Genomic DNA, 68,568 nt, shown 5'->3' on the forward strand with positions numbered 1-68,568 from the left:
CGCGCGGGGGCGGGGCCTCGGGATGGGGAAGGGCCTGACCAGTCCGGGGGCAGGGCGCGGTGCCGGGGCGGGGCCAGGACTTCGCGAGTCCCTGGCGGGCCGGGGGCGGGGCCGGGGCGGGACTGGAGGCCCGGCGGCCGGTGACGCATAGGCTCCGCCCGGCCTTCCCGCCGCCCGCCCCGAGCGCCCTCTCGGTGGCCGCGGGTCCGCCGCTCGCCGCCCGCGGGTTCCATTGAGAAAAGCCGGAGCGGCGGCGGCGGCGGCGTGTGCGCCGGGAGCGGAGGGAGCCGGCACCAGCCCGCCGCCCGCCCGCCGCCCGCCGGGGCGCTCCCGCAGCGCAGGGCCCTGGCCTCCGGCCTCCGCGGCGGCGCGGGCGGCTCCGGGCCCGGGCGCGGAGGGCTGGGGGCGCGGGCCGGGACGGCCGCGGAGCCCGGGGACCGGGGGCATGAACGCCCCCGCGGCCCCGCCGCGCCCCCGCCGCCTGCCGCCGCCCACCAGGGGCTAGAGGCGGCCGCCGGGAAGGCGCGCGGCGCCGGAGACATGTCCAGAAGGAAACAGAGCAACCCCCGGCAGATCAAGCGTGAGTCAAACTTTGCCAGCCGCCCGCCGCGACCCCCGCGCACCGCCGCCTCTGAGCGGCCCGCGCCCCTGCGCCTGCGGCCCTCCGCTGCCCAGCGAGCGCCCGCGACCTTCACCCGCGCCGCGCCCCCCGCGCTGTGTGCCAAGCGCGCCGTAATCTAATCTCCGCGGCGGGCCGGGCCCCCGCGTCTCGGCCGCAGGCACCGAGGGTCCGGCCACCCTGGGGGGGCGGGTTTGGGGGTTCCGGCAGCGGGAGGGGCTGGGGAGGGGACCCGAGGCGCGACCGGGCGGGGCGCTCCCCCCCGCGGGGGCCTGCCCCTCCCCCCTCCCCCGCCTCCCCAAGATGGTGCGGCCGATAGGGCGGCCCCGATCTGGGCTCAGATAAAGTTTAAAATATTCCATTCTGCAAGTCCCATCCTGATAAGATCGCTCCGTCGGGACGGGCTGAAATTGTGATCTTATCTCGCGCAGTTGACTCTCCCAGGCTTTGTATCAGAAAGAGAAAGAGAGACCTGAGGGGCTGCGGGGGCACCTGGGGCCGCGTGGAAGCTGCGCGGCCAAGTAAGGGTCCCAGCCCGGGCCCACAACACCTATGCTGGCCTGAGAGCGCGTGGGAAGGTGTGGGGAGGGCATGCGTGTGCCGCAGCCCAGGCTTTCCGCTCCAGCCACCGGACCCCCAGCCCTGCTTGCAGAGGTCCCCCTCCTAAAGGACCGCCCCACCCCCCGTGTCTGACCAAGGGCGTGTGACCGCAAAGGTACTTTGGGGTGTCCACGGGCAACCCCCGCTGGGAGTGGGGTTTGCTCCGGGTCAGAAAAGAGGCCCGGGAACTCGGGCAGGGTCGGAGTCGCCCCTACCGGCGTCCAAGTTTCCCAGAGATTCGGCCCACGGGCCACTCCCGGGTCCGCACGGCCGCGGCACGTCCACACTGATGATGTCCCTGCGATAAGGGGGCCCGCGCTCTCCGGACCGCTGTGCTGGGTGAGCAGCGGGCGAGCGCACAGGAAGGCGCCCTCCCCAACCCACGCCAATAATAACTTCGCACCTCCCGGGCCAGGCCTGGGCGCCGGGCTTCCTCAGCGTCCAGAGGGGCAGGTCCTGGGGTACCGGGGAGGCCACGAGGGAGGTCCAGGCACTGCCCCTTGTATCCCCCAGACCCCCACTTTGAGCGTCTGTGGGGGCTTCTCCAGAGGGGATCACAGGCCCGAAGCTGGGCCACCCTAGCTCCCCAACGTGTGGACGGGACCTATTTTCCGAAAGTCGCCTCTGTCATGTCAACTGAAGTATTAAAACTACCCAAGGTCCCGGTGCCTGCGCCCGCTTCTTGCTTTCTGATTTCCCCTCCTCCCTTGTGCACCCTGTTCGGTTGTGTTCTCTCGCGGGCGCGCGCGCGCGCGGGGGTGTGTGTGTTCAGCCTGATGAGAAATGCAGATATCGCGGGCAGAGATCTCAGGTTGGAAATAGATGGCCAGGGCTGATAAGACCGCCCGGTGGGGCCCGCCGAGTTGCGCGCATGGGGGGCGGGGACCACGGTGGGCACGCAGGCAAGTCCCCGATGCCCACCCTCAGCGCGCCCCGGGGTCCTGGGAGGCGCGCCGGGCACCCGCCCTGCCGCCGCGGCCCCGGGCGCCTCCTCCCCCTGGCAGATCTCAGGCGCGTTAAGATGCGAACGGTGATTGTCACCAAGCGGCGGCGCCCGCCTGCCCGCCCTGGGCCCGCGGCTGTGCGTGCGCCCCTCGCGGCTGCGCGGCCCCTCTCGCCTCACCTGTGGCCGGCCGGGCCCCCGGGTGGGGAGGGGAGGGGAGGGCACGGGAGGGATCCGGGTGCCGCCTCCCCCCGCGCCCCATCAAAGCGGGGCGCAGCTGCCCGCGCCTCTGCGCGCCTTTTGTTCTGCGCGGAGATAGATGTGCCGGGCTGATAAGGGCGCCAGCGATGGCGGCGGCGATAGGCGCTTCCATTTATTAACTTCAAACGTGGGAGGGGGAAGGGCGAGGGCGGGCGCGCGGCCTGGGCCAGCCAGATGGCAGAGGCGATAGGGCCGCGCCGCGCGGGGAGGGCGCGGGCAGGGCGCGGGGCAGGGCGCAGCTCCGGACCCCTGGCGCCCCCGGCCCGCCCGGCTTTTCTCCCGCCCGGGTCGATGTGAGCTCGTGATAAGCCCAGGGGCCGCGGCGATTGCCAAGAGCGATAAGAGGCCTTATCTCCGGCCACCAGGCCTGGCAGGGGGCTAAGCGACAACAGCGTGGGGGCGTCGCGGCAGGGCTGAATGGGGGCCTCGGGCCGGGGAGGGCGCGGGTCCCTCTGAGCGATTTTTTTTCCCACAAATACACTTAATTGCCAAGAAGTTGGTCCTCCCCCACCAGGGAGGCCGGTGGTACAGTCCATCAAAATGAAAGAAAACTGACTTTGTGCTGGCCAGGAGTAGTGGGGGGGGGGATGTCCACCCCACCCCTGGATGCTGTGCAACACCCCTCAGGAAGCACACGCCCCCCCACCCCGATTTCCATTAGATGGTGCGAGATAGCGGCAGCTGCTTGTCACCTCCAGAAAAGAGAGGGTGTTTTCCCCCTTGACTTACATTCCCGGTCGGTGTTGGTTCCAGGCCGTTTGGTGTAACTGGTGTGGAGTTTTCTTGGGAAAAAATCAAGGTTGTCTCCATTGCCTGGGCTGCGTTTATGGGCGTGTCTTTTTGAGATCCCACACCAGGAGTGAGTGTCTGCCCAGGGATCTTGGGGAGACAGCGCCCCCAAGGAACAGACTCAACAGGTGAACAGTGTGGGAGTCCAGGCAGGGAGGAGGGGACAGTTGGGGCCCATCCAGTGGTCAGGGATGGGAGGGGCCTCTAGTGGGGGCCGCATATTAGGAAGAGGCCAGCAGGCAGGGTCCTCCAGGGTCAGCGTCCAACTCTGAAAAATGGGGTGACGCATCCCGGCTGCCCTGGGGATGAAGGGCTGAGGGGCGTGTGAGGCTGCGGGAAGGATGGCTTACGTGGGGAGGCGAGGATGAGGTCAGGAAGTGGTACAGGTTCAGGCAAGGCCTCAGTTTCCCTTTCTGGAAAATGAGGTCAAGGGTAAGTTCCCAGGGCACCAGGGAGTGTCCAGGCTGGGCTGGGGGTGTCGAGGGGGGCAGGGAGCTCGTTTGCAGCAAGGGCCCTCAGAGACTTTGGATCCGAGACACCCATCAGAAGTCTAGGCAGCCAGGTTAGAGGATTGCCTGGCCCGGCCTCAGCAGCTGCTCTGTCTCAGAGTGTTTTTGCACATTCTCAGAGTTTGATTAAACAAATTATTGCTGGCCACGGGATGACTAATTCACTCCGAGCTTCAAAGTTGCCCGCCCCCTCTCCCCAGCAGCCGGACGCCCACCCGTGAGGCCTGCAGTGCCACCTGGGTTAGGCCTCTGCCACCGGGGAGAACCTGGGTTAGGCCCAGAAGGGGTAAGGGCCCGGCCCCCCGGGGCTTCTGGACTCAGGGATGGGGTGGATTCCTTGTCTGCACGGAGCTGTCCACACCCCCTCTCGAGGGCCCTGGGAGGTTTTTGTCTGGCTCCTGGGGACCGTCCCACAGAACCCACCACCCCCACTGCAGTGGCAGGGGAGGGGGGGGGGACTCTGGACACCCAGTTGCCCCTGACGCTGAGCCACCCTCCTGCAGCCTCAGTTTCCCCTTTCTGAGAAATGGCTGTCTGCCGTCCAGGGGTCAGCAAAGGACGTACGTCCTACCCACAGCCAACCTTGGCTCCCTCGTCCAAGCCTGGCCTTGGCCACTCCCTGGCACTGGTCACCACCCCCGGAGGGACCAGCACCTGTGCTGTGCTGGCACCATCACGGCCACACTCGGTGCAATCCTGGGAGCAGGGGCTTGGACCATGTATGGCAGAGGGGCTGGGGGCTTAGAGAAGGGAGCCCAGCAGATGGCAAGCCCACGCTCTCACCCTGTGATGCTCAACTTACCCCCGCCTGCCGGCTGGTTCTCAATTTCCCTGCCTTCCTGAGCCTCAGTGGGGCCAGGAGTGGTCATAGTAATTGTAGCCAGTAGTTATAGAGCTTCCGGAGCATGCCGTGTGCCAGGCCATGGACTCACTTCAAGCAGGGCCTGTTCTATCACCATTTTATTTCTGGGTAAACTGAGGCCCGCAGAAATGATGTTGCTTGCCCAAGAATATGACAGAGCTGGAATTGAAGTGCACGCAGCCTGGCTCCACACTCTTGACTGGTACATCTGAGAACAGCATACCGCTCCTCCACCTCCAGCTGCCCATGAGCCCCTCGGGGCCTCAGTCACCATGTCTGTGAAATGGGCCTGTGGGAGCAGGGGCCCTCCCAGGTCTTTCCCCAGCCCTGCCTGCTCCGGCTCCTGCGCAGGGATGGTCCCCAGGGAGGCTCCACCCAGCCCCCAGCCCCCACCCGGGCCTGCGCCCTGGCCCGGCCACCCCAGCCGGCCCCTTCTGGAGGTCACCAGGAGCTGAGCGTGGCACTGGGCACTGCCAGGGATTTAAATGGGTCAGTTGGGGAAGAAAGGAGGAGGGAATGCGATGCCATTAATTGTGCCCCTTATCTCCTGTTTCCATGCCAACCAGACGTTCCCGGGGCTTGCCGGGCTCGTGAATAATACTCCCAGCCGGCCTAGCTGCCATCGACAGGCCCCTCCTGGGGGCAGCTGCTGCCTCGCCAATTGGCAGCCCCAACCCAGAGAGCAGGCCTGGCCGGCCAGCCTCCCCACACATCCTCCTAGAGCTTCTCCCGCAGCCCCTGTCCCCATTCTACAGAGGAAGAAACTGAGGCCACAACCACTCAGCTGCTCTCAGTGGCACAGCGGCATCTGCAGAGGGGGGTGGCCCCTGCTCTGCCCCCGCTGTGTGGCCTTGACAAATCCCTGCTCTCTCTGGGCCTCTGTGTCCTCAGCCATACCGTGGAGGAGGCAGATACCCCGTAACTAAGAGCAGAGTCTCCTGCCAGCTGCAGACAGCTCGGAGGAGCAGGGCTGTGGGAAGCTGCGGCTGGGCCTGTGTCCCCCCGGAGGCTCCACGTCACCTCAACCTCAGAGCCTTGGCGTAGCCACTTCCTGCCCACCCTGCTCCTGCGTGGCTTGAGTTGGGTGCCCCGCTGTCCACACCTGCCCTCCTGCTGTGACCGCCTTCCCACCCAGGCTCACGAACTCCCTGTGCCCGCACGCACCGTGGACCTGCAGTAACTGTCAGATAAAGGGCCTCGTGGACACATGGCGTGAGACGGTTGTGTGACCCGCCAGCTGTGCCACCTGCTGCCCGTGCGGACCTCAGACGCCCCATATGTGAAATGGGGGTGATGGCAGTGCCCTGCTGTGAGAATTGAAAGGAAACACGTCCCACCCAGCCCTCCCAGCCCGCCGCCTCCTCCATGTCTCGGGGCGGCTTGCTCAGTGCTATGGTTTCCAACTCCTCCGAGATGGAAACCCCTTTCCCCAAACACTCCCCCAGGAAAGCCCCAGGGGTAAAGCCCCTCCCAGGGCCCTGCTCTGGAAGGGGGGACCCCCCCCCCACTACCCTGAACTCGTCCCGTCCTCAGATTAAAGCAGATCCCACCCAAGCTCTGGAAGGGTCTGATCCAAGCCCGCCCAGCGTGGAGGGACTATTGGGGCAGGGCAGATGAGTGGCCAGCTCTGGGGGCCACTGGGATCCCAGCCTGTCTACCGACACAGAGCTGCGGGCCTGGAGGAAGAGGGGCTTAGCTGGGGGTCCCTGCCAGCGGGCGACAGACCAGGGGAAGCCGCAGGTCCCAAAGGGGAGGCTGGACCTGGACGGGTCCTGGCAGTGGCACAGTGTGGAGCCACCTCCCGGCCTCAGTTTCCCTACCTGTCCCATGGGCACATCCCCATCGTCCCATGCCCATTTACCAAATGGGTGCAGACCCTGAGAGGCTGGCACAGGAACCCTGCCCCTGGGACAGGGAGGAAGCAAGGGGAGTGGTTTGCCCGAGGGGGGCCAGGGTCTCGGCTCCCACTCTCCGCCCCCGCAGCTGTGTCGAGGGCCCAGGAGGACCACGCCCACTATGGGCCCCCTGCGCAGGACGTGGTTGTTTACTCCTCCCACCCCGCAGGCCACGGCGGCCCCACTGTCCACTGGGGCTGCTGAGTGGGCTCAGCGTGGGACCCTTTCCCTCCTCTGGAACCCCATCCAGCCCGCCTCCTTGAAGGAGCTTTGCTGCCCCTGACTGGGCCCCTGGAGGGCTCTGGTCTGCCAGGCTGCCACCATGGACAAGCCCTGGGCTTGGAGCCACATGCCTCAGTTTCCACTTTTGAAATAGGATCTTAGTAAGAGCAGCTTCCTCCTGGGACTTGTGTGTAGGATCTGAGACCCTGGAGGCAAACTGTAAAGTGCTGTTCTTGGGCCATCTGCTCATGGGTGCTGCTTTGTGCGTGTCCAGTGTTTTCCCAGAAGTCTCCAAGGGCCAGACCCTTCACATGGAGTCCTGTGCCCACCCCTTACCCCGTGGGGTGTTAGGTTTTTAAGGGAGTCGGGGCGCCCTGACTGGGTCACGCCCTGGGCCAATCCACACCTGAGCCCAGTCAACCTTTCCAGTACGACCCTCATTGTGGGGTTGACCCATCCAACAGGCGAGAACACCCAGTCCTGGGAGACTGATGTGCTCGAGGGCCCAGGGCAGGGGAGTGGCGTCTGCAGATCCCAGAGGCCAGCCGAGGTCTCTCTAAGTGTTGTCATCTCAGCCCCTGCACAGCGGCCGCCTGGGGCAGGAGTATGGGCTGACCTTAGGACAGGCTGCGGAGCAGGCCAGCGTGCCCCTCGGCTGCCCTCACCTCCTGCTCTCCATTCAGGCTCCCCCAGCCGGCAGGCTAGGCTTCTGGGGGCCTTGGTTTCCCCACCTGTAGACGCAGCTGGGGGCATTGGCGGGCAGTGTCTGTGAGCCTGTGGTCCCCTGGGTCCACCCCTCAAGGCTGGAGTGGGGACAGTGAGGTGGTGCCCGCCCGCGGTGTGCCCTCCTGCTAAGCGCTTAGCAGCCTTGCCCTGCAGTTCTGCTGACGCGCCGCCCCCCCCCTCGGAGGTCCAGGGTCTCAGCCTATTTTGCATATAAAGAAATGGAGGCTCAGAGAAGGTCGGTGACTGCACAGGGTCACACGGCCTCCAAGTGATGTTGTTGCTGTGGAGTCGGTGGGGGAGGGGCCTGCATACGCCCCACCCACCTCTTTAGCCGCTGCCTAGGAAGGAGGGAGGGGCGGCCATGGCCCAGGGCCGGGCGAGAGTCCTGGGGTCTGGGCTCCTAGGCTCTGTGGCTAGGCCCAAGTGGCCCCACCTCTCTGAGCCCCCACCTCTGCAAAACTGGGGGTCACGGGGGCACCGGGCTGACTGAAAGTTCAAGCCTGGTTCCATTTCCAGCGACTGGGTCCCAAGCCTCAGTTTCCCCTGTAAAATGGAGTGGTGATGGTGATGCCATGAGATGGTGGGTAGTACTGACATCTGATGTAGGAGTTACCGACCCAGCCAGAGCTGTTTGAAAAATCAGAACAGAGGACAGACAGGCCATGAGCCATGCCAGCCTCGAGGGCAGGACCTGCGCGGCTGTCCCCAGCCTGGGACCTCGAGGGCAGGGCCTGCGCGGCTGTCCCCAGCCTGCAGAGTCTACTAGTTCCCGAGTAAGGCCCCAGTGGGAGCATGGGCAGCCTGCAGGTCCCCAGGCGACCCCCGCCCCGCCACTGCACCTGCCCTCTTCCCACTTCACTGGCCTGGCCTGGCTCAAGAAGGCCTGGGGTGCAGCAGTCCTGCTGTGGGACTCTGAGGTGGTCTCCTGCCTCAGTTTCCCCCCTATGTACTATGCCCAGGCCCCACTCCACTGAAACCAAACATATTCCTGGAGAGCAAAGAGATCACCCTACATTCCCTGTGGTGGCCTTGGTGGTCAGTGGACACCCTGGCCGGGCAGGCCCATCCCCTCTCCCTCCCGGCCCGGCCGGCCAGGGCCCAGGCCGCCCCACACTGTCTCCCAGTCGGGCCTCTGGCGGGCGCAGGTTTCAGCTCCTGTGATAACTCGGAAAGTTGAACTGGCCCCATTACCGCGCCACGATGGTTGGTGAGATAGGGCCCCGATAATGGAGGAGATGGGGCGGCTCTGTGGCCAGTAGCCCGGGCCCCCGCCCATTAGCATTCCCCACCAGCCAGCTCGCGCTATCTCCTCCATTTCCACTCCTCCCGCAGATAAGGATGGAAATTCTGACTTCATAGCTCACTGATTAAAGTGTCTGGATTTCTTGATAATACACAGATAAATTATGTTTTTGAAAAAGAAGGTAGGGAAGAGGGTGGGGAGGGGGGCTGGGGGGAGCCCTGAGCTCCGTTCTCCACCCTCCCCGGCCTTTCCCAGCCCCAGGCCTGGCCGTGAACCGTGGCACCTCTGGGCAGCGCAAGGCCTCTGGAGGTGCAGAGGGGGTGTCACCCCATGGGGCAGCAGCCCCCAGCTCAGAAAGGAACGACAAGGTGGTGAGACAGTGCCCAGGCCCTCCCCGCCCTGGCTGGGATCGTTTAAGCCTTGCCGCAGCCTGGGATGGGCAGAGGGGGGTGGCCAAGGGACAGGAGTCCAGTGGGCCCCGGCTGCTGGGCGCAGGGCTGGAGACACAGCTCTGTGCCTTGGTTTCCTCATCTGCCAAGCGGGCTGAGAACCAGGAGGTCTGCCTGTCGGGGGGATCCACAGCTTCCCCAGCGCCGGCAGCAGGTGCTCGATGGATACTGAAGGGGTGAGCCGAGTCTGTTTTCTGGTTGGGGAAGGAGAGTTAGGGACAAGGGCTGCTGCCGGCCCGGCCCCCTGCCCAGCTGCCACGGCTGACAGCGGGCGCCCGGGTGGGTCTTGGGCCGCCACCACTTCTGGATGCCTCCTTCAGCTGATCTGACATCGGCGCTGATGGAGCGACTAGAGTGTGACGTGCGGCTAATCCCCCCGCTGAGCGACAGGCAGCCACGGGACGCCCCATCCACGGCGCAGGAGGGGAGGCTGAGGCCTGGGTGGCATGACAGCGCCCCTGGGACAGTGGCCAGGCCGGGCCCACCCCCTGGCCCCTCACCTGCCCCCTCGCTGGCCAAAAGCCCACTGGACAGGCTGCCCGACCATTTCCCCTCTTTCTCGGTATGTTCTTTTGGGTATCTCTGGAGTCCCAGAGAAAGGCAGCTGGGGTGGGATTGTTGACAGTCACTCTGGGGCCCCCCAATTCTGGTGCTCCTGGTGGTGGCTGTGGTTGGGAGTAGCTTCACCGAGCACTTGCTGGCCACGAGGACAGCAGACCACGGCACAGGGGGCTTCACTGGTGAAAAGGAGTCCTCCCGCAGCCCAGGAGGCCACAGCCCCAAAGTCGAGGTACCGGCCGGGCTACTCCCTCCAATCCCCACCTCCTGCATCTCACCGTGGCCACCTTCTCTCTGCAGCTGTCCATCGGTGTGTCCAGGTCGTATCAGACAAGGCCACCTTCATCAAGTTTCACCACAACCGCTCACATCCTCAAAGTCCCCGTTTTTAGTGCTGTCGGATTCATGGGACCAGGGGCGGGGTGCACAGTTTTCACCCCCATACACACCTCAGGGCCTGTGCACAAGCCTCAGCCCAGTGAACCCCACAGTGGCAGTGGGTGTTTGGGGAAACGGGGGGGTGGCCCCTGGGACTCCAGCAGCATTCTCCCTGGACAGCTATGTCCACTTGCCTCCAGCTTGCAGGTGGCCTCAGCAGGTATGCAGAGGCACTGGGCCCTGTCTACTCACACAGCAGGAACCCAGGTGGTTCGGAACGTCTGCCCTCCCGGTTCCGGCATCTGGGCTGGCCAGAGCTGCCTGGGCCCTATGAGGGGACAGCGGGGTCCACCTGCCCCCACCATCATGGCTCTCAGGCACTTCCCCGTCTGATCCTCAGTTTCCACATCTGTAAGACAGTGACGCAAGGCAGAGGGATGTGGGCACCTACTGAGCGGCAGTACCCCACGTCACCCCTGAAGCTGAACCCCCTGCCTGGCCAGCCCCCACTGGCTTCACCTCCAAGCTGAACAGCTAGGACTGGGGCCCGGGGTCACACCCTCCACCCGCCTTCCCTGTGCTGGGGGTCGTGGTGAAGCTTGGCCCATAGGCTAGTGGGGGCCGCTTTGCCAGGTAGGCATGGCAACCCCCACCCCTCCGGCCAGCCCTCTTCCGGGGGAAGCTCTGGGCCCAGGCCGTGGCCTGCTGGACATGGGGAGGGAGTCAAGAGGGCACATCTGGGCCCCCATCCCTCGGTTCCACGTCCGTCTGGTGGGGGAGGTGTTCCCCCCCCAACAAAAAAAGACAGAAAAGGGAACTGTGATAAAAGGGCTGTGGCCGGGAGCCCTATCCGTTATCTATCGGCTGCGGGCTCCGAGACCTCCTGTGCTCTCCCTTATCTCGCCCCACCAACATGCCAGGGCTGAGGGCATGCGCCCCCACACTCACTCACAGCCCACCACCCCACTGGCCACCCAGTGGCCAGGAAATGGTGCTGGAGCAGACGGGGAGAGCTGAGGGGCTTCAGTTCTCTAAAGCCTTCTCATCATCATCGCCTTTACCCGCGCCCCCCAGGAAAGCAGCCCCTCCCTGGGCCTTGGGGTGGGGGGCCAGGGCTTGGAGTGGTCCCCGCTGGTGACCTTGCTGCAGCGCCTCTCCCCTTTGTGTTGGAGGGTGGGTGGGGGTGGTCCAGGCTTTCGCGGAGCTGGACACCAGAGGAAGTGCCCTCCTCCGTAGCAGCCCTTCTCTACCCAGAGCTCCCCAACAGCCCGGAGCCCCATCCCTGAATCCCGAACCCCCAGAGCCCAGAACTTCCCCCCAGCCCATCCCCCGGGTCTCCAAACTCCGCCCCACCTAACGGGAGCCCCAGAGCCCTGAGAACATCCCTTTTCCCCAGGTCCCGACCCCCAGCCCAACCCCATGGCCCAAAGCCACGAAGTCCTTGGGCCGCAGCCAATGGGGTCAGGGCATGCAGATGAGGCGGGGCGACGTGCAGGGATTGGCTGAGCTGCGGGTGCGGGGTGGGGCCTTCTCCAGGGAAGCTGGCCGGGGGCAGAGGGATGGACACACTGACCTTTGGGTGCCCTTCTGCAGACCCCCAGAGCCCACAAACCCAGGGTTAGCATTGGGGAACCAGGACTCTGGCGTTGGCGTGGACCAGCCGGTGACCCTGACCCCCAGATGGGAGCAGGGTTCAGGGCCGGCCAGTCCTGCCTGGCCACCTGCCATGCCTGCGGCCCTGTGCTTGCGGCCCCTGCTGGGTGGTGACCATCCTCAGAATAACAGTCACACCGGTTTGCCAAACCTCAGTTTCCCCATCAGTACCGCCAGGGCTCAGATTGGGGATTCCCAGTGTGTCTCCAGCCCTGGCATGTTCTAGAATGTGGAGGCTTCCCGCGGTGCCACTCGCAGAATGCAGAGGACCGGACCCCACGTCCTGAGGGGGTGGAAACTCTTGGGGGTTCGGAGGGGGTACTTGGCCCACCTCTGTGCCCCGTATGGTTCTGTGACCGGAAACCCAGCAGGACGTGGGCGTTTCTCAAAAATGCGCCCGTGGAAAGCAGGGGGGAGGGGGAGAGGGCAGCCCCACATCTGAGGAGAGGAAATGGGGAGGGGGCTGGGGCAGGAGCAGACTGCCGTCCTCCGCCGGGGTGGGGGGGTGTCACGCAGTCACTGCCTCTGCTGGGCCTGGTAAAGTGGGGTGACAGGGCTTGATGAGGGAAGCTTGATCTCCGGGGAAGGGGGCCAAGCCCCACCTCCCAGCCCACCCCTTGAGGAGCCCCCACTTCCGCGGGGCCGCCCATCAGCACAGCCCTCCCCACCCACCCACGCCCCACCCCATGTCTCTGGAAGCAAAAGAAAAAAGGGAACCGAAGAGAGGCCAGAGCCTGCACACGAGCTTCCTCGTGGACAAAGACCCTAAAGCATCGAAGTTGGGGGGATTTTCACCGGGCGGGCTGGGGAGCCAGGATCTCATGTCCTGGGGCGCAGCTGGGACTCAGCCGGGCGGGCCTGGGAACAGGCTGGTCAGAGCAGCCTTTGGATGACCTCGTGCATGCACTTCTTCATTCTCCAAACTTGAAATGAGCACGAAATGTGCCAGGCCTGGCCCTTCACAGGGGCTCGGGCCACCCCCGGTTGCCCCCAGCCTGCTGAGGAAATAGGTAATGAATACAACAAAGAAATGAATCCCTAAGTGTGAAGGGTTTACGGGCCGTGGTGGAGAACCACAGAGGGGAACTTCTTTAACTGAGGCGTGGAATGGGGTCAGGGAAGATGAGGAGGTGACATTTAGGCAGGGACTTGAACGATGAGGCAGGTGTGCAGGCAGGTGACAGGTGTGGGGAACAGTGTTTCTGCAGAGGGAATAGCAGGGCCAAAGTACCAAGCAGGGAATGTGAGCATGCCCTGGAGAACTGTGATGGCACAGTCAACCCCAGGACCACCAACCCACCCACCCCACTGCAAGGCCCAGTTCAAATGTCAGTGTCTCCAGTGGGCCTGCCTGGCCCAGCCTGGTCCCTGACGTGGTCCAGCCTCCAGGAGCAGGCATCTCCTTCCTTTGCCTGTGTCCTCGGCAGCCTCCTGGCAGGCCGTCAGAAGCTGACCGGGCCCAGAACCACAGGCTCTCTCCTCCTCACTCTCTACTGTGGGCGCGTCTGGCCCTGGGATCTGCACAGGAGCAAGGCTCCCTGCCAAGCTGCCCACTCTGCCTCGGCCACAGGAGACCCCCCAACCCAGGAGCTAGCCTCAGCCCTCCCCCACTGTGTCACCTGGGGCCCCTTCAACACCCCATGCCTCAGTCTCCTGTGGAGACTTCGGGTGCTTTGTCAGAAGCTGTGAGGACAGCTAAGTCTTGAGGGGCCCCCAGTCTGGTTCAGTGTGGTTGCTCCTGGGGGTCGTTAGGGCCTGTGACAGCCGCAGGGGAGGCTGCCTGGCTCTGGCCTGCCTTGGGGCGACCCTCAGCTCTGCGTGGTGTTGGCAGGCCAGGCTTCAAGTCCTTTTCCCGCCGAGCAGCGGGTGGGGCGTGGGGTCCCCCCAGGTCGTGCAGCTCGGAGCTGCCAAGCCAGGCTCTGCTCAGGGTCCAGGGCCCGCAGAGAGGCAGGGGTTGGCGCTCAGCGCCCACAGAGCCTCCAGCTCCCCTGCCACCAGGACGCCTGCTGCCTCTCCGTGCCTCAGTTTCTCCCATCCATGCAATGGGCCGGAGGTGTGCTGCTTAAGGACCCGGAACCCGACAGGGAAACAGCCCCACCCAGGGGATGGCGCTTTCCTCCCCTGAAGGGCAGACCTGAGGGGGAAGCAGCCTGGCTACCCATCCCCCCGAGTCTCCCAGGCCCAGGTCGAGTCCCCCTCCCCGCAAAGGGGAGAGTTAGATCCTGAAGCCTCCTCAAACCCAGGTGGCAGACCCGGCTCCAGGCCTCCTTCCCCTCCCGGCCCCACTGGACTGGGCCCTGTCCCTGCAGTCTTCAGTGGTCTGTCACTTGGTCACCCCCCAGGAGGCAAGCCTGGCTGCAGGGCAGCGGGGGGGGGGGGGCAGAGGGAGCCGACAAGACCCCGCCCACCCACCTGTCAGTTGGCGGGGGCCACGCAGGAGTCCCCCGCCCCCTCTGGGAAGCCATCTGCCTCCTTCTGTCTGACGTGCCAGGTGCCCCGCTTTCTCGGGCCCATGTCCTTGTCCCCTGCTCTCGGCCGTGGCCGCCCCCCACCCACGCAGCTGCCCGTCACAGCCCAGGACACGGCTCTGCGGAGTGGAGCGATCTCGTGTCATCTGTCGGCGGCTCGGGCGGCGGGGATGGCGCCAGCCCTGCACGGCGATAAAGGTCCTGAGTTCAGCGTCCCCAGCGCCGAGTAACTGCAGGGCAGGCCGACGGAGGCGGGCTTGGCAGCCCCGCAGCCCAGGCTGAAACCAATCTCTCTGCTATCACCCAGCCGGGTTTTCTCTAGCCCCAGCCCTTTCTTCCCTCCTCCTCTACCGCCCCTGCCCCTGGGGACCTGGGTGGGGGGCCAGGCCTGTGGGTCCTGGCAGACAAGGGGCCCAGAGCTGGGGGTCTGCCTGGAGGCAGCGGCTTCCCGCCACGCAGAGAATAGAGCCCCACCTCCTGTCAAGATCTCCTCTTGGTCCCTAGCCCCCCACTCCCACCCACTCCCCAGCTCTGGGCCCCTTCTCAAGTTTCTGGAATGCGCCAAGCTCTTTCCCACCTCATGGGCTTCACGCTGGCATTCTCTGTTCAGAATGTCCTTCCCACAGCTCCTTCTCAATCGTAGTTTAAATGTCACCTCCTCCAGGAAGCCCTCATTGACCAGCCCCATCAAGAGTCAGCCCCCAGCCCGGCAGCCACCCACCATCCTGCTCCCTGCCCCAGCGCCTCGTGGGGTCTGAGGTTGTGTCCACCCCTCCCCCACCAGCGTGGAATGCCCGCTCCCAGCCTGGTCCTGCTGGCTCGCTGAGTTCTCCTGGGCCCACACGCTCCTGGCCCGGGACGGGGCTCTGCACCCTGCTCTGGAGGTCTGTGTAGCTCTGCAAAGCCCTTTCCCACATACCCCCCGTGACCTCTCTGCAGGGACGGTAGGCGACGTGTCGGTCTGCTGAGCCACCCTGGGGCAGCTCACAGCTCATGCACACTCTGTTGTGTCTGCCCAGCCCTGGAGAGCCAGGTGGGAGCTGGCATGGCTGCACTGTGCCTCAGTTTCCCCATCTGTCCAGTGGAGCTGGTGCCCCCCAGGCTGGCGGCAATGAGGGTCCTGGCAGAATGTCAGCGTCAGGGACCATGCACACGCCTCCTCAGGGGTCTGGGCTGGAGGGAGACACCGTGCCTGGAGGGAGGGGACCCTGCGTGCCGGCCGCCTCCCCCCTCGCCGACCTGCGCCACAGCTGGAATCAGGAGAAACAAGTCCACAGAGCAGAAAGGGACGCTGGCCTGGGCCACCGGGCAAGTAACCAGCAGAGCCCGGGCCCTGCCCTCGGGGAATGGGCAGTCAGTGGGGGACAGGCAGAGGTCACACAGGGACTGGGGAGTGGGCAGGTGGAAACCAAGATGAGGGGAAGGGAGGCGGGGGTCAGCGAGGCCCTACGGAGCTGTGGTCTGTGGATGCACAGCCAAGAAAGGAAAGGGACAAACAGGGAGAGACGAGCCTCCAGATGACCAGAGCAGGCCCTTCCCCCCCCCCCCCCCGTAAAGAGGGGCACTCCTCAGAGGTCAGGTGGGGGCGGGGCTGCCTGCATAACTTCCCTCCTGCCCTGCAAAGCCACCGGTGGCCGTGCACGGAGGGGCACCCCCGGCCTGAGGCTGCCATGCCCGCTGAGAGGGCAGGAGAAGGCGGAGGGGCCAGGAGGGCACCTGGTGAGTTCACCAGGCAGAGGGAGCCCCCAGGAGTGGGGCGGAGAGCAGGGGCAGATGGGATGAGGGGCCGAGGGGGCCAGGGAAGTGGGGCCAGGTGCGAAGAGGAGGTGAAGACCACCCAGTGGGGGTGTGGCTGGGGTGTGAGGAGCCAGCAGAGGCTGTCACAGGGCTGAGGCTCTGACGTGGCCCTCTTGGGTGCCTGGAGAGAAGTGGCAGGGATGTGAGGTTAGGCGCGTTTCTCTGCGGACGGATGCCAGGCCCCACGGGAACCTGCCCTCTTCTGGGTGCCTGTTTCTCCCACATCCAATTTTGCTCCTGTGCTTTTTTTTTTTTTTTTGCATGGGCAGGCACCGGGAATCGAACCCGGGTCTCCAGCATGGCAGGCGAGAACTCTGTTCCCGTGCCCTTTAAAGCTGAACGCCACCTAGAAGGCCGTTTACACATGTGAATCAGGTGGCCGCCAGTTTATTTTCGGGTTTTTAGAGCTTGAGCCTGGCTCACCCAGCATCCTGGCATTGACCAGCACTTCCAGCCCCGCCTTGGCTCGTATGCTCACAGGCGGCAAGGCAGAGAAATCCACCATCGGTTTCCAGGGCCTTGCTGGACACGGGCAGGGGTGGAGAGAGACAGGAGTGAGCCCCCACCCCCCAGACAGGAAAACAGGGCCCGAGAAGTGGAAGGTTCTGGGACTCTGACGTTGGTCTCTCTGCAGGAGGAGAGGTGAGCTCCCTGTTGCAGGGTATGTGAAGCACAGGCTGGCTTGATGGGTCAGGCTGCTCTGCCCCTGTGTCCCCTCTGCCCGCCGAGGGGCACCCACCAAGGGAGGTGTTCTAGTTTGCCAGCTGCCAGAATGCAACACACCAGAGACAGATTGGCTTTGAATAAAAGGGAATTTATTTTGTTAGTTCTTCAGAGGAAAGGCAGCTAGCTTTCCACTGAGGTTCTTTCTTACGTGGAAGGCACAGGATGGTCTCTGCTGGTCTTCTCTCCAGGCCCCCGGGTTCCAACAACTTTCCCCGGGGTGACTTCTTTCTGCATCTCCAAAGGCCTGGGCTGAGCTGCAAGTGCTGAGATGAGGAATGCTGAGGTGCAGTGCTATGTTGCGATCTCTCATTTAAGCACCAGCCAATTAAGTCAAACGTCACTCATTGCAGCAGACACGCCTCCTAGCCGACTGCAGATGTAATTGGCAACAGATGAGGTTCACGTACCGTTGGCTTATGTCCGCAGCAACAAGATTAGGTATGCTCACCTGGCCAAGTTGACAACTGAATCTAACTACCACAGGAGGGGACGTGGTGCCACAGCTCAGAGGGCTCAAGCCGCAGCCCCCAGCCCACGCAAGCCCCCAAGATCAGCCGCTTCCCCTGGAGGCAAGGCGCCCACTCCTGGAAGCAAAGGTGACCCCCCCAGCACCCCTGGTGCCTCGTCCCACCCTCGGTGTGCCTGAGTCTGCTGTCCGGGGGCGAGCGGTGGGGTCACAGTGCTGCCCGCCAGGCCCCCTCCTGGCCTCGGGCCTCTCTACCGTTCTCCCTTTGGGGTCTAGGTGGCAGCTCCTTCCTTGAAGCTGGTGGCAGGTGGCCTGCTGCCCACTCATCCTCCCAGGCTGGGGAAAGGGCAGGCAGGTGGGCAGACGCGGGAGCCCTGGCCTGGGGGACCTGCAGGTAAAGGCGAGGCAGGTGAGGGTGCAGTGGGGGCTGGCCTGAAGGGGGGATTCTCTGAGGACGTGAGGGTGGGGTGTGGGAGGGGGTCCCTGCAGCAGGGCCAGTGCAGGCCGGAGTCAGGGAGGCCAGGGCGTGGGGAGGTGGCGGGCAGGGGCTCGCGCGCTGGGGGTGAGGGGGGCGGCCCGGCTCTGCCCTCCAGGCCCACTTGCCCCTGGTCCGTGTTTGGAGGCCGCTGTGCACCTCACTCAGTCTCCATGCAGGAGGCTGAGGCCTCCCCTCCGTGTTCACAGGGCCCCAGAACCCCATGGCCCTTCCCTGAAAGTTGCTTTGCTCTTAAATGTTCAAGAAGCTCTTCTAGAAGTTTCGTTGTCACGACCCCCCACTCCGGCCCCGGCCCCTCCCCCTCCCCCAGACCACAGGCTCCTCAGACACGGAGCCTGGGAGGTAGGGCCAGACCCCCGGGCTGCACCCCAGCTTGGCCCCGCCCTGCCCCCCATCCATCCCCTAAGCCCACCAGGGACCCAGAAACCAGCCTGCCCGCTTGCTGGCTTTGTGGGTGGAGGCCGGGCCACTGCGCCCCAGGGACAGGCAGGAGCCAGCACCCCCTCGCACCCCAGTTTCCTCATAAATCACCTTAGCTGGGGGTGGGGTCCCCGAGGGGCCAGGGCCCCGCGTCCCCCAGCTGCCCCCGTCACCACTCTGTCCCCGCCATGGCCCGGCTGTCCGCAGCCCACAGTGGGAAAGTCTGGGTCTGTTGCTATTTTCTCCCTCGTATCGCGCCCTTATCTGGTCACCGTGTGCTGCCCAGAGGCCAGGCTCTCTCCCCCGGCAGCGTGGCCCCTGCCCACCCCCCTGCCCCCCAGGGCCACAGGAGGGACGCCGCCAGGCACAGCATGTCCCCAGGCCTCTGCCAGTGGGGGCTGCGGCCAGGTGCCCTCCCCCACCCCCGGCCCTGTACCCCTTGACCCCTCCCCCACCCCTTGTCCTTCGTCCACTCCCACTCGCGGCAGGGAAGTGCGGCCCCCCAAGTTGAGTCCCTAACAGCAGCCATGTCATGTCCAACGCGACTGCCCCGCAGCCCTACCATCCCCCGCCCCTGCTGTGGGCCCCTCCCCTTCCCGGGGCGGATCGCTGCTCACTCGCCCCCGCCTCCAGGAAGCCTTCCCTGGCTGGCCTCTCCGAGTCTACTTCGTGGCAATGGCTGCACTTGGATTTTCACTTTCTTGGGGGACAGGGGGTGTCCCAGTCGCTGTCTGACATGGGGCCTGACACACAGAGGGCACAATACAGTGAGGAATGAACGGGGACGTGAATTAGTGAGTGTGGACGAGGGCACAATAATTCAGCCTGGTGCCCCTCCCAAGCTCTGTTCCTCCCGGGGTGGGGCGTGCAGGGAGAGCAGGGTCACGCGGCCGGCCAGTGTTCCCCCCCATGCAGCAGTGTGCACCTCGGCCCCCTCCTCACAGAGGGGAGAGGACGTCCTGCCAGGCCAGGGCCATGCTTCATCTGCCTGGAGGGGTTCGGTGCTCCTGCTTGGCCAGGAGTGTGTGGCTGACCGCCCAGCCAGAAGGTTCTAGGGGGTTGACTAGGGGGCCCCAGACGCCCTGTCCAGTGCTCCGAGCTGCCCCTCACAGGAGAAGGTAGAGCTGCCCCTGGGCTCGTCCCCATCGGAGCCGGGCAGGGCCGACGCTCATCGCGGCCATGGGACCTGGGGTCACCCACGCTGCGCAGCCCGTCTCCACGATGCAGTCTTAAAGCATGAAAAAAGGGAGTTGATGAAATTCCGCTATCAGCGCCGAGCCAATATGCAAAATATCTCACCCCCAATCAAATAGCTATTATGTTTTCATTTCCATTCCCGCGTTTGGCTTAATGAGCAGGAGACTGCTCATCGCTCGGGGTGTCTGCTAGCCCTGATAACCGAGGGGCTCCGGGCGCTTTGGGGGTACCGGCACCCAAGCTGCCCAGCTGCCCAAGGGGCCAGCAGCGACCCTGCTGCAGCCATCTGCGGGTTTGGGCCACCCCCAGCCCCGCCTCCTTGCCCACGGCCAGGCCATGTCGGGTCACCCATGGCACCTCAGTCTGCTCACCCGCGAAGTGGGTGGATGAGGTCTGGGGTGTCATGAGGCTCGGAGAGGGTGCCGGGAATTGGCAGGACCCCACTTCCTGCACCCTATGGGGAAGCAGTGGCCCCGGAACGAACTTGACCCCCTGCTGGGTGCCGTTTCCAGGCCCAGCCCTGCACCCAGCTCTGTTCTGGGTGAACAAGGGGGGACCCGCATTCCACAACTGGGGACCTGCGCACAGAGAGGGGCGTGGCCTGCCTGAGGTCGCATGGCAAGGTAAAAGGTCGAGGTGCCTGGCCATAGGCTGGCTCAGCCTAGCTGTTGGGGTCTCTGTGCAGAAAGGGAGCCCTGACATCCGGGCAGGGTCTTTCCCAGCACAGGGTACCCATGGCAGTGGCAGTTTCTGGCCAGTGGAGACCCCTTCTTCCTTTCCCTCCTGGAAGGCCCCCTGCGCCCCCAGATATGTTGCAGAGAGGCTGCTGCCTCAGGCATGAGTAGGCCCGAGTTGGCGTGTTCCCAGGCGCCAAGGTGGGCATGGGGGGGCTCGCCACCCACACCTCGTTGATGGGTGCAGGAGCGATTTGCTGGCTGGCAATTGTTTCCCACATTATCAGAGCATTTTAATTGTGCTGGAACTGAAATTAGCAGCATTAGAATAAAGCACCGCAGGGCCTGGCAGCGCCTTTCTCCACGCCCACTGAGGCGGCTCGGTGCAGCACGGTGGCCTGTTTCCTCATAAACATGCTGCCGTGCGCCTGGGGCCTCCTGGGGGTGCCATGGTAAATGTGGGGAGCTTGGCTGCTCATGCCCCTGGCAATGGCTCGGCCCCATGCCTAGGTCCCTGTAAGCCCTGAGAGCAGGTGGCTTCGTACCATTTACCAGAGCAGGCAGTTGAGGCCCTGAAGTCCACTGCCCAGCTGGGCAGAGCCTCTGGGCACTTGCGCAGGGCGGTCACCGCGGCCAGGCCACCCCTGCCTGTGTGGGCTACTTGGTAAGACAGTGCAAGGCCTCACCTGGAGCTGGTCGCTGTGGTCTGAGCCTGGCCACCCAGGCAGTGAGTACCCACCCGCCTCTGTAATTACAGCTCTGAGCTGTCCTGGGAGGCTGGGGTCCACAGCTGGGCCCCCAGTGCCCCAGGACTGCTCCCCTGCCCTTCCCCGATTCCCTCCAGCCTCCGCACACTGCCCACCCTGAGCTCTGCCCCCACCTCAGGGCCTTTGCACAAGCTCCCTCCTAGAGCTCCCTTCTCGGCTGTCCCTTCAGAGCTGCCACCATGCCACCAGGCTCGCGGTCCTGTCTTTCTCTCATTCACCTCCCTTGCTGCATTTTTATAATTTGCCGTGGTTGTTGGCTTCCAGCCCATTTCTTATTCCTTGACTGTGTCCTGCACGGGCCTGAAGGCCCACACAGCGTGCAGGACCCACAGACCACCTTGTCCCAGGCAGCACCAGGCATTGTTCGCCCCTCACAAGCAGAGGCAAACTGGAATTTAAACCAACAAAACCCAACTCCCCACCTCCCTGCTCCACGGAATGCTGGATTCTTTCTGAACGGTGGTAACGTGGCTAATGGAGAACTGGCCACATTAACCATGTTTAAGTACAATTCAGGGCACTCGTCGCCTCACCGGGTGCCACCATCAGGACCCTCTGGTGCTTTTTCGCCACCCCACCTTGCACCCTGCCGCCCACCTGTGCCCTGGAAGCCCTTCTCTTTCTGCCTCCAGACGCTCCGGCCAGGGCAGTGGGACAGCACAGGCCCCTGGCGCTGGCCTCTCTCTGCACCGTGTCCTTGAGTCCCTCTGGGGTGTGTGGGGCAGAGCCTCCCCGTTCACAGGCACATGATATCCCGTCGCGTGGAGGGACCCCATGGTGTGACCGTCGTCTGTGATGGGCTTGGGGGCTGCTCCCACCTTCTGGCCACGGTGGCTGGTGGCGCCATGACACGTGTGCAGGCGTCCGGCTGAGACCCTGCCTTCAGGTCTCTGGGGAAGGGGCTCGGGTTTAAAAGTCAGCCCAGAAACACGGTCAGCAAATCACTCCCCGCCGCAGGCCTCGCGGGCCTCCCGTCCCGCTGACGTCCACTCCCGGGCTGCTGAGGGGAGGGAGGGGCTCCAGCTCCCTGCAAACACCAGGCAAAGGAGGGCACTGTGGGTGCCAGGCGTGAAGCCTCTGAAAGTGGGGGCCAGTTCTGGTCCCTTGTGTGGTTTTCTGAGGCGAAGTCACTGCATTTCATCACATTGCCAAGGAGTCATGACGCCAAAAAGGTCAAACCCACAGAGCCACAGAGGCATGACCCTGGCCCAGCCGCTGCTTGCTTGCCTCCAGGAACGGGGGCGCTCAGTCCCTTGAGAGGTGCCGTCCCAACACAGGCTCAGACCTTCCTTCTGGCCCCACCCAGCACAGGCCCCTCGTGCTCCCGTGGGCACCGGACAGCACATATGAGAGCACTTTTCTTCCTGCACCCCTGGGGGCAGAGGTCACCTCCTGAGTCCCTCCGGGTAAGGGGTGGTCAAGCCAGATTGGGTAGGTAGGTGGGATCTGGGAGCAGGCAGCCAGAGGAGAGACCCCTGTTCCCCACCATGGAGGTGCCGTCTGACCCCCACCCTGCCAGACTGGGCCTCTGGGCTTCAGGGGCCAGGGGCCCCGCCTCACACCCCAGCTGGGCCTCCCTCGCTGCAGCCGCGGCCAGCTCCCGGTGGTTGTATCCTCACCTGGAAAGGGGGCTCCAAGGGTCCCCCTGCGCCAATGTCCCCGAGAAGCCCAGAGTGTGGCTGGGCACAGCAGGCGGACAGCAATAGGTTAGGGGCCTCTGTGGATACCCAGAAGCACGTGCCTGTGGGGGTCCGTCTAACCCCCTGGGGCCCTAGCCAGAAGAGCCCCGACTGTGCGCCTGTGGTCTTGGGGTGAGGGGCAGGTGGGAGAGAGATGCAGCGAGGCTGGGAAGCCAGGCTGGGCTGGCCAGGTGGGTGGGAGGTCGGGGTGGGGCCCATGACGAGGGGGGTGGGGGCCCACTCATGTCTGGTGCCCTCCCCCATCATGTCCCCCAACCCGGGGTGCCTCGCCCAGCCCACTGCCCCCCGCAGGGCCCCTCACAGTCCCCTTGGGTTTGTCTTCACAGGTTCCCTTGGAGACATGGAGGCCAGAGAGGAGACCCCAGCCGTGGACACGGGCGTCCCGGAGGAGGTGGTGGCACCCGAGCCCGAGACTGCAGGGGGCCCTGCGCCCATGAGCCCACCCAGCAGAGGTGAGTGCAGCGGCTGCCTGCAACCCAGGTCTCCCCCCAGGGCACCCCCGGCACTTCACCTGAGCCCATCCTGTGGGGCCTCAGTTTCCATGCCTGTGAAATGGATGCAGAGCTTAGTGGGGGCTGGATGGGCCTGGCATGCGAAGAGAGGCCTTGGAGATCCTGGGATGCCGCCGGGGAGACCGAGGCCCGAGTGGGGAGGACAGGGTGTGCAGGGCCCCTCCCGCCTGTCATGACCGCAGCAGGCCGTGCCAAGGCCAGGCTGCACGGCCTGCAGGTACCCAGGGCCACTGAGCCTGCCTCCCCACCCCTGTCCAGAACCCCTGGAAGGAGACCCCCAGGGCTGAATTCATGGGGTCCCCGGAGACCTCCTGGGCTGCGGTGGAGGCCCTGGGGCAGGTGACGCCCTCCTCCCTGGCTTCCAGGTGGGACACTGAGGCCAGGAGGGGCCGTGGGCAGTGCGGGGTCTCTGCCACCTTGGCCTGGCCCCTTGTCGCTCCCCTCTCTACACCTCTGTACCCTGCTGGCAGTTCTGCACCAAGCAGGCCTTGGCACAGGCTCAGAGGTGTCCCCACCATAGTCAGGGGGGCTTAGCCGCAGACGGACTGTCGTGGGGCGGGAAGTGGGGCTCTGGACCAGTAGGGCAGGGAAGCCCACTCTCAGGGCGTGGCAGTGAGCCTGGCGGTGCATGGAACCCCAGACGGTGCACGGGCACAGCTCCCACCAGAGGCCCAGGGGCAGGGCTGGGGTGCTGATGCGGCAGGATGGGCCCTGCTAACAGTGGGAACTCCTTGCTATGGGCCTCCCCAAGCCCCTCCAGGGCTCAGCGTCCAGGTTCCCGTAGAGCGCCCCTGAGACCCTCACGCACCCGGCCTCCTTCCCCGGCCCCGGGCCCTTTGCACAGCCTTGGAACCCCACAGGGAGAACAAGGCAGGGCCAGGGCCACCGTCCCACTGAGCTCATGTGGGGATCCCCCACCCCACCAGGAGGGACTGGCCTCTGCCTGTGGCCGGGACACGCTGCTGCAGTTTGCATTGTTATCTTTGTCACCGTCACCATCAGAGCCCTGGTGTCCTGGCAGAGCCGGGCAGGACCCTTTCTGAGCCTCGGCTCTGGTCTGGAAGTGGCAGTGACTGAGGCAGAGCTCACACGGAGCGTGGGGCCGTGGGGTGGGGGCTTCGTCGCCCCCGGAGTCGCCACCCCTTTTAGGTGCTGCTGGGCCTGGAGGGAGCACCACGGAGGGCCCGGGGCTGCGGCACCGCAGGGCAAGTGGCTGGCTGTGGGCAGACTTTGACCCGGCCTGCTTTCCTGGGGAGCTGCGGCCTCTTATCTGATCCGGGGGCCGGGGCTGCCGGGGTGGGCCGGCGGGGGGGCTGGAGAGGACAGCCGGGGCACACCTGGCACAGGCCCGCGGGGCTGGCGCGGCCGGCGATGGCCCGATAAGGCCACAGAGCTCCCTGCGCAGGCGGGTCCAGCCCGGCTCCCGCGGTGGCTCAAGTGCCAGCCACTTTGATTTATAGCCAAAAATAATAGGACTTTTATACCGTGTGATTGATTTATTTGATGTTAATCGCGGCTCTTATCGCGGGTATTAATAATCGGCCGGCAGCGTGACGTCACCCAAGGGGGGGCTTTATGGGAGCCCATTGATTGGGGGCCGCGGTGGTTATCGGGCCCGTCTGGGAAGGCAAATATGCCCTTTGGGCTGGAATTGGGTGTGGGGCCTGGCAGAGGGGCCCCTGGCTGCTATGGGACAAAGCGGGGTCTGGGGCCACGGACACCTGGGTGTGCCCAGGAGGTCGCCCCTGCGCCTTGGCTGCCCCTGCGCCAGGCTGTCCTGCCCACTCTGCCTCTGTATCCCTCCTGCCACAGGGTGGGGCAGGGGTGCTCAGTGCCCAGAGGCTCGGCCAAGACGTGATGATGTTTTCTCCTCTGCAGACACAGAGCAGCACCCACTACCACCCCCCACTCCCCCGGGAGACCCCAAGGAGATGGGGGAGCAGGAGCCTGAGACGAGGCCAGAGGAGGAGACGGGCAGCTCCTGGAGGGGGCCAGGTAAGCCCCGGCCGGCCTGCGCCCATATCCTGAGTCCTGGCCGGGATGTGGGTGGAGACCCGGGCCCGGGTCGCACAGAGTGTCTGCAGGGTCGCGGGGGCAGTGTGTGAACCGGCTGGACAGGGCAGCACAGGCCTGGCCGGGACGCCTTCCTGGAGGCGGTGTGCACACTCGGCCGGGCTGGGCCCCGGGAGTGTCTACGACGGCGGCTGTGTGCCCCCCCCGCCCCCTCCATCCGCAGAGGACATTTCGGGTGTTTCCACTGTCATTAATAAATAACGCGGCCGGTACTGGGGCGCCTGGCCGGGCAGGGGCGTGGGGAGGTGAGCGCAGCGGCGGGAACACGTGAGGACGCGGCCAGCATTTATTGAGCACCTGCTGTGGCCCAGGCCGTGCACAGGCAGCCCTCCTGGTGTAGACCCGTGGGTTTCACACTGCAGCAAAGGGCAGAGAGAAGGGAGGGGCACGAACCTCGCCTTGCTGGGCACTGGGACCCTCGTCCTCCTCAGGGGCTGCCCAGGGCACTGGAGGCTGAGGGGGCCCGTATGCCGTGCACCCCCAGGGCCGGTGTGGCTCCACGGTGGCAGCAGGCCAGAGCCCGGGGAAGGGTCTCCTGAGGTCGGGGTCAGCACGAGCCCACCCTGGACGCGGCCTGGGACAGGGCATCCTGGTCAGGTGGTCATGGGGGCCCAGCCCAGCATCCTGCTCCCCACTTCTCCCACTTCAGGGACCCAGCAGCAGCAGGGTCCTGGGTGACCTGGCCAAGCCACGTGGCCAGGGGGTGTGGCCAGGGCGTCTGCCCTCCAGGCCCTCCCAGCCGCACCCTGCAGAGCCCCAGGGGCCACCTGGGGACCTCTGTACACTCGGACCGAGCGTTTCTCACCCAGCACCCCACGCTGAGCCCCCCAAGTCCCCAGCTGGAGAATGGGGGCCGGGGTGCCTCGGGGGGGGGGCCGGGGCACCGTGCCATGGCTGCTCACCGTGGGCCCACCAGCCCAGCTTGGCCCGGGGCAGGCAGGGAGCGTCAGGCCGAAGCAGGCGGCACCCCCATGGTGTGCAGGGGAGACCGAGGCACGAGCAGTGAGGGCTGGTCCTCACGTCCCCCAGCAGGGAGTGGGCTGGCTGGCCGGGCGGGTCCCCGCAGACGCCCGCCCTTCCGCGTCAGGGTCGCCCCAGTTGACAGGCCGGGTGGGGGCTCCTCGGGGTTGGCCGCCGAGCGGGGCGGGCGGGGCTTGGGGTGCAGCCCGACTTCCTGCACCGCACGCTGCTCGGGGCGGGCCCTGTGCCGCAGATGGGATTTCTGTGCAGTGGGCGCGATGGGCCGATAAGCGGCCGCCTGCCAACCGCCCGGTGGCCGCCACCTATCAGGGCCACCCAGGCCACACTTATCGCCGCCGGGAAGCCGGGGAGGCCCCAGCTCTTATCTCACAGGGGGCCCATGCCAGCCGGGGCGCCAGGGCTTCACCCGGGCAGTACGGGCGACACCAGGGCAGCGCCGGGGCCGGCGGCCCAGGGGCACAGGAGGGGCTCGGCCACATCCCACTGCCCGTCCAGGGCCCTTCTGCGCCCTGCCTGGCCCCTCTGTTTCCTGTCCCCGTGACCTCTCCCTGCCCTGCCTGACCCTCCCTGCCTCCAGCTCTCTTCTCCCTTCCTCTGCGCCTCTCTCCGTCTGTTCTCTCCTGTCTCTGCCCAACTCCCTCTCTCCCTGTCTCTGCCTCTTTCTCCATCTTCCTTTCTCTCTCCCTCTCTCCTGTCTCTCCCCTCCTGTCTCTCCTTTTCTCTGTACTGTCTCTTGCTCTTTGGCCCTGCCCGGGAGACCACCCTGTTGGTCCAAGCCCTCCTTTCCCCTCGGGAAACACGCCGTGGGCCCTCTGCCCACTGTGGCATTGGGGAAGTGGCTGTGCGGCCTGAGCCCCAGCTGTCCCCACCCGTGTACAGGGAGGAAAAGGAGGCCTAGTGTCCCCAGGCAGGCCGGTGGGCCGGGTCATGGTGCAGAGCCAGGCCCATGCTCAGTGCCCCCAACGCCCCACCTTTCTGGCTGCACCCCAACTGGTGGGTCTCATGGCGACCTCCCTATCAGGCCATTTCCCGTGGCTGGATGGTTGGCAGGCCACGGGGCGACAGTGTTAGGCTGGGGATGTGCCCAGCCCTGGCCGGTCGAGGCCCTTTGCAGAGGGAGGGCCGTGGGGGACACCACCACAAAACACTGGGGTGCCTGTCCCGGAGCATGTGAATGGTTATTGCCACCCCTTACCATTATCTCCTGGCCTGTCTACTGCCCCCTGCCCAGCTCCCCCCACAACTAAGTCCCAGAGCACCAAAAGCTGACAGGGGACACATGCAGCAAGTTTATTTGTATTTTGAAAAGGACAAGCTTTTTCAGTTCCCTGCGATTTAGTCCTCATGTTTTGTTGCTTCAAACACAAATACCCCAAGCTGTTTTGGGAAGAGTAGCCTCTGAGCCCCCCACCTGGGCCTCAGTGTCTATCTATAAAATGGAGAGTGCCTGCCTGGGGACAGGTTCCCTGGGGAGATGCCACCTGTCAGGCCTGGGGACAGGGCCATGGGGCCAAGAGCTCACACCACTGGGCCTTGGAGTGGAGGCCGCTAGGGGCAAGGGTCAGCCATCCTTTGGTCCCACGGGGCAGTGTCTCCTGGGCCTTGCCCCCCAGGGAGGTTTGTGGGGCCTGGGGCTGGCTTGGTGGCAGGATGAGCCCTTGGGGACCCCTTCTCCGCTCCCTGCATCTGGTGTCCCCCTCCAAGACCCAGGGTGGCCCCCGAGCGAGCTCTGAAGGAGTGTCCAATTCACGGCACTAGGCCTGCCCTACAGAGCACCTGCGAAGGGCACACGAGCCCGCGGGGCCTCTGAGACATAGGACGTGCCAGGGCCCTGTGGTGGGAGCATGCCAGGGCCCCACGAGCCACGTGGAGTTGGATCGAGACAGGCTGAGCCCTGGGGGTCTCGGGCAGGGGCCCCAGCAGAGAGGGCCACAGGTGCCAGTGCCTTCAGCAGGCTGCCCCTGGCTGCCAGGTGGAAAACGGGCCCTAGGGTGACAGAGCCAGGGCAGCAGAGCCCCAGCCGTGGTCTGTCCTGTGATGGGCGGGTGGCAGCCCCTGGTTGGGGAGGGTGGACGCTGTGCTGTGGGGCCCGGCTCCCCCAGGACAAGGTCACCATGGCCACAGGAGCTGCCCCTGCCCATCCCCTCCGTCCTGCCCGCCTCTGCCAGCCCAGGATGGGCTGGGAGGGGAGGGTGGCAGCAAGGGAAGTGGGCAGCACTTCTATCTTTGAAATGACCTTGCTTGCAGGAGGGGCTGGCTGCTTAAAATTCTGATATGCAAATGGCTGATAGCCTAATCTGTAATCCCCAGTGCACACATCTGGGGGGCCTCGTGTGTGCACCGCACTCTGCCCCAACCCAGCCGTGTCCCCCCGCCTCGGCCTCCACATTTGAAGTCTGGAAAGACAGCCTGGGACCGACAGGCTACTGCCCTTCAGGAGCTGGGGTTGGTGGTCCCGCGGCCTGACCCCCACCCCCCACGGCACAGCCCCCAGCCCCCAGCCTGCCTGGCCGGTTGGTTCCCCCTTGAGGAACTGAAGGAGCTGAGCCCGCCGCAGAGGTGGCCTGCCCTAGCCCCTGGGGGCAGAGGGCTCTGACTCCAGCTGGCCCTGAGCAACCCACTGTCCACCTGTCCACCCAGCCCCTTGTCCTCAAACAGGCCTGAGGAGCACAGCAGGCGGTTTGAGTGCTCAGGGCTGGCGAGGAATGCACCTTGCAGTGTGCCCAGCCCTTGCACGCACCATGTGGCACAGCCCTGCAGACCACCCGGCTGGCTGTTTCTGGCCAGGGAAGCCGGGGCTTGGTGAGACAGAGCAGCTGGGCCAGGTCACCAGCCCACGGTGGGGGGGCAAAGGGGGGCTGTGAGCAGAGCTGCTTCAGTTGACGGGAGGTGGTCTCTGGGCCTTGCACAAGCCCTCCACCAGAACCTCGCTTGTGGTTCTCGCATGTGCTCACTTGTGGCCCAGGAGTGCGGTCCGCTTCACTCATGAGTGTCTCAGGGTCTGGAACTCTTTTCCAGTGACCTGTTTATAAAACAGAATCCAATTGGCCAAGCACCGGGTGATGCCTTTTCTGTCCCCTGTTCCGCCCAGGCCCTGGAGGTAGAGATGGGAACGCTGGCCATGTCCCCATGTCACCACAGATCAGGAGGGGGTTCAGCTGGGTGCTCAGGGCGCTCTGGGAGAAGGGGAAGCAGCAGCTCCACTGGAGACCCCTGACCCCTTCCCCGAGCTGAGGCCTGAAGCACCAGCAGGAGTGGGGCGAGGGGTCCAGGCAGGAACTGCCCGTGCAAAGGCCCAGAGGCAGAACCACTGTGGGTGTGGCCAGGGCACCCGGGCTGAGGTGGGAAGGGATGGGGCAGGGGCAGGGTTCGGGGCAGTGGGTGGATGCCCCGTGCTGTAGGGAGACGCCTTGGTTTTCTTGTCTGTGAAATGGAAATATGGGAGGGCTTTAAGGGGCATTTGCTTTCATCTGGGGAGGGGGCCTCTGGCTGTGTGCAGAGCTGGGTGGGCCAGCACTCCCTGGAGTGCCAGGGGTGGCGCCCACTAGCCTGTCCACTCGGGGGCAGCAGGTTCTTGGGCTCCGGCTGGCCCATCGCGCATGGCCCGCGTCTCCCTGCAGACCTCGAGGCCTGTTATCAGGCAGCGGGTGGGGGGCGGCCCGTGCTGACGGGCACTACAGGAGACAGGCTGCGGCAGCGCCCACTGCCCTCCCGCCAGCCCGGATGGGGGAAACGCACGTCAGCACCCCGCGCTATCTCCGGGCAGCCCGACCGGCCTATTTGTCTTAGATTAGGGCTGGGGGAGGGGCCCCAGGGGGCGACACAGATGGCAGGGTCAGCCCTGGGTCAGCTCCAGAGGCCAGCCCTTCTGGCCATCCCAGGAAAGGGGGGCCATGCGTCCCCCACACACCCTGAACCCCTCCAAGCAGGCACGTCCCTCTGAGACCCCCAAGTGAGCCTGGCACAGGGCTTGGCCCCTTAACACCTGTGCCGACCCCCATCCCCAAGCCCAGGGCCGGCCTGGGAACCCCACTCTAGAGCAGAGAGATGAGACATGGGGGAACGCAATGAGGGGCCCTAGGGGGGCCAGGGGCCCACGCCGCCGGACCCCACCCATCCTGGCTTGGGCTCAGCACCTCCGGTGCCCGTCACCCGTGGGTGCTGGGGGGGAACATGTGGCCCCGCCCGCTCAGAGCTGGGGGGCGGCCCAGGAGGGAAGAGCAGCAGAAGGAGGTTCTACTGGCCAGGGCTGGGCAGGCTGGACTCTGCTTCACGCACAGCCCCGGCCCCGGCCCCGGCCTGGAGCCCCAGCTGCCCCTGTGTCCTGGTCCCCCCATGCCCGAACCTCCCTGTGCCCGGTCCCCCTCCCAGCCTTCCCACGCGTGGCCTCCCGCCCCAGCCCCCCACCTCCCAGTGGGACTTTAAGCCGGGCGTGGGTCCGGCATCTGCTGCACACCTGCTGCCCCTCCCTTCTCCCAGGCCTGGCCCTGAGCGCCCAGCCATAGCCTGACGGTCCAGTGGCGGGGACGGAGGCGGAGGGCAGCGTGTCGGGGAGACAAGGCTGAGGGGCGCAGAGACAGGAAGTGGGGTGGGCCTCGCCGAGCCAGCGTCCAACAGCCTGCAGCAGCCAGGGACAGAACAGGTGCGGTCTGGGCGTGGGGTGCCAGGCTGAGGGACAAGGTGAGGGTCCTCCTGGACGAGGGAGGCCCCTGGGGAAGGGGCAGCACAGAGCGTGCAGGGCCTGTGGACACAGATGGGGCTTGTCCTGGGAATGCAGTTTGGAGGTCAGTGGCCTCACCCAGGTTGGCGGGAGGGACGGCTCATAGATGGACACCGCAGGTGCCCCTGGCCCCGAGCTCTTTCCACAATGCCCTCCCTCCTGCTGCGTAATGGACCCAGGCCCAGGAAGCCCTGAGTCCTCATCTGTGTCCACCATTAAAGTTAGGACCACCGGCTCCTCTAAGCACGGCCCGGTGGGCAGCAGCTGGGGCAGGACCCGGCTGAGGGCACCTCTGCCCCTCCTTGCCCCAGGAGTCCTGCGGGGCCCACACTTCCTGAGGCTGGCCTGGCTCTGGCTGCCTCCACCACCCTGCCCAGTGCACACCAAGCACACCTAGCCTCCCCCTCCCTTATCTGTCAGAGAAACCGAGGCAGAGAGGTGGGCCGCTGCTTTCCCACCCACAGGGCCCTGTCCCTACTCAGCCGTGGCCAGGTAGATGCTGCCACCTTGGCCTAGTTCTGACTGCCCTGGAGTCCTGTGCGGGGCCACGCCTGAGCCCCCGAAGGCCAGCACTGTGGGCAGCCAGTGGCCCAGTGACTCTTTCCCGAGACCCAGTGGCTGCCCCACCAGCGCGGCCCACAGCGGCTCATTTCCATCATCCACCAGCTCCTTCACTGGACACCTGCCGTGGGCCAGCTCTGGGCAGCAGGCATGTGGCTGTGAGCAGGGCAGTCATGGATGCCGCCCTCAGGGGACAGCACAGCCATGGTGAGCTGAGAAATGGCTGTGGTGCCACGGCGGAGGCCAAGGAGACCCTCAACAGGGTGTTTGCGCAGCTGCCCATAGAGCATGGCCAGTGCAAAGGTCCTGGGGCTGTTCCCCGCCTGTGGCCTTGGTAGAGCAAGGAGGCCAGAGGGCCATGGGACCAGGGTGGGGGTACAGGGCAGGCGCCAGTGCCAATGGCACGATCAAGACTGGCGCCCTTGGGGCCTCGTGTACAGAAAGGGAAACTGAGTCCTGAGGAAATCCAGCAGCTTCCCGGCCCCCCTGCTGGGAAAGGGGAGCGGCCCTGACTCCAGGCCAAGCTCACACCCTGTGCTTGGGCTGCAGCCCCCACCTCTTGTGGTCAGCCCCTCCCGACGGGTGCGGACGTCACCGTGGCCAGGGGCGAGTGGGCATCCAGTGGGGAGCATGCATGCGTTCCGGGTCCCCGGCCGGCCGCCCGCCCTGCACTGCCCGCCACCCGACCTCACCCGCCTCCCCGGAGCAACTGTCTGTGGCCAGGCTGCTATCTTGCCCACAGGCACTAATCGAGTTGGCTTCCCCCTCGGGCCGCCCCGCCTGCCTTCCTGCCCGGCCAGCCGCCCCCGGCCCTGGCGTGCAGCTCTGGATTCGGCTGACACCTCCGCAAGGGCAGCAGTGGGTGGCATGAGGGATTCGTCAGTGAGGCAGAGGGCCCTGTGGGGAGCCCCTGCCCTTCCCAGATGCCTCCTCGCCTCCCCAGCCAGGGCCCGGGGCTTCTCGGGTTAGTGGCCCCAGCAGGGCCGTGGTATGGCTGGCACGTCATAGGGGGACAGCCTCAGGGCACCTGCAGCTGCTGTCACCTCTGCTCCCGGGGCCGGGGCCGGCGGCAGAGCTAGGCCAGGGGTGGATGAGGCCAGGGAAGAACTGGAGGCCCCCCTTGGGGTCACACAGCCTCTGCTGAGATGGCACAGTGGAGTCACCAGCCAGTCCCCAGGAGGGAAACTGAGGCAGTGCAGCTAGTGAGAGCAGCAGCAGCGAACAGCAGTGGTGCACCCCACATGCCAGGTGCCACTGGGCGGGACCACGCCAGCCCCGGGGAGGGGCTCCTCCGTTGCACCCACTGGACAGATGGGGAAACTGAGGCTGGCGTGATATGCTATATGGAGGTCACTGGGCTGGCACAGGGAGGACCCTGTGGGTGCGCGTCCACTCTGTAGGGGGCTCCTGCCTGTCTCAACTCTCGGGCCCCCTGTCAGGACCCAAGACCTGGTTCTCTGATCCCCCCACCCCCACCCCCACAGACCCGCGGCCACACTGGGTCCTTGTTGATTTATTTATTATCCCTCTCTCTGCATAACTTTTGATTTCCTCAGAGCGCGTTTCCATTATGGCAGCGCTGGACACGGCCGATAAGATCGGTCCCCGGAGACGGGACAAAGGGCCGCCGTCGGCTCGAGGGCTGGTCATATCCTGCCCGAAAGGGCCGTGCGGGCCTGCGGCGAAGTGCGATGCTATCGCGGGGGCTTATTGTGTTTCCCGGGGAGGGGGAGGTCCCATGCCCCTGTCAGACCAGAAGCCCCCGTCCCCCACGAGACGCCCCGCGCCCCAAGGGCAGTGAGGACCCCGCACAGGGCTCTGGCCCAAGCCTCAGTTTCCCTGTCGGTCTGGCCAGGCCGCTCCCCGTCCCGGGCCAGGGGCCCCAGCCAGCGCCACGCAGGGCTGCCCTCGCTTGGACTCGGCCGCTCGGCTTCTAGGAATTTATCCTGGACACACAGTCCCGGCATGGGTGGGAACGGGGCAGCGGCATGACTGTCGCGGCCACGTGACTGTTTACTTTTCTCATTTTGCCTGAAACATTTCTACAATGCAATGGGGGTGCTCTGAAGTCCCACCTGAGCCCCACGGTCTGCCCACATGGGCGTTTTCCTGTGCACCCCACAGGCTCGGCCCCATGGGTTCCATGCGCCCTGCACTGAGGGTCCCCAGCAGTCCAGCAGATATGGACTGATTTTGGAGGGACCTGGGGCAGCCCCTGAAGGCTGGGGATCATGCTGGGTGTCGAGAGGCACGTGCACCTGCTTCACAGCTGAGAGGCAGTGGGGGGCAGGCCCTTGGGGGGAGGGGGGGAGGTGTGCAGGTGGGGGGCCCAAGCCCAGCACTTTGCACAATACCCAAATCAGGGCAGAGGGGAGCTATGTGGGATGGGGACTACCTGCCCCTGCCATGTGCAGGGAGCTACAGCCTTCTGCCCTCCAGGCTTCTTGCCCCTTCTTCATCTCCACACATTTCCCAGGGGGCCACCGCCCCCTCCCAGTCCTCATTCTTTCCTGCTTCCCCTAGAACAATCTGAGATGGGTTGGAACACTGGACAGGGGTCAGGAGTCCTGAACTTGTGGGTAAGTCCTGTGTGGTTAGATCCTCTCGGACCGTCAGTCTCTTTTTCTTTAAGGGGGATGATAGCAGTCCCATGGCATGAAGTGGTTCGAGGTTTGAGCTGATTTCAGCTCATCAAAACCTGTGGCCAAGGGCCATGTAATGGTGGCTCAGTGGCAGAATTCTCGCCTTCTGTGCTGGACACCTGGGTTTGATTCCCGGTGCCTACCTGTACAAAAAAATAATAATAATAATGTTAATCCAAAACCTGTAGTCAACACTGGTTCCACAAATAATAACAAGCATGCATGACTTTCACAAGGTACTTTGAAAGGCACCCTCTGCCTCCTAGGAGCTCACCAGGTGCCAGTTTGTCCATCAGGGTCCCAGGGCAGAGGCCCAGTACACTGTTAGGGCCGTAGGACCTGGAGTGAACTGTGAAGGCCTTCGAGGCCTCAGTTTCCCCACCTGTGAATTTCCTCTCTCACGACCTTGTCAGACAGAGCAGATGGGACCTGCACATCAGGACGTGTGAGCTTTTCTGGAAGGATTTCTGTGGTTCACAAAGGGCCCCAAGGGAGGGACCCTGACCAGGAACCCAAGCTGGGCTGGTTCCAAGGCAGCGGCAGGAGGCGGGACGGGCAAGCCCGGCTAGGGCTGCGAGGTGGGGAGCTGGAGGCCACACTGGACGGAAGGGCCCTTGGTGGCATCGAGCCCTGGAAAAACAGGGGGCAGGGACAGGCCACCCGGGCGATAGGAGCAGGATAAGGTAAAGAAAATACCTCTTGTGCAAATAGCTTATCACACATCCTGCTTCCAGCTGGCCGCCAGGACGACGAAGCAGGGCCGAGGACAGCCAGGACCCCTGCCCAGCTCTCCCTGGCCAGGGTCCCCCGAGACCAAAAGCCGGGGCCTGGGAACTGATGGGACACGCTCTCCCCACTGAGCAGGTGGGCAGACAAAGGCCTCGGGACCCTGGAAGCTTTTAGGTGCTGGGGCAAGAGGGGATTCTGATGCCGGGCCCTCGAGAGACCCTATCCACGTGGGGGAACAGGACGGGGCCTTCTGGGGACCTCGGCATGGGGCACAGTGTCCCCAGGCCCAGCTGACCACGGGCCAGCCATGGTGCATGGGGCAGTGTCCAAGACGGCGTCTTGGGAACTCAGACACCACAGGGCACCTGGGGCTCGAAACAGCCGTGTGGGCCTGGGGCCTGCCTTGACTGGGGGAGGGGGGTCCCCAGTCCCAGAGCTGCCCCCTCACCCCCTGAGGGCCCCTGCAGGACCCTGGGCTGGGGACTGGCCCCTCCTCCAGCTGCTGCGACCTGAGGCGGCCCAGCGCCGCCATTAGCCGGGGCCAGGGTTCACCCGATAAAGACAGACTGTTGTTCTGTGTCAAAAAATCAATAATCGCCAGCGATGTTCCCAGCGATACGGACAGAAGTGCCAGGCGCCAGCTGGTGGGGTCGGGGGTGGCTCCCAGCGCCGGGGTGGCTCTCCCTGCCCCCCCCCCAACTGGCCAGCACAATTCCCACTGGGTCCTGGGGCCCGGCTGGGGGCACAAGGTGGGCGGGGGGGGGGCTTTTTTTTAAGAGATGCAAGGTTTTATTTTAAGAAATGCCTTATTGCAAAGTCAGAGTCTGGGGGACCGCATGGTTCCCCACGCGGCAGGTTCGTAATTACGGACAACAGAGCGAGTTCTTCATTTCAGAACAGACCGTTTCTGCACTGCCAGTGGGTGTCCACGGCGGCAGCGCGGCAGCAGCAGTGTCTGAGGGGCAGCCAGACCCCCAGGACCCTGGCCACTCGCCCGCCGCTTCGTGGGGCCTGGGACCCAACCCTGCAGCCGCCCCCAGGCCCCGCAGTGGTGGACACCTTGGCCGCCCTGGGGCCCCTCAGAAGTCGCCACCACTGGGGCATGGGAGCAGGAGTGGGTGGGCAGCGGGCGTGGGGCCACGGGGACACTCCCATGTCCAGGGGGCCAGCTGCCCTTTCTCCCAGGCCGAGGCGTGTCAGTCAGACGGGGCGGCCCAGAGCAGCCATTCCACACGCGCCACTCCCTGCACCTGCTCGCCGCCTCAGCTGCCCGCTGGCCACTGGCCTGGCCCTGGGGACCCTGCACTGGTCCCTGGCCTGCTGGAGCTGACCCTTTGGGCGGGGGGGTCAGTAAAGTGAAAGTGTGTACCCCGCGGACTGTGAGACGTGCTGAGCGCTCTGGAGGGGAGGAGCTGGGGGTATCAGGTAGGGGTGTTGCCTGCTTGCAGCAGGGGTGAGGAAACTGAGGCACACGCAGGCCATGGGTGCCCACAACCCTTCCCAGGCCCCCGAGTGGCACCAGCTGGTCCCAGCAGCTGCCCCCATGGGAGCCCCCCTGCGGTCAGTTCCTGGAACACCCACCTGGAGCTCCTCCAGGGCCTGGGAGCCAGCCACATGCCACAGGCCTGAGCACAGGGACAGGGACAGTGGGCAGGGACTGGGAGCTACCCACAGGAGGCTGGGGACCAGGCGTCTGGGGCTGCGCTCTAGACCACCCTGCCCCGTGCTGGGCCCGTTGAGGGGGGATCCTGCAGAACGAGAATCCCTGCCCACCCCAGGAGAGGCCAGGTGCCCGGGTGCAGGGCAGAGGGCCTCCTGGGTGGCACAGACGAGCAAGCCCGCCCAGGAGGTGGATGGGGCAGCGTTTGTGGGGAGGGGCCCGGGCACGTTGTCCTCAGCGTGTCCATCAGCCCCACTCACGGGCTCTGTGGCAGAAATGATTGGATGAGCGGGTGGCAGGGTCGGGGGTGTCAGAACATGTCCCCGTGGGCCAGGCTCAGCTCCCAAGTGGTCAGAGGTGACCGGTACGTGCACCCTGCCCACAAGGGCCCCTGAGGGGCACAGTCTAGCCCTGCCCTGCATCGACGTCCCAGGGATGCCGAGACCCGAGCGGTGTGCCGAGCTGAGCTCACGTGCCTGTTCGCCTCTCTGGGGCGACGCCTCTGGACTATCCGCCTTGGGCTGCACCAGCGCTGTGGGTCCGTGCACCGGAGCCAGTTCTCGGGGGAGGGGGGGTGTCCCAGGGACAGGGTCCTGGAGGAGCTGTCCCTCGTCTGACATTCCCCCAAAGCATTTTTCTAGCCACGGCCCTCTGACGCGTTGCTTCCTTAGTCAAAAGGGGAGACGCAGCCTGCAGTGCGACAGGCAGGGCCGGGCTCAGGCTTTGGCCGTGGTGGCCGCTGATGTGGCGTCAGGTGCAGCTGGGCTGGGTGGCAGCTGGCGGGCCTGCAGGGCGTCGGGTCGCCCGGTCCCGAGGGCCTGGGGTGCTCGGACGAGGTGTGACCTGGGGGAGGCGGTTTGAGGGCAGTGCCAGGCCTCTGCCAGCAGCTTCCCCAGGCCCAGAGAAGCCAAACGGGAGCCACCGGCTGCCCCCAGCACACTTTAACTGACTCACCCGGCATCTGGACGCCCACCCCAGGGAGCCCAGCGACCACCCCAGACCTGTCCATGTGCCTAACCCCTTACAGGGGCCCTATAAGGCTGGTGCTGTTAACCCCCATTTTACAGAAAAGGAAACTGAGGCCAGGAGGGGAGTGGCCTGTCCAGCTGGGAGGTGGCAGTTGCAGGACCCAAACCCAGGCCCTAGATCTCCAGGGCTGGCAGAGGGGGAACACAGCAGGTTAGGGTTTATACGTCACCTCTTAGCAGTTGCGTTGCTGGACGTCAGCTGTACCCCAACTCCAGGCAGCTCATTCCCTGAGGAGCAGCTGTGGAGGGGACAGCCAGACCATGGGTCATGGTGGCCATATGGGGCAGGGTGAGGGACTCCCCCAAATGGCCCTGGCCTTGACCCACTGCCTCTCTGCTCTTCCAGGGCCTCAGCTGCCACCCAGCTCACAGGCTTTTGGGTCAGGAAGCCAGGAAGGGGCAGGGAAAGGACTGGACTCGTGAGCCAGCTGCCTTGGGTAAATTAAGTCATGCTCTGTAAAGCAGGCACAGCCCCCAAGGTCCTGGGACATCCTTTGGGGTGGGCCAGCCCCAGGAGGGCTCAGCAAGTGCTATTACTGCACATAAGGCCCTGCCAGCACAGCTAAGTGTGCTCCTGGGCCCTGGACCAGGCCAGAGGAGCACAGAGGAGCCAGCTCGCCCTGCCCCTTGACCCCTCCCAGCCCTGCCTGCTGTGGTGACCTTGGGGGGGTCACTCGCCCTCTAGGCCTCAGCTTCCGCGTCTGTACCAAGATGTACTTGAAGTAGATTTCTGGGAATGCACACAGGCTGACTTAGAGCCTCCCCCCACCCACCCCACTCTGTGTCCGCAGAAACTTCTAGAGCCCAGCCAGGGTGGGGCCTCCTCTCCCTCTCCCTCCTTTTTCTTTCCCTTTTTGTGACTTTTATCAAAGGCAAACAGCGTGATCCCTGCGATAGGCGTGCTCCATAGCTCCAGGACCAGCTGGCCCCTGGGAGCTGCAGGGCGGGACAGGGCGGGGTGATGCGGCCGATTAGATAAGTGGGTGCTTGTGGTAACCCCAGGGTTGGTAAGGGGGGCCGGGTGCGAGGGGCGGGGAACAGATGTGAGGGGCAGGGGCCCAGCAGCATCCTGGTGGGGGCCCCAGGCCTCGGGACACTGGAGCAGCTTCCCAGCCCTATCCAGGCAGACAGACGGACTGGCCACACAGACAGATGCGCTCTTCCTAGCCTCACAGAACCCCATCTTATAGGTGGGTACACTGAGGCTCGAGAGGGTGAGGCAAGCACAGGGCATCCATGTGCTGAGGCAGGATCTGCCCCTGGCCCCCTGCGTGGCCCCCCTTGGGCAGACCCTGCTCCCTGTGCTCCACCCCCGTGAGCTCTGAGCCGGGCCTGGGCTGGGGGAGCCCAACCCAGCAGCACCTCCTCCTTCTGCACCCATTCCCGCAGGACGTTAATGAAGGATTTCGCCACTAAAGAGACATTTAAGTCACGTAAATATGCAAAGGCTGAAACCTCTCACGTGGCTCCTCACAGATGCTCGGGGACAGAACCGAACCCGGGCCGGGTATGTTTGTTCTGGAAATAGCGTGGGGGAGCTGTTTGCCTGTGTCAATTCGCCCTTGTCCCAGGCCTGAGTCCGAGCTGACGGTCCCTGATTCCCATGGTGGGGGGGACCCACCCCGACAGCTGCGCCAGCCCTCGGAGACCAACCTACTGATGGGGAAACCGAGGCAGCCTGGGTGAGACAGTAGACGGAGGTCCCGTCACTGCCGGTCGGGAGGGGGTCTCCACGTGCTGTCTGTCCGCCTGGGAGCTGGACACTGGTCACCTGTTTGCCAGCCACGCACAGAGCGTCTGTGGGGCCGCGTGGACTGTTTCACAGGCCGTGCCCTGCACGAGGGGCTGAGGCCCAGCCAAGCACCGCTGTGGCCTCCCCCTTCCACAGGGTACCTCCTCCCGCTCGGCCTCCCAGGACCTGTTTACCAAGGCCACCCCCACTCTCGGGGCACCTGTCACCCAGAAGGCTGAGCAGCCTGCCCGGGAGAGGCCAGCACGCTCCTCTCTGGGGGGCAGGTGGGCCCAGAAGCACCCCCACCTCCACCCCAGAGGAGAGGCCTTGGCTGAGCCCCAAGCCCCTCAGCCTCGGTCTCCCTGCCCACTCCTCCCAGCATCGGGGGCCTGGATTCGGGGTCGGGGGTACACCCAGCCTCGAGCATGGCATCTCTGAGCACCCCACCGCCAGGCCTGGAGCACTCCCTTGCGGTGGGGGGTCTGAGGGCACAACCCCAGGGGCTCCCCGCGGCCCCCACCCCACAGCCACAGCAGGGGGTGAGTCCCAGGTGCTGGGAGGGGAGCTCGGGACCAGCGTGGTGCTGGACAGACGGCTGGACGCGGCCCCCGCCTGGGCCCTCAACCCTGCACCCCGGCCCTGCGTGGGGGCCCCCACTCCCTCATCTGCCTCCTCTCCCTTTTCGCCTTTAACATTCTCTCATGGTAAAACCCACAGGCGGTGAGCCGCATTGGCTGCTTCTCGGCGCGTGCCTGGGCGCTGGCCCCTCGGCCTCTGGGAGTTGGCCTGTTCAGGAGGAGGGCACAGGCGACGTCTGTCCCTTCGTGTCTGACCTTCTGAGGCTCATCTGCACCACAGCCCATTCTGGCTGACCGCCCCGGATGTGGGCCCCGTGGCCGCCGTGGGGGTCTTCAGACGGTGCCGTGAGAACCGCCGGGTCTCTCTCGGCCCCTGCCCTGGAGTGGGGGGTCGGGTCATAGGTCCCTCTTCGTTTAGCTTTCTAAGGACCCTCACTCCCTTTCGAGGCAGGGGAGGGGCTCTAGGACAGGGGGTGACCGGGTCCCAGGTGCCCCAAGCCGCGTGGCCTCGGCGAGTCTTGAGGCCTCAGTTTCCCCATTTGTGAAGGGGGGCAAGAGGCCGACTTCCCGGAGTTGGTCTTGGGCAGGGTCACCCGGTCGCCAGGGCCGCGAAGGGGCTGCCGGAGACCCGCTCGGGCCCGCTCGGGCCGGCCGAGGGGCAGGGAGCCGCCCTGTATTGGTTTGCTGCCATCTTATCTGCCCTGGGGAAGACAAAGACCCAGTTAAAACGTTTTAGCAGGGCCTCCGGGCGTATTTACACGTTATCTGTGCCATTAGGCAGGCCGTTTATCTGATAATCCAGCCCATTAAGGCCACAGCCTGCCCCTTCGGGGATCCAGGAAGTGGGGCCGCCGCGGGGGACCAGGCCAGGCCACAGGGCCTTGGTGGGCACAAAGTGGCCTTCCCAGGCTTCCCGGGGGGGAGGGGGGGTCCGGGGGCCGAGGCTAAGGGAGGCCCAAGGGTTGGGCACAGCATGGCCATTTACACCCCACGGCCCGGGCCTGGGCAGCAGCCTCAGAGCAAGACGGTGGAGCAGGCAGCCGCCGGGCCAGGCCCTCGGCGCAGGTCGGGGGTGTGTCCCCCAGACAGGAGAAGGTTCCAGAGCATCGGGGTGCACAGGGCATGCTGGGGTCCCCACGGGCCCAACGACCCGGACATGGAGTCCCCTGGGAAGGACTTCTGTGCTGCCTCTGTCCCCCTCGCTGAGCAGTGTTGGGGGGAGGACCAGCTCTGTGCCTCCGTTTCCCCCCACCAAGCCTGGGCTGAGAGCACACGAGGCCAGTTAACACCAACCCGCGGAGGTGGGCGGTGTCGGGACCCACCCCGGGCCAGGAAACCAAGGCCCAGAGAGGCTCCGCCCAGCGCATGGGAAGGGCCCACAGAGGCTCTGGGTGGTGGGGATGGCAGGCGGGCTCCTCTCCCGGGAGGCCCCTGCCCTGTGGCCATGTGGCTCCCCTGGGGTCCCTGCCTGTCCTCCCAGGAGGCCCCCGCGGTCACACACCACAGCTACGTTATCACATCACACCTGCAGGGCCCCTGCCTCCGCGTGGGTCTCATCAGGGTTCCAGGTGGACGAGGGTCCTGGGAACACAGCTCGCCGCCCCGGTCAGGCAGGGGCATGCAGGTGGCGGGGGCCTCCACTCCGGCCCCGCGGTCCCAGCACCCCACTGTGCCTCGGCAGCTCTCGCCACCAGGGTCAGCCAGCGGCCCCGTGTCCCAGGCCCAGGTGGAGCCACACGCCCCCTGCCCTGCAGCCCCCCAACTGCTCCCATGGGGATGGGGGCCGTCCTCTCACTTCTCCGATGTCTCTCCACAGACGAGCTGGAGCCAGCGCTTCAGGCCGGGCGGGCAGCTGTGCGGGCCCGAAGCAGCCTCCCCGAGGGCCAGTGCTGGGGCCCGTTCCCTGGGCGCGTCCAGAGCAGAACCACGTCCCCCGGGAAGACGGAACTGGTAAGGATCCCTGGCCCAGCCGGGGCAGTTTCCCACCCCAAGCCCTCAGACTGTCCAGCTTGGCTGAGATCAGGCCCGGGCAGAGTCCCCACCCACGAGCTCTGCCCACCCTGCCTGGGCCTGAGGTGCCAGGACCTGGGAGCAGGGAGGGCTTCCCAGAGGAGGTAGCAGGGCTCTAACGGATGAGTAGAAGTTGGTGAGGCAGAGAAGGGGAGGGTGTTTGCAGAGGGGAAGCCAGGAGGGGCAGTCGGTGGGCTGGGGAGGCCTGGAGTGTTTGCCCCATGGCGGGACATGGTCGGAGCTGGTTCCTGGTGGTCAGCGAGAGGCTTTCCCGGGGTGCTTGGGCTTGGCTTGCAGCAGGGTGGGGGGAGCCTGTCCTGCTCTCTGGGTCTTTCTGAAGACAGGGAGAGGGGCTCCCTCCCCGTGCTGTGACTGGAACGCTGTGCCCACGCTTGCTTGTCTCCCTTTCTAAGCAAGCAGCGTGGCTGGGCAGCACCTCCCAGGGGCAGCAAGAGTGCCTGCGCCCGTGCCCTCGGCCTTGGTCAGCCTTCAAGGCTGCCTCTGAGCGAGGCCTGTTTACTCCCACGGGGGACGAGAGACCCTTGGCCAAGACATTTAAGATGGGAAGGGACGGCTTTATAGAAGCACCGCACGCATTAGCCACAGGTGTTCAGAGGACACAGGTGACTGCCAGGGCAGGTGGGAGCTGCTTCCACGGCGAGGGTCAGTGCCAAGGCCAAGGCTCGGAGAGTGGGGAGTGCACAGGCTTTTGCCCCCAACATGGAGACTGCCCCAAGGTCGGGGAGACTGGGGAGGGCGGGCCCTACTGGGGGAGGGGGAGGTCGCCCCAGTCCTGAGGGCTCCTTTTCCTCTGTGGACCCGTTTCCCATGGCTGCATGGTCCTTCAAGCCGAAGCTCAGGGGCCCCACTCGAGCCCCTGTGGTTTCCTGACATGGTGTGCAGGTCTGGCTTGGTCCAGGGCATCCACAGCTGGCCAGTGCCTACGTGGTGCTGGGCTTCCCAGTCCTGAGGCCCCGGGGCTTCCTGGGCGAGGGCCCCATGCCAGTCTTCCCCATGCCCTCGGTGGGCAGTGGTGGCCTGGGGGGGGGCGCCCCACACAGGGAAGCTGTCTGGCCAGGCGGCACTGGAAAGGAGGCCCCAGGAGCCAGGGCTCCACAGCATCCATGGGGCTGGGGGAAGCAGCAGGCAGAATCCCCCTCTGCAGACCCTCAGATCAAGCCCTCCCCCTCTGCATCCCCTCCCCTGTGTGATGGAACCTGGGCTCGCAGGCCAGGCAGGGTCACAGTCTCTGGGCTGGGCCTCTGGGGCTCAGCCGAGGCCCCTGGGCCTGCCCACACCACATCTCACAGCCCGGGGGCCTAAGCCCACGCTCGCCCATCTCCCTGCCAGGCTGTCCCTGCACACGAGATCCAGACCCCAGGTCTCCCCACCACATGCCCCCAGCGGACCCCTCCCTCTCTGGACTGCTGCGGGCTGACACTGTGGGCCTGGGCTCTGTCTGGGAAGTTGGGGGGACCACAGTCGACATGCCTCCAGGACCCCAGGTTCAAACAGGATGACCCATCTGTGGCCGTCACCATCCTGTAGGAAGACCATGCCCTGGCCCTGTGGTCCTGAGTCGGGAGAGGGAAGACTGGTGGCTGGAAGCCCCAGGGCAGACGTTTCAGCTCTGCAACTGGAGGGAGGCTGTGCTGCTAAGAGCTAGCCCGAAGGGAGTGAGTGCCCCGTCACTGGAGGCAAGCAGCAGCTGCCTCTTTGGGGGTGTATGGATGCTGGCAGAGCAGTTAACACTTGAAAGGAGGAATGGGTGAGCAGGGACCTCTGCTCTGAACCCTCCACGCGTCAAGAACCCCCATTCAGGGAGCCCAGCAAAGGCAGAAGGTGGATTGGGGGCTCCGCTGTGGTTTACTGCCCTGCCCCCTCCTTCAGCCCCGTCGAAGTCAGGCAGTCAGGCAGGTGTGCGGTCCACCAGCGACGGCCTGCCGTGCCCCCCTCATGCAGGGCCCCCCACTTCCCCCACCCTCCAAGCTGCAGACAGGGCCGCCGTCCCCTCGCAGCTGACAGATGGAGCCCCCAGAGCTTCCCACGCAGGGCAGGCACAGGGGCTGCCTCACTGGGGGCTCTCCAGAGGGTGGGGCCGCTGCTCTCCCCCCTCCTGCCCTATCGCGTCAGAATTAAATCCATGATTAACCCTTATCTCCCCGGCCCGGCGACTATCTCTGCCTTGGCGCCGGGCGTCCAGACACATGGTACAAGATGATTGATTTCTTGGAGATACGCGCCTTTCTGATACTTCATTTATTGTCTAAATATTTTTGCTAACATTTCAGCGGGTCCCTTATCAAGCCCGCTGACGAGTCCCAGTCCTCCCGGCCCCCCCAGGACCCCCCCCCCCCGGCCCGGAGCTGAGGAAGCCCCACCCGCCGCCCCCAGATACACGGTGCCCTGCACGCTTGAGGCAGGAAGGAGGGCGGTGGGCGTGCAGACCCTTCCCTGCCGGGGCCCCTGGCGGCGCCCCAGAGGGGACAGAGGCCGGCCGGGGCCACCTGCGGGCTGCGGCTCTAGCAGGCTGTGGGACCGCCACTGGGTCCCTTCCCTGGCCTGGGCCCCAGCTCACCTCCTGCAAAACCCGGGGGTCTGGAGGCAACACCCTGCAGCCGGCCAGCTCCAAACTCTGCAGTTGATGCAGAAGACACGCTCATGAGGGCCCAGAAATGAGGGGAGGAACCCGTAAACTCTTCTGCCCCTAAAAGCCAGCTGCCTTGCAGGGGCTTGTGTCCGGTTGTCCCCCCCAGGGGGTCGAGCAGCCGGGGGAGGTGGGGGCCGCCGCCTGCAGGATACTGGGGGGAAAGCGCCCGCCTGGGCCAAGGCGGGGTCCCCAGGCCACGTGCTGTGAGGCTCAGGTGAGCCTCCACTCGGGGTACAGTGGGGGCCCTTTGGAGAGGCACCTGGCCCCGGAGCCTGCACTCACCTGTGGGAAGGGGCCGGGGCCTGGGGGGCACCCTGGGGTCCAAGCAGCCCCCAACCCGGCTCTCCCCCGGACGCTAACAGGGACTCGACCTGTCGCAGAGCCAGACCCGTGCAGGGGGGCCCACTCAGGGGGAGGGGCTGGCTCCTGCCCCTCCCCCTCCCTTCCCTCCTCTTCCCCACTCATTTCTCTCCTCACTTCCTCTCTAATTTCCATATCCATCTGCTTGCAGGGATAGTGAGTCCAGAGGGGACAGGAGCAGGGGCACCGCCTCCCTCCCTCCTGACCCCACCTAAGCCCCTGGCAGTCATGTGACTACCCTCTCCATGGTCCCCCCCCCCCCCCCCGGGCCCTGTGCCCAGGTGCCCCGTGCTCGTGTCCTCCCCACATCTCCTCCGCCCTGCTGCCTGCTCTGTGTGCTGGGTCTTGCAGACTAACACATTTCCTGGCTGCCCCTCTCAGCCAGCCGGGCCCCTCCCTGCTCCTGGCCTGTGGCCTGAGCCCTGTGCCCAGCAGCCCCCCGGCTGGCTGCTCCTCCTGCTGCCTTTGGTGGGGCCAGCCCCACTCGGTGGGAGCAGACAGTCATAGGGCCACAAGCAGACCCCAGCTGGGGCTTTACACCCCATGGCGACCCCCGCAGGCAGCAAGGTGAGGGGCTGGCTGTCCCCCTGGTTCAGAAGGGAGAGTGGGTGCTCGGAGAGGCGCGGCACTTGCCCAGGCCCTGGGTTCAGCCTGCGGCCCCCGAGCAGACAGGAGGCTTCCTGGGACCTGCAGTGCTCGCCCCTCTGTGCCTCAGTTTCCCTGCCTGCCGTTGTAGGGACCTGGGGGTGCCCTGGACAAGAGGGGGCCTCTGGCCACAGGATTCTGGGGACTGCAGGCGGGAGAGGTTTTCCAAGCACCCCCTTCCCAGGCCCTGCCACCTATCCTCTCAGGTGGGCCCAGGTAAAGGGCCGAGACCCCCAGCTTCAGGCAGGGCTGGGGGGCAGCGCAGTGGCAGTGGGGGGGGTCATGGCACGCACCCACCTTGCACCTGTGGCCCTCCCTTGGCCTCCTGGGACCAGGGTACTGCACCTCACTGCTGTCAGGACGCCCAGGGCAGAACTGGCTGCCCCCCAGCACCCCAGTGCCAAGCCCTATCTCCACCGGCCTCTGCTCTTGCTGCTTCTCCCCTAATACCCACCGGCCCCTTCCTCATTCCCTGTGCTTCCAGGGGCCTTGCCCACCCACCCTGGCTGCCACCACCTCCCCTGCCGCCTCGTGCCCTTCTAGACCTGCCCCTTTTCCTCTAGTGCTGCCCCTTCCAGCCTCTCCTCACTGGTGCTGGTGCTCATCACCCCCAACTCTGTAGAGCCCTGGGAGAGCTGGGTCTCTGTGCTTTTTCCGCCACCTCCCCAGCACTGCCACACCGTGGGTTCCAGAACCACTTGTGAATGAGTGGAGGGTGGGGGGCGATGATGGAGGGATGGATGGAGGATGGAGGGAGGGAGCAAGGAGGGATGGATAGAGAGATGGACAGATAGATGAATGGAGGGATGGATGATGGATGCATGGAGATAAGTGGGTGGATGGATGGATGGGTAGGTGGGTGGGCAGTGGATGGGTGGGTGATGGATGGAGGTGGGTGGGTGATGGATGAAGCACAGATGAATGAATGGATGAAAAGGCTGCAGTGATGTGCGGGGATTGCTCAGACCTGGGTTCTCACCCTCCATGGCCACCCACCATGGGCAATTCACCAGGCATTGCCCACCCACCTGTGAAATGGGGATCCTTGCAGGGTCTGGGGATACCAGAGGGGCCCAAGGATGGAGAAGCCCTTTGCCTCTGGGACAGGCTGCAGTGAGGGTTTGTGGGGCCAGTGGCCAGCGGCCTCCCAGGCCTGCCACAGCTGGGCCTGACCCTGCCGTGAGCCTCCCACCTGCGGGAGGCAGCAGGGGCTGCCCACCGGGCTCCGGGGGGCTTGTCTGGCCCCTGCTTTCCAGCAGCCTTGGCAGTAGGCTCTGCTTCTCTGGCTCCCCTCCACCCTGCTCAGCCGTGCTCAGCAGGGTTTGGGAACAGCCTCCGATAAAGTTGTAGCAGCGGATGCGGTGGAGATAGGGTTTCGATGGTTATCAGGCTCCGAATCGAGACACTGACCTCTTTGTTGGGGGAAAACAAGGAGAGCGCTCAGAGCCACCCGGAGAATTTAAAGTGGTCACCACTACCCCTGCCGGGCGGGGCCACAGGGGCGGGAGGGAGGGACGGGGGGGGGGCCACCGTGACCCGGGCAGGGTGCCGAGGCGGGGACACGCGGTGGAAAGGAGGTGCAGGTGGCCCAGCGACTCGGAGCGTGTCAGCCGAGGGCAGGCAGGAAAGGCAGGAGGAGCCACTGCCCCCCAGCACCCACAGGGCAGGCCCCTCGGCCCAGAGAAAAGGGCTTTTGTTCCAGGGCTCTCAAACAGGAGGGACAAAAAGGGGAGAAGAAAGAAAAAGAAAAGTAGCGGCAGCCCCCCGCTGGGCCAGCCCCACAGGGCAGCAGATGCCGCATCCTGGCTGGACCTCCTCAGCCTGGGCGGGGCGCCGACTACAGGCCTCTGGCCGCCTGGTGTGATGCAAGGGCCGGCCTGTGCAGCCCCCTCCTCCACACTGTGTGGGGCCCTGCTCCCCTCCCCTGGAAGAAGGAGGGGTCAGCCCTAGAGGTCAGGATCACAGCTCCTGGCCTGTCCTCGCACCCACCTGGAGGTGCCAAGTCCCCTCCCCGAGCAGTTCAGGGCTCAGATGCGAGGGGCCCCGTCAGTTTCAAAGCTCCAGACCCCTTTGCCAGTTTCCCCCCGGGAGTTGGGTTGGGGTGTGGGCAGGGGACCCTCTCTCCCTTTGCCTCACCCTCGCAGCCACCCAGCCTGTGGCCTCCACACCCAGCCCCGCCCAGGGCAGACACCAGCAGGGTGCTCCAGCTCGGGACCATGGAGGACGGACCCCTGAAGCCCCTCACTCCAGCCAGAGGCCCCGACCCAGGCAGGAGCGCGGCACCTCCCGCCCTCTGCTCAGACTTACGGGGAGAAATTAGGGGGTTTTCTGCAGCATCAGCAAAAGTTGCGTGTGCATGTTTTTTATCATGCCGCGAACACTCTGCTCCTTGGAGTGATAAGCCCCTAAACCGGCCGGGAAGCTGTCAGTCTCAGTTTGAAGGTTTAGAAATATTGGGACGAATAATTAGATTTCATATCGTTACCGCAGCAGCCAGCAAAGGAGCAGGCAGATTAATTTTCCCCCCTCCTCTGCTCATTAATATTCATTAGGGGCCCACGGCAGAGACCAGGCCCCAGCCCCATGCTGGGCCAGTGAGCACGGGGTCCCCAGCCTTGTGCCAGCTCCCCAGCCCCTGCCTGCGTAAGAGCACCTTGGCAGAGCCCTCCAAGCTGGCACCGCCCGCAGGTGCCTACAGCCCCTCAGACCCCCAGGGTGTCCCCTGAAACGGGGTGCCCACCCAAAGCAGGCTCTTTGGCACAGATGCTGCCTCCGCAGGTGACATCTGGCCACTGCCAACCTGGTCTGCCCACTGGACTTGTCCTTCCCCTGTGCTGGCATCACCGAGTGGTTCTCTCCTCTGATACCCCGGGGAACCCCGTCGTCATAACACCCCGGTAGGAGGGCCCATCACCCCACCTGCAGAAGAGCAGCCGAGGCTCAGTGGGGTGGCATGGCGTGGGGCTCTCCCAGACCCCCTGTTCCGGGCTGGCGTGCTGACCTGCAGATGGGAGGAGGGGCGCGGGCAGCCGTGGTGCAGACCCCAAGGCCCCAAGGGGCAGGGCCTCACCAAGGTCACCAGCGGGGAGGCGGAGCCGAGCTGGACTCCATGGCCTGCTTCAATGCCATGTGATGCTCCCCACGGAGGGGGCACCCCAGGGAGCACCCCCCACCCGGGGCAGGCTTGCCCCACAGCCCTCACTGGCAGCAGGAGGCCTGGGGTTCGCAGCCAACGGCGGTGATGCATGGAGCCTCTGGTTAAAGGGCATTTATTCGCACAGAACAGCAAGCGAGCTGGTTTCAGCCAAGACCCTTGAGTACAGGACAGGTGACATCCCTGTAGACTTGACATCCGGTGGCCTGAGGCCACACAGACTGGGGTCGGGGCACCAGCACTGGACACAGCCCGAGATATGCCCTCTGTGCCCTGAGCAGGAGGGAGATCGAGGGCCTGGGGGACTGCGGCCGTTGTCAGCATCCTAGGATTAAGCCCAGCCTGCCCCAGCAGCCAGTGTCTGCTCCGCTGCTCAGCCCTGCTGGCTCTGCCCCCGCCCTGGCCCGTGCTGGGCTCCAGGCTGTGCTGTCCCCTCGCTGCAGAGCTGGTGTGTGGGGTGGAAATCAGGCGGGCAGGGAGGACCACATGACTCCCTCTGCAGCCAGCACGGCTGCCCAGGGGTGTGGCCAGAGAGGGTAGGCGGGGCCAGGGCGGGGCAGTCCCTCTCCCAGTGACTCCTTTGGGCTCCGCCAGGGCAGGGAGGACATGGGTGTGGGTGCGAGTCCTGCCTGCCATCCCAGCTGTGTGGCCTCAGACAAGTTGCTTAACCTCCCTGGGCCCCAGTCTCAAGACTGCCCATGGCTGGCAGGTGCAGGACCCCAGGGTCTGAGACCACCCACCCCACGGGGTGCAAATGGAAGCACCCGCGGCCCTGGGGTGGGGGTGCAGCTCACAGAGGAGTCCCCCACCCCCCGCCGGGCCTTCCTGTGCTGATGGGACCCCGCCCCCCTCCCTGCCTCCTGCAGAGCCCGGCCCTGACTCTGCTGCTAGAAGACGAGGCCTGCTGGCTGCGGTCGCTGCCCCAGGCCCCGACAGACGCTGAAGCCAACTCAGTGGTCTACAGGAAGGGTTGGTATCGCGCGGCGCTTCCCTCCCCGTGGCCTTCCGGAAGGCCAAGGTCACTGGCTCTCCCGGGCCGGGCCTTAAAGGGAAACCAGTGGGGCCGGGCGGGGCTGGGTGAGAATCTGCTCTCGGTTGGCCGGCTGAGGCTGGCCATCCTGGCGTCGCGACCACACGCCCTCAGGGACACCCATGTGAGGGCCGCTGATGCCCCCACCAGACTCTGGGCCCAGGGGCTCTTCCCAAGGCAGACAGCCCAAGAACACTCCGGAATGCATGGCTGCTGCCCTGGCCAGCTGGGCCCGGACAGTGTCTGCTGCAGGGGCCACGCCTAGACCTGCTGCTTCCCCAGCCCAGAAGTGGCTGGGGGACTGGCGGGGGCAGTGAGCGCAACCCGGGCCAGGGCTGGGGTCCCCAGCGGGCTGTGCACCCACTGCAGGGCCGTGGCAGGTCCCCTGCCTGTCCCAGCCTCCATGTCTTAACCTGCAAAATGGGCGTGAGGCCGAGGGAAAACCCGAAGTGCTGGCTGAGCAGCGGGCCCCCGGCCCCTGTGCCCCGCCCCCACCCCCACCACCTCTACACCCGTTGCAGCTGAGCCCACCCTGTTCTCTGGGCCCGGGCCCCCTTTCTTCCCACCCACCCTCTGGGAGCACGGCATGGCCCTCCAAGAAGAGCCCAGGGGCCAGGGACAGAGAGAAGAGGGTGAGGCCGGTCCCGCCCCACCCACCTGCGGCCAAGGCGCCGTTCCCAGGCTCAGGCCACGTGGGCAACCACCTGGGAGGGCCACATGGGGAGGATCACGCAGGAGGATCACATGGGGAGGATCACGCGGGAGGATCACATGGGGAGGATCATGCGGGAGGATCACATGGGGAGGATCACATGGGGAGGATCATGCGGGAGGATCACATGGGAGGATCACATAGGGAAAACCATGCTAGAGGACTACACGGGAGGATCATAGGGAGACCACCCAGCACAGGGCCGGCTTCTGCGGCTCCTGGGGACACCCTGTGCACTTCCTGCTCCTGAAGCTGTGACAGTGATTTAGACCCAAGGAACTTGGGGCCCAGCCTTCCCGGCCTGGTCGCTTCAGTATGGCAGGGCCACGAGGGGCCACAGGTCTCTGCCCCGCCCTGTCACAGACAAGGAGCTGAGGCTCAGAGGACATGGGACAAGCAAGTGGGACATGCCAACTTCTCTTCAGCCAGGTGCAGCTGTCCACACAGACGTCAGTGTGGTGGGGTCCTGGAACAGCAGGGCTGCAGCCACAGAAGGGTCCGCCCCACCCCGTTTCCCACAGGGGTCCCTCTGCACAGAGCTACCACCCCCAGGGCTGCCCTGAGCCCAGGCACCCCGTGATAGTCCATGGTGGAGGCAAAACCCACCCCTGGGGGTGGCTCTGGATGGACCCAAAGTCTAGTGAAGGGTCTGAGCTTCCCGGGGTGACCCTGGAGGCCACACTGCAGGGTGGGCAGGCTGCGTGACCCCCGAAACCACAGGGAAGGGGCCTGCCTCACCTTCTCCGGCTTCCTTGTTTGGCAAGGACCCTTGGTGTCCTTGGCTTGTGGCCACGTCTGCCCCATCCCTCCCTCTGCCCTCACACTGCATCTCCCTGTGCCTGTCTGGGTTTCCCGATAAGGGCCCCGGTCACCTTGGGTCCAGCCCCCCCACTGTCCAATGTGGCCTCCTCTTAATCATTCGCACCCTCAAAGACCCTGTTTCCCAAAATGGTCATGCCATGGGACAAGGTGTGGGGCTGAACATGAATTGGGGGGGACATAGTTCACCCCATGTTAGCAAGTAGGGGGAGGGGTGCTGGGCCTAGCCTGCTGCCTAGAGCCCCCTCCCCATCTGAGGCAGCTGCAGGGAAGCCATGAGTCTGCAGTGGGTGCTAGGCCCGGCCCCCCACCCTGCCACCGAGCTGCCACGGGACCAGTCCTTCCTTGGCTTCTGTGTCTGCAGGTGGAGGTGACAGCCCCTCCAGCAGCAGGAAGGTTCCAGAAACAAAGGCCCAAGGGACAGCCCCCAGCAGTGGGTTAGGGAGTGGCACGCTTGGTGAGGACAGGCCCCATGGGCTCTGCTCAGCCGGTATGTGATGCTGGCTGGGTTGGCATGACCCTGGGCAAGGCAGGCTGCTTGGCAAGGACAAGGGTCACTGAGGCCCAGGTGCTCCAGGCTCAGCCCTGCGAGTTCAGCCGAGACCCCCCCTTCCAACGACGGTGACCTCCCCTCCAGTCCTAAGCCCAGAGTGGCCCGAGGCCAGCAGCACCCAGTGGGGCATGCCCCCTCCTGGAGCCAGCTCAGGCCCAGGCTGGACACTCGGGTGGACGCCCCCGCCAAGCTCAGCCCAGCCAGCCTGGAGGCTTCGTGGGGCCAAAGCTGCGCCTTCCCGCCAGTGATCACAAGGACAGGGCACCCCCCTGGGTACCGGCAGAGCAGGCACCTCTCTAGCAGTGCCCACCTCAGGCTGCCCTCCAGCCAAGGGGTTAGGGCCCCCCTAAAATCATGGGGCAGCTGTGCAACCCGACCTCAGGGACCCCTCTACCACTAAAGGGTTGGAGGGTCCCTAGGCTTTGGCCCTTAGGGGCAGGGGTGTGCACTGGGGAAGTGGGGTGACCTGAGACCAGCCCCTCTACCCCGCTGCCATGCCCTCATCTTTAAAATGGGGCGGCTCAGGGGGGCTGGCGAGTGTGAGTCGGGAGGGGGCTCGGCCAGGCGGGCCTGTGTCACCTGGACAATGCCTGTCCCTGCAGATGATGCCCTGTGGTGCAGGACCACCAAGCCTGTGCCCGCAGGTGGCCTCCTGAGTGTGCTTCTCACGGCTGAGCCCCCCAGCCCCCCCAACCACGCTGGGAAGAGGGAGTTGGGGGCACCCGAGTGCCCAGCCCCTGTGCCCACTGACATCCAGCTCCTGCCCCAGCAGGCCGGCATGGCGTCCATCCTGGCCACGGCAGTTGTCAACAGTGAGTACCCACCCTGGCCGCGCTTGGCCTCTGGGCAGTGTGGGGACCTGGGGCCAACAGGCCTGGGCTGGCCATTGGGCCACCGAGGAGAGCACTGTGGCTGATGCACACGGGGCTGGACACGGGAGGGACCCACAGGGGGTTGGTGGCAGAGAAGTAGAACCCCATCACAGGCAGAGGCGGAGTGGCCCCTCCCCGATGGGAGCTCGGGCACAGGGACACAAAGGTCTCCGTGGCCCAGCAGAGGCCGGCCAACCCCACACCTCCCTCAGACACGTCGCAAAACAGGGATCCCCGCCAGCACTGAAACCTGAGGCCCGGTGATCCCGTCATGGGGGGCTGTCCTGGGCACCGCAGGTGACCGGTGATGTGGCCAAGTGTTAGCTGGGGGCACAGCGCCCTGGCGGGGCCCCAGAAAAGCAAGTACCCAGTTTCAAGTGAAGGGCACGGGGTGCTTGGGCTGCTGTGAGGACCTGGGAAGGACATGTCCGCAGATGGTCATTTACCCCGAGAGCCAGGTGGACCCCTGGGCACTGGGGTCACTGGTGCCACTCATCACCTGGGGCACAAATAAGGCAGGGTGAGGCAGTAGGGCGGCAGCTGGGGGCTGCTCAGTCGGGTTGCTCAGGAAAGATGCTCCGGGCTGATAAAGGTCACCCAGACCTGGCAGGGCCAAGCTTCTGGGCAGGCACCCAGAATGGGGAAGCCATCCCAGCACTTACTTCATTTAGGATTTTCCAAAATGTACGCACACTCCGCACCCACCAAGCAATGACTGCCCCGCCTCCTGTCCTCCCTTGGCAGCCTCGAACCTCCGCCTCTACACATCTGCTGTTTCTAGTTATTTCCTGTACACGAGATCGCCGTGTACATGCGTGTGGTCCCTGCTTGTCGCGCTCAGCAGCTCTCTAGGCTCATCATGTTGCCACACATCTCAGAACTCCCCCCTCACGGCCGAATGATACTCCATGGTGTAGATGTACCGCGTGCACATTTTCTTTATTCATCTATCATTGAACACGAATCGTCTCCTTTCGGCTAGTGTGAATAATGCTGCCTTGAACAGCGGTGCAAAGCATCTCTTTTGGAACAAGTGCCTCCTTTCCATCTCTTTTGGCATGTATTTAGGAGCGCAATTACTGGATCACGTGGCAGTTTTATATTTAGCTTTCTCAGGATCTGCGAACTGCCCTCCATGATGCTGCACCGCTTACACCCCCACCACCGAGATACCCTCGCCACCATTTGGTACTTTCCGGTTTTTTTTAATGATAGCCCTTCCTGTGGGCGTGAAGTGCTGTCTCTGTGGTTTTCGTTTGTATTTCCCTGATGTTGAGTGACACTGTGCTTACTGGCCATTTGCATCTCCTCTTTGGGGAAATGTCTGTTCAAGCCCTTTGCCCATTTTTTAAATTGAGTTGTCTGTTATGCTGTCGAGTTGCAGGAGTTTTTCAGACATTTTGGATTCTATGCGCTTAATTAGATATATGATTTGCAACTATTTTTTTCCAATTCTGTATGTGTTTTCATTTTTTCATATCCTTTGGACAAAAGCTTTTAATTTTGATGAAGTCCAACTTATCCCTTTTTGTCACCTATGCTTTTGCATCATCTCTAAGAATCCACCACCAAACCCCAGCCATGACTGCCCCTGTGCTTTCTTCCAAGTTCCCTGGTTTTCGCTCTATTATCTTTTAGGTCGTTGGTCCATTTTGAGTTCATTTGTGTGCGGTGTAAGGGTCTGGCTTTCCTCTGTAGACAGTGTCCAGTCGTCCTAGCACCCTCTGCTGCGACCTCTGCGCCCGCTGCATGGCACCTCATGGGAAGCCCGCTGGGCGCAGATCTATGCACAGCCCCGCCCTCGTCCGCTGGTCTGTACGTCTGTCCTGACCCCACGCTTTGACCACTGTAACCTGGTGGTCAGTTTTGAAATCAGGGAGCATCAAGCCCCCAGCTTTGTTCTTTGTCAACCATTCAGGGCACCTTGCAATTTCATATGAATCTGAGGATCAGTTTTTCCATGTCTGCAAAAAGGCTGCTAGGATTCTGACAGGGACCAAGTCTGCGGGGCACTCTGGGTGGCACCTTCTGGTCCCTGAGCACTCGTGTCCAGCCATGCCCCGAGGCCTCGGTTCTCTCAGCGGCGGTTTGTCGTTTCCACTGTACCAGCACCTCGCCCCACAAGGAATGTTGTACCCTCTCAGATGCTGTCGTGAACGGAACTGTCTTTTCTACCAAGGGTGCCACAACGGTGATGGAAGCAGGGTGGGGAAAGGCAGAACGGAGCCCCTACAGGAAAGCTGGCCAGAACCAGCAGAGAGCTGCTGGGGGGTGGCGGCTGAAGAGGTCACGGCCTCAGGTGGGTGTCGGGTGGTGCTGCCACGGCCTCGGAGATCTGGGGGAGAGGAACTTTGGGCACCCTCATCTCCAGGTGCCTGCTGGGACAAGGCAGTCACCAGGAAGCTGGGGGGCAAGGGCACGGCCAGTCAGGGGCAGCACGTGCAAGAGGAGCTCAGGCAAGGCTGGCCCGGCTGCAGCACCTGGAGTCGAGTGGGTAGGCCGAGCGCAGGCAGCAGCCAGAGTGCAGGGACAGGTTGTGGACAGGCCGAGCGCGAGCAGCAGCCAGAGTGCAGGGACGGGTTGTGGGCAGGCCGAGCGCGGGCAGCAGCCAGAGTGCAGGGACGGGTTGTGGGCAGGCCGAGCGCGGGCAACAGCCAGAGTGCAGGGACGGGTTGTGGGCCCGCTGTACGCAAGGCTAAGGCGACACCAGGTCAGACGAGAGCTAAAAAGCAGCCCCTGGATCTGGCAGCCTAGATGTCACTGCAGCCTTGACCACAAGCCTATGGAGCCAGCGGGGCATGAGGCAAACAGGAGCTGGAGGGGCAGCGAGGGCCAGAGCAGGGAGGAAGCGGACCAGCAGCTGGCAGGAATGTGGGCTCTCAGGGGGTCAGCACCTGCAGCCTGGATGGCCAGAGCTGACCCAGTACTCATGGAGATGACCAGGGGCTGGGGTGCAGCTGTGCTGCTCTCACGGGGGCAGGGTCCGGACACTGGGAGGGTCCTGGGCAGGGAGCTGCTGACAGGGCTGAGAGCAAACCAAAGGACACTGAGGTTTGATAGGAGGTGAGAAGGCCAGCCCCTGCAGGACACTGGGAGGGTCTCAGTTTCCCCTCTGTGTAGCTCAGGGGAGTTCTCTCCAGTCTGAGGTTTCGGTGTCAGTACCTCAACCCCCAGGGCCAATGTCCCAGGAACTTTACCTCCTGACAACTCCTCAGTGGGCTACACATCCGTGTACAGAGGACAAGTGCTGCCCAGATGGTCTAAAAGAGTCGTGAGAACCCAAGGCCACTCTGAACCTCTGTCTTCTCATCTGTAAAATGGGGCCAACAGTAGTACCAACCCAGCACTACTTGTGCAGTTTAGCTGAGCAGCCCCAACCCAGGACGTGGCCCACATCAGCCCTCAGTTGCTGGGCTACAGCCATTCTCACTGCATTTCAGGACTGTGGCCAGAGGCGCCCGGCCCAGCTCCCCACATGCCAGCCCAAAACACAGTTCCCAGCAGTGACCTTGCAGATGCAAGCACAGCCCTCCCATGGCCTCACAGATGCAGGATCCCAGCTCAAGGCCTCGTCTGATAGAGGCCGCAGCTGCCGAGGCGCCCAACAGAAGGGCTTGAAACTTGGTGCCAACAGACAGACAGCTTGTTAGGAAGGAGCCTTAACCCACGGAAATCAAGCAAAGCTGCAGGCGGAGAAGCAGAGGGGAGAGGCCATCTCACCCGCAAACAGCTCCTCTGTTCCCTAAGAGTCCAAAGCAGGGGAAGCTGGTGGCCCTGGAACAGGGGAGCTGCAGACTCCCAGGTTACATTCAGAGAAGCCAGGGTGGTAACCTACAGAGGATAAGGCAGATTCCGTGCTGGTCTCTAAGTGCAGTTGGTCTAGCCCGGGACCCCAAGCTCCAGGTCAAGGCCGAGAGCAGAGCCCTGCCCCTTGCCTGCCTTCAGCCAAGGGCCAACTAGCCCAGCAGGGACCTGGGGCAGAGAAAGATGGGCATTTCCCGAAAACGCTGCTGAAAGACAAACTGACCGCAGCCTGGGACCAAGCGTGCTTCAGAAAAGCCCCCGCACCCCCCACCCCCCGGCTGGTAAAACCCCCACGCCTTCTAAGCTCCCAAGTGCTTCAACAAGTTGAAGCAGCATGCTGGGTGAAGTTCATGAATTCTACGGCTCTAACCATTCCATCGTTAACTGACATGGGGACATCCAGGCACATGGGGGGCAGGGAGGGCTCCCTTTTCCTTCTGCAGCCCCAGCCTCACCCCTCTGATCGCCACCCCCAGGTGTGCCCACAGCCAGGCCCTCACTTGCCTGCTTGAGCTGACTACTGGCAAGTCAGGCCCCTGACTTCCTGCATCATGGGGCCATCCCAGGGGGAACTAAGAAATCCCACTCAATGCAAGTCCCATGGCACCCTGGAATCTGCAGACAGGGAAGTGGGGTTAAAAGGACAAGAGTGGTGGCAGGGACATGAAGGATGGGGAGAGCTGGTGGCCAATCCCACCATCACCTCTTGGACATCATGAGCCTCAGCTGCCCAGGGCTGGCAGGAAGCATGGAAAAGCCTGGTCCCTGCCGCGGTCCCCTCTGCCGCCAGGGCGCCCTGCTGAGGCTGCTCCTCCGGCCCCTACAGAGGATGTCTTCCCATGCAAGGACTGCGGCATCTGGTACCGCAGCGAGCGGAACCTGCAGGCTCACCTCCTCTACTACTGCGCCAGCCGCCAGAGCACTGGCTCACCTGCAACGGTGGCTGCAGACGAGAAGCCGAAGGAGACGTACCCCAACGAGCGCATCTGCCCCTTCCCCCAGTGCCGCAAGAGCTGCCCCAGCGCCAGCTCCCTAGAGATCCACATGCGCAGTCACAGCGGTGAGACCCCCACCCCCACCCAGGGCCAAAGCATGTGCCCCCGTACCCAGGCAGTACATGCCCTCTGAGAGCGCAGGGCGCCAGCTGGTAGTACCAACTCCACCCCAGGGACCACCCCACACCCAAGCAGTGCATGCCCACCTCTGAGAGTACAGGGCACCAGCCAGCAGCCTGGACTCCACCCCAGGGACCATCCCGCACCCAGGCAGTGTGTGCCCGCCTCTGAGAGCGCAGGGTGCCAGCCAACAGCACGGACTCCACCCCAGGGACAACCCCCCCCCAGGCTGGGGCAGGGCTGTGGTCCCTTCTTAGATGGGGGCTGGGTCTCTGCTGCCCCGCGCCGCGCTCACTCAGCCCCGTGTTCCAGGGGAGCGCCCCTTTGTGTGCCTCATCTGCCTGTCAGCCTTCACCACCAAGGCCAACTGCGAGCGGCACCTCAAGGTGCACACGGATACCCTGAGCGGTAGGTAGCTGGGGGGGCACCTGCGCGATGGGTGGAGTGGGGGCAGGTTTACAGGGTGGGCCCTGACCGCCTCAGCCTGGCTCGCAGGTGTCTGTCACAGCTGTGGCTTCATCTCCACCACAAGGGACATCCTCTACAGCCACCTGGTGACCAACCACATGATCTGCCAGCCTGGCTCCAAGGGCGAGATCTACTCCACCGGGCCTGGGCACCCAGGTGCCAAGCCCCATCCAGGTGAGCCTGGGACAGGGCCCTGGGCCTCCCTGAGCAGCGGGGGCGGGCAGGGCTGTCTCTGAGGAGAAGGCGTGTCCGGACAGTATCAGTATTTCGTCTAGGTCCTCTACCTCGCGCTCCCCCCCCTCCCCCATGCTCCTTCCAGCCTGGCTTTACCCACGGCCCCTCTGATCTGGTCTCCCTGCAGACACCCTGGCCAGCTTTCAGCAGCTCGCAGCCCTGCACTGCCCCCTGGCCTCCGTGGACCAGGCGCACACGCCACCGGCCGGAACGGACAGGAAACCCGTGATCGAGGCCACCAACGGAGAGGCTGGGGAGGCTCCCCAGAATGGCGGCGGCAGCAGCGAGCCCCCCGCGGCTATCAAGGTGGAGGCGGCTGGGGAGGCCGAGGCTGGGGTTCCCGGGGAGCCGAGCCCCGGGCGCCAGGCCCCCTCGCGCACGCCGTCGCCTCGCAGCCCCGCAACAGCGCGCGTGAAGGCCGAGCTGCCCAGCCCCCCGGCCGGCGCCAGCCCCGGGCCCGGGCCGCCAGGCGCGCTGTTCCTGCCGCAGTTCGCGCTCGGGCCTGACGCGGCCACCGCGCTGCCGCCGGCCTCGGAGATCCTGGCCAAGATGTCGGAGCTGGTGCACAGCCGGCTGCGGCAGGGCCCGAGCGCGGCGGGGGCCCCGGCGGGCGCCACGTGCTTCGAGTGCGAGATCACCTTCAGCAACGTCAGCAACTTCTACGTGCACAAGCGCCTCTACTGCTCCGGTCGCCGCGCGCCTGACGACGCGGCCCCCGCGCGCCGGCCCCGCGCGCCCCCTGCCAGCCCCGGGCCCCGCGACGATGAGCCCCGCGCTGCCACCCCCGAGCCCGAGGCGGCGGCCAGCGAGGGCAGCCCGAGCCCCGGCAGCTCGCTCGACGACGCGGAAGACGACCCCAGCAGGACGCTGTGCGAGGCCTGCAACATCCGCTTCAGCCGCCACGAGACGTACTCGGTGCACAAGCGCTACTACTGCGCCTCGCGCCACGACCCGCCGCCGCGCAGGACCGCGCCCGCCGCGCCCACCCGGCCCGCGCCCGCCGCGCCCGTGCGCACGCGCAGACGCCGCCGGCTCTACGAGCTGCACGCGGCCGGGCACGCCCCGCCCCCGCCGGCCGAGCCGCCCGCCTCGCCGCGCCCCGGAAGCCGCAGCGGCGCCGCGCCCTCGCCGGGTCCCGCCGCCGCCAACGACGGCCCCATCGACCTGAGCAAGAAGCCGCGGCGCCAGGGTCCCGAGGGCGCACCCGCCGGCCCCGCACCCGGCCTGCCCGCCCTGGCCGACTACCACGAGTGCACGGCCTGCCGCGTGAGCTTCCACAGCCTCGAGGCCTACCTGGCCCACAAGAAGTACTCGTGCCCCGCCACGGCGCTGCGGCCCGGCGCGCTGGAGCAGCTGCGCGGCCTGCGCGGCCCGCCGGACCCCGACGCCGAGGCCGCGCTCGCCCTGGCCCCGGCCGCCGCCGTCGTGTGCCCCTACTGCCCCCCGAACGGCGTGGTCCGGGGCGACCTGCTCGAGCACTTCCGCCTGGCGCACGGCCTGCTGGTGGGCAAGCCCCCGGCCGGCCCCGGGGCGGCAGAGGCCAGGACGCCGGCCGACCGCGCCCCGCCGCCCACCTCGCCCTCCTCTTCCTCCTCCCCGCAGCCCGCACCTCGGACCCCCCGGGACAGTCTCCACGGCCAGGAGCTGCAGGAGCTGCCCCCGGCCCCGGCCAACGGCAGCCCCCCGCCCAGCCTACCCCCGTCCCCGGCCGCCGCCCCGGCCCGCTGCCTCTCGCCGGTGCCTGATGCCCTGCTGCCGCCGCCGCCGACGCCCCCTTCCTACTCGGACAAGGGCGTCCAGACCCCAAGCAAGGGGACCCCGGGCGCCGTGCCCAACGGCAACCACAGATACTGCCGTTTGTGCAACATTAAGTTCAGCAGTCTGTCCACTTTCATCGCCCACAAGAAGTATTACTGTTCCTCTCACGCTGCAGAGCATGTGAAGTGAGCCGGCGCCACACTACAGACTGGAGACCGCTTTCCACAGCCCCCCTTCTCCCGCCAGGAGCCAGGGCCAGCTCCTTTGCCCCCCACCCCACCCCCGAGCTGGGACAGGCCTCAGGCCCTGGGAGACTCACCAAGCACAGGCCCCGGCAGACGGGGACGGCAGGGGGCAGCGCCCACCTGAACCCTTGGCACTTAATAAAGAAGTTCGGTTTGACAGCCGCAGTGGTGGGTGAGCGTACTTCTGTGAGCAGAGGAGGCCAGGCAGGGGACCCGAGGCCACAAGCACAGGGCAGGGCAGGGGAGCAGACACGGGGTCAAGGCCTTGAGTGTCTTGTGCACCAATGACAGACACCTCAGGGCTGTCTGATTTGGGGGTGTCTCATCACCCCCAGCTTACACACAGGCTGGTGAGGTGTGAGGGGCCTGGTCCCTTGCCAGAGTAACTGTACTCCTGGGCTGCTCTGCCCCTACCCCACCCACCCAGGCTTCCTGGACCCACTGGTGGGGGCGAGGGAGGCGTGGGAAACAGGTACTGCCGTCTAGGCCCCAGCTGGAGTTTGCCTCCATCAAAGACCCAATAAGAAATCTGTCTTGGTGCCCAGGTACTAAGAGAAAGTCCTCAGCCTAGCAGCCCTCCCACCCTGCCCAGTCGGTGACTACCAGGAGAGTCCTTGCAAGGATGAAGCCACGTGGTTGCCCAGACTAGTGGTGGGGAGAAAGGTAGGTTAGGACAGTGCAGAGGTCCCAGCCCCAGGAAAGGGCGAGCAGGGGAGGGAGCTCGAGGGGCCACACCTGAAATGTCCCCAGAGCTTTCCCTGGGGAGCAGGAGCCAGGTCTTGGGCCAGAGGCAGCCAGCCCTTTAGTGCAGCTCCCCTTCCAGAACCAGCAGAGTGGCCTGGAGTTACACCAGCCAGGGCTGATGTGCACCCCAGGGCAGGGCAGCACCATAGCGTCCCCACCTGTGGTGGCCACATAGGTGCCAGGGAACCCTGGGTGCCCTTCCAGTCTGTCCCAGTATGTCTCTTCTCCAGCCTGGTTTCCCTGCTATAAAACTAACCTAACAGTTCTCCTCCAAATGCTCTTAACGTAGCACAATGGCTTTGCCAAACAAGATCTCAAATAGGAGTCTGCCGTGGAAAGGAGAGAAGGCTGTGACTGCTCTCTGCCTCAAAATAACCCGAGTTTTCACCCAGAATCAGCGCTCCTGGCCCAGGGCTCTGCAGGGGCCACTGGAAGCCTGATGGCAAGTTTCTCCACCACCATTTGCAGAATCAAGAGCAGTCACCCACGTCCACACAGGCACCTGAGGCTCGCAGTCAAGGGGGGGCCGTGGTGGAGGGGGCGTCCCAGGAAAGCCAGGCACCCTCCTTACACTTGCCTGTGCAGACCAGTGGGGGAGGGGTGGGGAGCCAGCGAACCTCAGGACCTCAGGCCCTGCAGCTCTGTTCTTCATTTGCATTGTTCTGCATGAATTTGCATGCAGAGGCCCAAGGGTCTCGGCCTCCAAGTCACACATATGCGCGCGCGCGCGCACACACACACACACACACACACACAATGAACATGCATTACTTTGGTAATACACACACACTGTTCTTTAAAAAGTTCAAACACAGTGAATTCTGTATGGAAGTTAATTTTTTTTTAAGTTGCTGGGGAGCATCAGGCTGTGTTCTTTGATGGTCAACAGATGCTAGAAGGGGCCCAGTCCTAACCAGGAGATGGGATGCCTCAGGCATCCAGGGTCCTACAGGCACACACCTCAAAGTGATTTCTAAACCATAGGGTGCCCAGGGGATATGGAGGAGGGCTGCAAAGAAAGGGACTGAAGGTGGGCGTAGCCATGTCCCCCTCCCCCACTGTGTACCCAGGTGGGTCTCAACCATAAAATGGGGAGGGGGGGAACTTGATGGTCCTGTCGCCCTGCTGAGGGCTCAGCTCAGAAGGCCCCACCATGAAAGGGTGGGGGGCTCTCTGGTCCCTGACAAATAGCTCCCTGTCCTAAAGGGGTGACTCGGACCCCTGCTGCCCCACCCCAGCTCAGCTGCCCCAGTCTTAGGCTGACTCCGTGGCCCTGGGCCTGTCGCCTGCCTGCCCCCAGGGCTCTGTCCCACCTGTACCTCTCTGCCCCCTTATTTCACCACAGCCCACCGTGGCCCAGAGGCCCCTGACCTGCTCACGCTTCCCTTGGCAAAAACAGCTCTTGCTTTGCGTCACACCCGCCTCTTCCACTCCCTGTTGCTGGCTCCCAAATCCCTGACTCCTCAGTGCCACCGTGCATCTACCAGTTAGGCCTGTGGGCTCCTGGTCGAGGCAGCTGTCCCCATAGCCCTCCCCGGAGACGCCAGTTCATGGCCCCTGCCTCCACCCTGACCACACTCACTCACCTTCTGTCCCCTTGTCCCTCCTGCTTCCAGCCTTCTCAGGCTCTGGCCACCCGCCCAAAGCCCACAGGGCCCTGCCCCCTCTCCTCCGCCCTCGCAGGTCCACCCTCCTGCCACCCTCCGCTCCCACCTCAGGGGCCTAGTCCTTCCTGTCTCGGCCTAGATGCCACCTCCTCAGGGGTCCCCTCATTAGTGACCACACTGTGGGGCCCCTGCTCTGCCTCTCCACTTGCCCCCCACTGCCCTCCACCATGGCCCACACGGCCGGCAGCCTGGAGGAGCCAGTGAGTAGATGGAGCAACGAGCTCCTGCAGTGGGTCCCCCGACCTCACTGTCCACCTGAGGGCCCTTCCTCGTCCCCTGCACCCAGGTGGCCTTCGCCACACCCTTCCCCCTCCCCCCTCCTCCTCCTGCCGATGCATCTCCTTAGGGCTCCCAACGGGGCCCACCTGCCACCAGCGGCCCCTCTGTGCACAGCCCGCTTCGAGGCCCACTGTCCCGGCAGCACCTCCGGCTCTATCCACACAGGGTTCCGTAGGAACGTACGCCCAGATGACCTGCCTTCTGCACCTAATGCACCTCAACTCAGGCTGTTTCCCAGGCCCCTGCCGCTCCCAAAAGCCCGCCTTCCTGTGCGTCCTGCTCCTGGCTCCCCCTCCCCTCCCCCCACCTCGCAGCTCCCCACCTCCATCCCCCTCCCACTCCCCCCCTCCCCCGGCTGCAGACCCCGTCCTCCCCTCCCAGCCCCCAGCTCAGCCCTGCCACCTGCTCTGCACCTCCCTCTGCACTAGAGGGTCCTTGACCTCCTGGCTCCACTGGGGGTGCCCCATGAGCTGCCCCCTCGCCCCAGGCACCCTGCCCACCCTCCAATGAGCCGCACTGCACAGAGGGAAGGCTCTGACAGGCCCTGCCCTGGCGGCAGAGCCCTCGGGCTGAGCAGAGGCCCCGGGGCTACCTGGATGGGGTACGGTGGGGGCCTTGGAGGACGATGGTCAGTTCTGCCAGCTGCCTTTCCCACCCCCAGCCCCCAAATGCAAAGCAGGGTGTCACCTCTGGCTCCTGGACACCCCTTCCCCAGCTGCCCTCCCAGCTCTCTGGGGCGCTCTGCAGGCGTGGGACGCCAGGGGGCAGCCGCCACGCGTTTGTAACGGGCGGGCAGGCGGCCCCTCTCTCTAGGCGGCCTCCTGAGGGGGAGGGCATGGAAGGCAGTAGCCCCCTCCATCAGTGTCTTCGCTTCATCAGTGTCCTTCTGGCCTCCTCGGTCCCTGAGCTGGTGAGTCCTAAAGACAATGCAGGCCTCCTGAGGACACCTGGCAGGTAAGAGACCAGCCCGCAGTCACAGAAACCGCCCAGGGCAGCGCGGTAGGGAAGGTGAGGCCTGGGGCGGGAGGGTCACCCCACAGAGGCAGGACCCCTGTAGGTAGAGCAGGAAGGTGGGGTTCCGGCTGGGAGGTGGGGTCCGGCTGGGAGGTGGGGGTCCTGCTGGGCGGCCCTCAGAGTGCTCTGGGACATTGCAGCTGACTGGGACCAGGTCCCACATTTGTCCAGAAGGGACAGAGCACAGAGGTCAGCAGGTGCAGCAGAGAAGCCTGGGGGGAGGGAGGGCGGTCCCCTGAGAATCCCCACAGGTGTTGCCCTGGGGGTATCCTGTTGTGGGAGCAGGGCCCTCGGAGGAGAGTGCTCCACCATACACACACACACACACACACACACACACACACACACACACACACGCACAAGCACTGCTCGGGGCATGGAGCACAGGGAGGTGTGCATGTGGCTCTGCGCCCCACCCCACCTGTGACTGGGGTCCCAGAACCCAGCTCCTGGCTGGCCCTCCTTGCGGAGCCCCTCGTCCAGCGGCTCAGGTGGGAGCAGCGGGGGTGCTGGCCAGCGGGCCCTGGGTGTGCTGGGAGGGCAGAGCCTGTCTGCCCCGGGGTCCCACAGCAACAGCCCCCCACGCACACCCTGTGGCAACTCGGGAGCGGCTCTGCAGGGCCTCGCTTACCCCAGGACTGTGGGACTCGCATCCCAGGGCCCCACCCAGCTGGACAGAACCAGGCTGGGGCCGGGACATCTGCATTTTCTAAACTTCCCAGCTAGTCTTCTCTGCAAGTTTGAGAAACATCCAGTGTTTGGGTTGAATGACGTTCCCCGTCCTAAGTCCCAGGCCCAGGGCGGGGGGTGGGGGGGTGGGGTAAGGGGCACAGGGGTGTGGAGGTGGGGGCCTTATTTGGAGACAGGCCATTGAAGGTGTGAGCATTTTCCTTAAGATCGGGTCATACTGGGGTAGGGCCCTGATCCAGTGGCTGGTGTCCTCACAAGAGAGAAGATGCCCCAGTGGCCAGGCAGAGACTGAGTGATGAGGCCAGAAGCCAAGGAAGCCAAGCAACCCAGACGCTGGATGGGGCAGGAAGGAGTCCCCAGGGTGGTGGTGGGAGGCGTGCTGCCCACCTCTGGACAGGACTTTGGCTCCGGGACTGAGGGGCTCCGTGCCTGGCGCTGTACAGCAGAGGGGGTCCCCTGCCCAGGGCTCTGAAACACCCGCGGGGGTGCGGTGGGGTGGGGGGCAACCAGGAGCCCCTTCCCCACCATCCTCACAGGGGCAGAAGGAGTCCTGCTGGCAGGGGTCAACAACTGAGGGGACCAGGGTACAACCCGAGGCCACTAGGGCCCCTGTCACCCCTGCTCCCTGTCCTGCACCGGCGCAACCACGCGCATTTTGACCGCGACGTGCTGAGTGTGTGGTTCACGCGGACCCGCGCCCCGAGGCGCCCCCGGGACTCCTGGGCAAGCAGCGCTGTGGCGGCACCCCACCTGGGTGCGGGAGGAGGGCGTTCCCCGGGAGGGCCTGGGGGCGGGGCCGGCAGGGAGCAGGGGAGGCCGCGGGACGGGAGGGTGGGGCCTTGGGCGGGAGGGGCGTGGCCAGAGAGCGGCGAGGTGGGAGGGCGCCATGGGAGGGGCTCTGCGAGGGGCGGGGCGGGGCTCAGCGGGGCGGGGCTCAGCGGGGCGAGGGGCGGGGTGGGGCGGGGCCCTGCGAGGGGCGACGGAGACGGGGCGAGGCAGGGCGAGGCGGGGCGAGGGGCGGGGCGGGGCGGCCCCCCCAGCGGGGAGCCTGGACTCTGCGGGGCCCGCGGCCTCTAGCCGAGGGCACAGCCCGGCACCCCGGGCGCCGCCCGCGAGGTCGCTGAAGGCTCCAGCAAGGGCGTGTGTTGCACAGGCCGCCGGCGGGGGCAGACGCTGAGGGACCCCTCCCCGGCACCCTGGGCGGCCCTCGAGGCTCCCCTCCCCGCGGCGGGCGGCCCGGCGCCCCTCGGCCCTCCCGCGGGAACTGGGGGTGGTGAGGGGCCTGGCCGGGCGGGGGGCCTGCGGGAGGCGGGAAGATTGGGGTTGTGCAGACGGCGGGGTGCGCCCCGGCAGTGGGCAGAGCCGCAGCTGGTCAGCAGGGCGGGCGTCCCTCGTGCCCTCTCGGTGCCTCCCGCATCCAGGCCCCGGAGGGCACCCGGAATTCCCTTCGGGGAGCCCGGGACGAGTTCCGCGGTGGCCCCGCAGGGAAAGGGGGTGGACCGAGCGGGCTGCCCCTGCCTGGAGTGTGGGGGCTCTGGGGGCTCTCAACACCAAGCTCCGGGGCGCAAAGCAAGCCCCTCGGGGATGATACCGCAGTCCAAGAAGTGAAAACACAAAACCGGAAAGAATAAAAACCCTAGGGGGAGCATGTGTAGAAAACATGATGCCCTGATGGGTGGAGAAAAGGGGGAGCAGGGAGGCGGGCCGGGTGGGTGGTTGGAGGGAGGAAGGGGACTCTAGCTGTATCTACAACATTTTTTTTATTTTTAAATGAATATGCAGAAATGTGTGCCTCCACTGAACCTGGGCGCCCGAGCCCTCCTTGCAGGCCCTGTGTGCTCCAAGCCCGAGGAGTGGGGTGCCAGGCCAGGGTGGACAGAGAAACCTCGCCCAGCCCCGCGTCCTCTGGGCAGGTGGCATCAAGAGGCCCGGCCTGGGCTGCTTCCATCCACCAGGCTAAATCACAGCAAAGGAGGAGCGGGCAGCGGGCTCTTTGGGGTGGAGAATCCCCCAGAACAGGCTCTTCATTCCCAAAGGCCCTGCCCTCTCTTGCACGTGTCTCTGCGCAGGGAGACAGCACATCTGGGCCGGGTTCCCTCCCTGCACCCCTCGCCTGGCCTGCCTGGGAGATGGAGGAGTTTCAGGCAGAGCCCTGTCTCCTTCTGCCTCTGGGTTTCCCTGTTCTGGACCTTTCATGAGAACAGAGTCGTGGAGCCTGTGGTCCCTTGTGACTGAAGGTTCACCCAGAACCGTTCTTCCTTATGGCTGAATAAGGTTCCGTGGGCCGGGCGGGCCGATGCTGACCCTCATTTCCAGCCCCAAGGCCCTCTGAGCCCAACAGCAGCCTCCTGGCTGCAGGGAAGTCCCTGTGCCTCCTTCCCGCCGATTAACAGGTGACAAAACAAAATGCACCATCAGCTGACGGACGTTTAGTTGTCTCCAGCTTGTGGCCTGAGTTATGAGTGAGGCCGCTATGGACAGCGCACAGCATTCATTGGAACGTCTGGGTTTTCAATTCTTTGGGGAATACACTTAGGAGTGGGATTGCTGGGTCCGATGGTAATTCTGTATTTAACTTTTTGAGAAACCGCCAGACTGTTTTCCACAGCAGCTGTGCCGGCTAACATTCCTGCTAGCCATGAACGAGGGGTCCGGTTTCTCCAATTCCTCAGCGACACTTGCATTTTCTGCTTTATTGTGCTTTGCTTTTGGCTATTGTAGCCGTTCTCGGAGCCGTGTGCTGATATCTCATCGTGTGCTTCCTTGTGTTGGACTTCTCGCCATGTGCTGGCTGGCCTTCTGTGTATCTTCTTTGGCAATTATAAGTTTTAGCTGGTCACTGTGTGTATGAAGAATATTGGTTCCGGGAGAGCATTTTATATCGTGTGGGACATCGATGTTTCTGCACTGTTTACAGTAGTTTTTGTCATTTGCTGTTTATAGCAGTTTACCCAGTGATTCTCTTGGGTTCCCTAGATGGAGCCATGCACGATCAAATAGTGCTGGAATTTCTTCTTCTTGTCCAATTTCTGGACTTGTGAGTCGTTTCTCTCAGCCAGGCACAATGTCCAGACCTGACACTACGTGAACACATGGTGAGAGTACGTACCTTTGGCTCCTTCTGACTACAGGGAGAATCTAGACTTACCTACCGTTGTGTGATAAACCTCCTAAAAGTTAGTGACTTTCCAATACTCCCTAACTGTAATGTAATTATGTTAAAACACTGAATGAAGCTGCATGTGAGAATGATAGAGGGAGGAGGGCTGGGGGCACAAATGAAATTGGAAAGAAAGATAGACGATAAAGACTGAGATGGTATAATCTAGGAATGCCTAGAATGTATAATGATAGTGACTAAATGTACAAATTTTTAAAGTGTTTGTGCATGAGGAAGAACACAGGAATGTCATTACTGCAGGGTGCTGAAAATAGATGGTAATTAATATTTTAAAATTTCACCTTTTGTGTGAGACTAAAGCAAAAAATATTTATTTGGTACAAAATTTATATTTTGACTAGTGCATCTCCTAATATAACTTATGTAGATAGTTGGTTGAACACCTTAAGTACATAGAAGTTTGTATAGGACATGAGATTTTGTTGGTTTGTCCAGGTGATGCCCTGATGAATCCCAGAGTGATTTGATCAGTGAGTGGAAAAGTATTTGCAAAGCCCCCTTCGGGGAATGGTGAGAACAGGGAGAAATTCAACTTCCCCATGTTGAATTCTTGATATTCTCACAAGCAGTGTGGACAACCAAAGCTATAGGCTGAGCCCCCAGTCTTAGGTTTTGTTCATGTGAAACTTAACCCCACAAAGGATAGGTCAAGTCTACTTAAAATTCAGGCCTAAGAGTCGCCCCCAAAAGAGCCTCTTCTGTTGCTCAGATGTCACCCCTCTCTTTAGCCAACACAACAAGCAAACTCACCACCCTCCCCCTGTCTACGTGGGACATGACTCCCAGGGGTGTGGACCTTCTTGGCAACGTGGGACAGAAATCCTAGAATGAGCTGAGACTCAGCATCAAGGGATTGAGAAAAACTCTAGAATGAGCTGAGAAATAACATCAAGGGATTGAGAAAACCTTCTCAACCAAAAGGGGGAAGAG

General features: G+C 64.5%; 1 protein-coding gene across 1 annotated transcript; it reads left to right on the plus strand.

The window, feature by feature from the left end:
- The first annotated feature begins 478 nt into the window (after positions 1 to 478).
- ZFPM1 (zinc finger protein, FOG family member 1) lies at positions 479 to 60,225 on the plus strand. Its single transcript, XM_077133261.1, has 10 exons — positions 479 to 580; positions 22,745 to 22,870; positions 24,809 to 24,925; positions 41,451 to 41,584; positions 49,320 to 49,422; positions 52,170 to 52,379; positions 57,070 to 57,303; positions 57,671 to 57,766; positions 57,854 to 58,000; positions 58,188 to 60,225. Exons 1-10 carry the CDS (start codon positions 541 to 543, stop codon positions 60,005 to 60,007), a joined length of 3,027 nt encoding a protein of 1,008 aa, XP_076989376.1. The 5' UTR covers positions 479 to 540; the 3' UTR covers positions 60,008 to 60,225.
- The last annotated feature ends 8,343 nt before the right edge of the window (positions 60,226 to 68,568 follow it).

The sequence above is a fragment of the Tamandua tetradactyla genome, chromosome 16 (assembly GCF_023851605.1).
Source record: "Tamandua tetradactyla isolate mTamTet1 chromosome 16, mTamTet1.pri, whole genome shotgun sequence".
NCBI classification, from domain to species: Eukaryota; Metazoa; Chordata; class Mammalia; order Pilosa; family Myrmecophagidae; genus Tamandua; species Tamandua tetradactyla.

Coding starts and splice junctions, on each gene's coding strand:
- ZFPM1 (XM_077133261.1), top strand. CDS start 541: ATGTCCAGAAGGAAACAGAGCAACCCCCGGCAGATCAAGC. Junction 41,585..49,319: donor CCCCCGGGAAGACGGAACTG/GTAAGGATCCCT, acceptor TGCCTCCTGCAG/AGCCCGGCCCTGACTCTGCT. Junction 49,423..52,169: donor CTCAGTGGTCTACAGGAAGG/GTTGGTATCGCG, acceptor CTGTCCCTGCAG/ATGATGCCCTGTGGTGCAGG.